Source organism: Osmerus mordax, chromosome 1 (assembly GCF_038355195.1).
Source record: "Osmerus mordax isolate fOsmMor3 chromosome 1, fOsmMor3.pri, whole genome shotgun sequence".
NCBI lineage: Eukaryota > Metazoa > Chordata > Actinopteri > Osmeriformes > Osmeridae > Osmerus > Osmerus mordax.
Window position 1 is genome coordinate 928921 of NC_090050.1, and position 72089 is coordinate 1001009.

The window sequence follows — 72089 nt, forward strand, 5'->3', positions numbered from 1 at the left end:
TTGCTTGGAGGAAGAAAGTGTTATTTACATTTATTCATTTAGCAGACGCTTTTATCCAAAGCGACTTCCAAGAGAGAGCTTTACAAAAGAGCATAGGTCATTGATCATAACAACGAGATAGCCCCAAAACATTGCGAGTAGCCAAACATGAAGCATACATTGTGAAAAGCAAATAAGTGCCAATGGGGAGAACCTTAAGAGGATGTAATTAAACAAGTTACAAATTAAACAACATGAACCTTAAAAGTGCAAGAGTGTACCTGTAGAAAAAAGCAAGCAACAATAATATCATATAATTCACAGCGAGTACAAGAAGTTAAATCAGTTACAACTAACCAACAAGAGCAACAAGTCCCTCTGTAAGAGTCATTGTGTTCCTGAAGGAAGCTAACATCAGGTCCAGCAAATCATTCCTAAGTACCGTTGTACTCCCGGAACAAGTGTGTCTTAAGCCTTTTCTTGAAGGTGGGGAGACAGTCAGTGTGTCTGATGGAGGTGAGGAGGTGATTCCACCATTGGGGGGCCAGACAGGTGAAGAGCTTGGGTTGGGAGCGGGCGCTCTTGAGAGGTGGGACCACCAGACGGTTGTCAGAAGACGACCGTAGGTGGCGGGTGGGGGTGTAAGGCTGGAGGAGAGACTTGATGTAGTCGGGAGCAGTCCCATTCACTGCTTGGAAGGTCAGTACCAGGGTCTTGAATCTGATACGGGCCATGATGGGAAGCCAGTGGAGGGAGATGAGGAGCGGGGTAACATGGGAGCGTCTGGGTAGATTGAAGACCAGGCGGGCCGCTGCGTTCTGAATCCTCTGGAGAGGGCGGGTTGCGCATGCTGGGAGACCGGTCATGTAATCGGCTGGTGCGGGTCCTGATGCTGCGATACCGCCAACCTGATGCTATACTATTTCTGCAGTGACAGAAGCCCATGGCTCGGGTGGCTGGAGTCTCTTATGATCCTCCAAACTTTTTCCACACACCGCCTGGTATAGATGTCCTGAGGGGAGGGAAGTTAGTCACTTAGCAGACGCTCTTATCCAGAGCGACTTACAGTAAGTACATTCCCCCGAGGCAAGTAGGGTGAAGTGCCTTGCCACAGGACACAACGTCATTTTGCACGGCCGGGAATCAAACTGGCAACCTTCAGATTACGAGCCTGATTCCCTAACCGCTCAGCCACCTGACATCCAATGATGTAAGGCCGGAGACGCTTGTGTTTGTCCCTGGCTCATTGTGTAACGTACTGTAGCATTGCTAGTCATATGTTGATAAGTGAGGGTCAAGATGTGGTCTGATTGGTTGTTCTTAGGTATAAAGGGAATTGTGAAACATTGTTCTAAAAAAAGCAACAACAAATCAAACCTCCCTTTACAGTAGGCCTACGTTTGTTTGCGTAACAGTCGTCACTTGACTTAGCCCCAGAGTTCAAGAGGCGAAACAAGAATGGCAGAGCCGCTTAGGACGTCTTTTGAGACATGGAGGTATGCACATTACTTCGTATTAGTTGCTCGAAAGGACAAAAGCGTAACTGTACAATGTACATTGTGCCCAGGCCATAAACACCTCTCCACCGCCGCCAACACAACCTCTAATCTGTCAAAGCATCTTCAACGGCAACATGCTAACTCAAGACTAGTAGCTAAAGATCCCCGGACCCTGAGTGACACTGACGCCGATAAAAGGTTGCCGTTGCCATTGTTGCTGACACCAGCCAAGCAGCCACGGCTTGACTTTCAACAGCAGGTTACCAAAGCAGAGACAAACAGGCTTGTAGCAGCATACATAGTAGAGGAAATGTTGCCATTTAAAGTTTTAAGCATTATTTTATTTTGAGACATTTTGCTTACTGCCAGTACTGTAGCCTTGCTATGCTTGACAACTTTTAGGTTGATGTTCACAACTTTTTTGTCAGCTTTGTGGTATTAAAAAGCATAAAAGAGAGATATTGTGTATGTCCTCATTATAATAAGAATTGTAGTTGATTTGGGCATATATATGGTACATATATTGTTATTTGGCAATTAATTGTTGTCGGTGATCAGACCTACCACTGTCGTATCATCAGCAAATTTAACGATGGTACTGGAGCTATGTGTTGCCACACCAACATGTGTGTACAGGGAGTACAGGGGTGAGCTGAGAACACAGTGTCTCTTAAGTACATGTTAGTACATGTTTATGTTAATGTGTCAGGGGTAAACTAAATCAAACATGCTCTGTAAGAAAGAATATGAATTGAACGAGTATATTTTCCAATTGTTTATATAATTTGCCTTTATGCACCTGCATACACAAACATCATTGGATGACTCTGGATTACTTTCATAATGTACATTGATCCTCCTTATTGAGCGTAGAATGATACACTGATGAGAAGGCTTCACATATGCTCACAGAACTGCCCCTCAGCCAAGCTAAACCCTCAAGGAAGACAAAAAAAAGAAAAACTGGAAGAAACCCTTGGGAGGAGCAATTCGGTGAGGGATCCCCTCCTCCAGAGACGGTTGGTGACCGAGAGGTGCAGACCACAGCCTAAACATAGTCATAGATCAAGAGTTATGAAAAACGTGTGCAAATAGATGTTGAAACACAGATATTCAGAGTTCCAACTCAGTTCTCTATAGTAGCTGTCATCCACAGTGTCACTTGGATAAAAAATAATTTTTATCCAAAGTGCCTTAAAACACCTGAACCCATGACCCTTGACTAGATCTCTTTTTTATGTCTTAATTCATGTTTTACTATATTGTTCTGTCATACTATGTGTCACCATGTGTACTATTCACAGCAGATGATAATGAGATGAGGAATAAGTTAATAAGTGCAATAGGAGTGTTATTGTGTTTTTAGGTGCTGTTTTATTCTATTGTACTTTGCTTCAATTTGAATTCATTTTTAGGATTCTTTAATTTACTACACGTCAATTACATTTTCTCATATTTACAACAAGTATGTTTTGCCATATGTAGCCAGGGTTTGAGTGGGAGGCTCAACTTTTCTTTCGGGTCTTTATGTGAAATTGAAAAAAAGAAAAAACATGGGGGTCCACAAATGCTTCTATTGTCACGTGAACCTGTGATATTGTATGGAGTCTCTATATCCAGCTCTCCAGGGTCCTGCTGCGATGTACACCCTGGACTCCACTAAGCCATAACAAGTTGGACACCATCATCATTTTATAACTCTACTTTGTGTTTCTGTAAAATTCAGTTTGACCAAATTAGAATTCACAGTCTGTTTCCTCTTCGTATCCTACATGATGAGGTTGCTTCGGTCTTTTGTTGCCTAGACCTTCTACATGAATAAATCTTGTTTTACTTTGAAGACCAACCGTTGTGTGAAGACACATTTTTAATCTATGAATTGTGAAAATACAGAGTCAGTGGAAGATTCACAATCTGTTTTCCAGGTCAAGGGGAGGAATTTACTACATGTCTGACCTCTGCGCGGAGCAACTCTGTTAAGCTATAATAACAGACCTCCCACCTTAGCCCTATTGTACTAGCATACTATAGGTCAGTGTTCTGTACTAGAGGACAGCGTAGCCTCACTATACTCGCACACTATAGGTTAGTGTATATTATTTCACTCGTATGGGTGAATTATAGATAAATATGGACCACCATTTCCACATGAAGCAACCCAAAATGTCACGCTACACTAATACATTATAATATTTTATTGAATCAAATAGAATATGAAAAGAGAGATTGAAAAACAATTGTGCATTGGAGATTCTATAGTATCTTATCTACAACAATTGTAGACACTTTCCTCCAATAGGAGACAATCTCCTTCATTAGGAGATGACTTTCAGATGTAAAGAACATTAGGAAGTAGAAGATTCACTTCAATATTAGATTCTCTACAAAAACTGCATATGTTGTGCCATAGTAAAGGCATCTTCAGTGTATGTCAATGGTGTTTAGAATGATCTATAACAAGTGTAGATACTCTTCTCCGATATAGGAGATCATGTCCTTTACTTGCGCCTGAACAAGCAGCATAGCCAGGCTGTGCAGCTCTTCCTCTTCCTTCGGGGGTCTTTAGGAGAGTAGCCGAACGTCTTCCCCAGCTCCTGGAGCTCCGTGGGCAGGGCCCCGTTCTCGGTGTAGAGGTCGTGGAGGCGCTTCCCCCAGTACTCACGGTCCTGTCCAGAGACACAACGAGCCCAAGGTGTGTATGGGTGTGTGTCTATGTGTCTGAGAGTGTGTGTGTGTGTGTGTTGCTCAGTCAGCTTACCTTCACAACAGGGGTGCGGAGTTCCTCCAGGGTGTCTCTCCTGTGCTTCTCCACACATATCTCCAGCCTGGTTTGGGGCCTGTCTGAGCTGGCCTCTCTCTTGACAGGGAGGTTGATGCAGTAGGGAGTGTCGTCTCCCTTCTTGGTGCCGCTAGCGAAGTGGACAGAGGGCTTCAAGTTGGCCATCAGCTTGGCAGCGACCATGCTGCAGAAGATTACAGCTAGCTGTGGAATCTTTAGCAGGTTGGCTCTGTTCAGCTTCATGGTGGGTAAGAAGCTGGAGGCTTCCTCTCTCATGGACCAGGCTATTGCCCGGCAAAATGTGGTCTCCTCCTCTGGGTGGGTGAAACGCTGCAGGGTGTTTAAGAAGACACGGTTGTGTCTGTACCTCTCTGCCTCCCTCTGCAGCAGGAGGTGAGTGTGCTCCACCAGCTCTTCATGAAAGTCCTGCTGCTCCTTGCGTTCGGCTGTGGGCCAGGGCCAACAGTGGTGCTCAAACACACCAGTCAGTACCTGCAAGGGGAAGGAATCTTTAAGGTATGTTTACCTTATTTTGCCTCCTTGTGCACTTGCAGTTTATTAAACGATATCCTGTACAGAGTACAAAAGACCAGTTCAAACCTTTCTGACTATTGACACCTGGACCAGAGGCTCGGCCTTCTGGCCAAGGGCTATGATAGGCTTCTCTTTGTGGTCCAGGGGTGTGGTCTTCAGCCATTGGTTCTCTGGTGTGGTTGGCAGAACCTCAGGACAATCCCCTGCCCATGGTTGGGCTGGAGGTACGAGGGGCCCAAAGCGACAGGCCGCTCTGATGGCCAACTTCTGGTCTCGAACCTGTTGAGGTATCGGTGCAACGTCTAAGACAATCTGATGTATACACTGAAACAATAGAATAAGAGGTTTATCTACATGAATAGACCATATTCTCAATAGCAAAGGCTACAAAAGTTGATCTTATCTTACCTTCGCTGAAGGCTTCTCCACACCTCGGTCAACCTTGGAGACGTCACCCTGGTCAGGTGTGACATCTTCAAAGAAGTCAGCCCGGGGGAACTGCCTATGAAAGGCAGCAAGGCTGCAGTCCAGGGCTAGGTGGTTCTCCATCAGAGTGCTGGCTGGACGCACCTTCCTCTTCTCCTCCTCCTCCTCCTCCTTCTCATCACAAACAAGGTACCTGTGTTACACCCACACCACATCTCTGTTGGAGAGGCGTGGCTTCAGTACCTTGCACCGGTAGTCCATGACATCCTGGTCGGTCATCTTGGGAAAGGCCTGCTGGAACGTCGCCGTGTGACAAATCCACGGTCCGTACTGCTGGAACAGGGTCTTCTTCAGTGCCTCAGGAAGATGCTGACAGAAGAGCTTGTCCTTCATGGCTTCCTCCACAGCCTTGGCTGTCTCTCCACAGGGGACGGGGACACCAGCAGGGCCGGCCTCATCAAGGGACTGGTACAGCCTCAGCACTCCCTCCATGACACACTGAGGGACGGCGGTCAGAACGGCAGGGTCTTTCAAACCTACCAGTTTCTTGACCTTGATGACGGTGCCAAACTTCTCCACCATGACGCTCTGCAGTTGAAGCACGGTGCGCCTCATGTTGCAGAGGGGGGCAGGAAGCTTCTGGTCCACGGAGACACCGGGGACTCTCTCCAGGGTTGCCAGGGTGACAGCAGTCATCCTGATGGTCATGGCGAGCAGTTCCTGCTGGCTCAGCTGCTTCACACCACGGCCATTCAGAGGGTGGAGCTTCAGGAGGAAGCTGACCAGGAAGTCCTCCACCAGCTCTCTGCTGATGAGGAACTTGGGAGGGAGAGGATGGGAGGCAGCCGCTCTCTGGCTGATCAGTCTCTCCTCCTGGTTGGCCGACAGCTGATCGGGGACCAGCTGGGCGATGCTCAGAGCCACCAGATGAACCAGGTAGCGAGACAAGATGTTGGAGCCGCTAGCCAGTGCTCTTGCCAGCACAGGCCTTGGGGCTAACACCTGCTCCAGCCTCTCCACGACCGCCTTGGCCACCTGGTAGGCAGCAGAGGACTGCAGGAGAGTGTTGGCCATCTGCTTCTCCTCGGTCACCTGGACCCAGGGGAAGCACCAGAGGCGTTCCTGGGTGTCGAGGACGAGAGAGCTTGTCTGCGGACAGAGCCCTTGCTGAAAGGCCTGGTGGTTGACCTGGAGAAGCACCTGGGAGATGATGTGCTTGATGGTCTGGCTGTGCACCACAACCTGCCTGGGCATCCTCCTGGTCTGGGTCTCTGCTCTCCTCACCCTGGAGCCCATGTCAGAGAGGGCCCTCTGGAGGGTGGTGTGGGTGAGGTGCCCTGCGTCACCACTCATCAGAGTGGTGCAGGCTGGCAGCTGGAGAAACATGAAGCATCAGCTTACATACTGAGACCTAAACAAGCCCACAGACCACTGTGATGGCAGTAGAGTGTATCAGAGATTAAAGCACGTGACTCTACCTGGCTGGAGAACGGAGAGGACTCGCATGCCTGCGTATGAAGCTCTCGTAGAACTCCCTGCTCAAGCTCTCTGAGCCTGTGGTAGGCCTTCACCTTCCACATCTGTGTGGACAAGAGCAGGCTGGCTTCAGCATGAGCAATACAGCTTCAACTTTGCTCATTAATTGCTCATTTTCAAAGAGAAAACGAATATTTTGAATGTGTCTTCATATCTGTAGTTAGTTAGTTAGCTTGTCAGTTGGTTAGTTAGTCAGTTAGTTAGTGAAAGGTAATCTGTTCCTCACCAACTCCATGAAGTGGAGAGGGTTCCCTTCCACCATTTCCTGAAATCTAAACAACACAATGAATTTATTATCAGCACGTTAAGATGTATGAAAGAGAGAGAGAGTGTGAATGACTGTGTGTCAGTGTGTGTGTGTGAGAGTTTGTTTGTGAGTGTAATAGTCAATCATTCTACCAAGTGGTGAAGGTGATCAGTGTGACTACCCACCTGTTCAGGAAGGCGGTCCTGGCATTAGACAGGATCCATCCCCTCATGAGGTGGATACTGATGTCAGAGGGGATCCCCCCCTGCTCCTGAAGACTCAGGAACTCCCTGATGAGCTGGCGCTGGAGACAGACCAATTATTAGCGGTGAAACCTCTGAGCTGAGACACACACCTCATCTAAATTGGCTACTGTAGGTGCAGGCCAGTTGTATGGTGTGGTGAGTGTTGGGCCTACCTGCTCATCAAGGTAGGACTGCACCCAGAGGAGAGTGTGGTTGGACATGGAATCCATGATCACTCTGAGGGAACATGAATACCACAGGAAATGGATTAGAACCAGGAGGATTTGGGGGTTACTTGGATACTGCTGACCTTTACCAAGCAAAACAGCTCAACAGAGATGTGTTCACCACTCTCCAATCACATTTATAAAATCATCAACTTCTTCAATGAGTAGAATCGACCCTTTACAAATATTTAAATACAATTAAAGTGCATACCTTGGAAGGATCTTTGAAGTAGAATATTGATAGGAAATCAATAGGAGTGTGCAAGAATGCAACAAGACGACGAGAGCTATACAAACAGTAGTAAATATGCAGGAGTATATCGCTGGTGTGTATCGCAGGTGACTGACACGATTGACTCATTTGACCAGACTTTCCTGACTGTGTTCTAATTCTACAGTATGACATCACAGTAGGTTGCTAAGAAATCCGTTGTGTTTACAATGTGCTCCTTTTCGGGTAACACTTTACAGTAACATTACATGCATTAAAACTTGCATTAATACTCACTTATATATGAACTAATGATACATGCTAATCACAAACTAATGAAGAACAAACCTTAACTATGGGTTCATGTGAGAATGATGGCCATCTTCATCAAAATCAAATCCTTTTATTGTCACTCAACCATATACTGCTGTTCCAGGCAACATAGCAGTGTAACAATTACCCTAGATTATCATTTACACTTAACGCAAGTTACACATCTACATTTACATTTAGTCATTTAGCAGACGCTCTTATCCAGAGCGACTTACAGTAAGTACAGGGACATTCCCCCCGAGGCAAGTAGGGTGAAGTGCCTTGCCCAAGGACACAACGTCATTTGGCACGGCCGGGAATCAAACTGGCAACCTTCAGATTACTAGCCCGATTCCCTAACCGCTCAGCCACCTGACTCCTTACTCCTTATCTGTTACACAACACAATGTACAAAATACAGGAGATAAACAAAAGTGGCGTGGTGACATGTAGCTGTCGGTTTATAGTCATTTGCCACTATGTTATTAGAGCAGTATAGAATGTGAACTCAGCCTGAGGCTGATAAATACGGTGCAGATATACAGTATATAGGTATGTATCGTGAGCGATCAAGAGTTCAGAAGTTTGATTGCTTGGAGGAAGAAAGTGTTATTTACATTTATTCATTTAGCAGACGCTTTTATCCAAAGCGACTTCCAAGAGAGAGCTTTACAAAAGAGCATAGGTCACTGATCATAACAACGAGATAGCCCCAAAACATTGCGAGTAGCCAAACATGAAGCATACATTGTGAAAAGCATATAAGTGCCAATGGGGAGAACCATAAGAGGATGTAATTAAACAAGTTACAAATTAAACAACATGAACCTTAAAAGTGCAAGAGTGTACCTGTAGAAAAAAGCAAGCAACAATAATATCATATAATTCACAGCGAGTACAAGAAGTTAAATCAGTTACAACTAACCAACAAGAGCAACAAGTCCCTCTGTAAGAGTCATTATGTTCCTGAAGGAAGCTAACATCAGGTCCAGCAAATCTTTCCTAAGTACCGTTGTACTCCCGGAACAAGTGTGTCTTAAGCCTTTTCTTGAAGGTGGGGAGACAGGCAGTGTCTCTGATGGAGGTGAGGAGGTGATTCCACCATTGGGGGGCCAGACAGGAGAAGAGCTTGTGTTGGGACTGGGCGCTCTTGAGAGGTGGGACCACCAGACGGTTGTCAGAAGAAGACCGTAGGTGGTGGTGGGGGGGTGTAAGGCTGGAGGAGAGACTTGATGTAGTCGGGTGTAGTCCCGTTCACCGCTCGGAAGGTCAGTACCAGAGTTTTGAGCGTCTGGGTAGATAGAAGACCAGACGGGCTGCCGCGTTCTGAATCCTTTGGAGAGGGCGGGTTGCGCATGCTGGGAGACCGGCGAGCAGCGAGTTGCAGTAGTCCAACTTTGAGAGGACAAGTGCTTGGACTAGCAGCTGGGTGGAATGCTCAGACAGGTATCTCCTACAGCTATCTTCCGGATATTGTAGAGGGTTAATCTACACGACCGGGAGACCGCAGCAATGTGGGCTGTGAGGGAGAGCTCGTCATCCATGGGTTAGGGTTAGGGTTAGAAAACGTTCCTTATGTTATTTAGGCTACATGTTTTGTCACTGAACACCTTCAACAGAAACCAACAGGACGCTATCTCTGAATGGCTTTGAAATGTTTACAGTGTACGGTATATGCAGTTAAGCCACGAATGATCCAACTCCACCACAGCAGATGGCGCCAGGATAGGTTCGAAGAAGCCAGTGAACTGATCACTGGAACAGGAAGAGTTGTTTACATCCGGCTAGAAAGAACGAGCCTCAAGGAGAAATGTAACTTCCTCGAGTTACAGTTTCGTAAACGTTCCGATTTTTTCACCACCAGAATGTCTAAACTAGATGTGTTCAGGGATTTGATCAGTCAACGATTAACAACAGCAGCTTTGGAGATATTTGCTGCCGCTGAAAAATCGTTTGCCGAGTTCGAAGAGGAGATTTATCATTCAAAGGCGGAGAGTGCGCGACTGCAACGGTTGTTGGACATTGTTACTCAACCTGAAATCAAGCTTCACCGAACAGGTTCGATATTAATAACTACAGTTGATTATAATCTCCTGTGTTTATATGCATTACATCTTATTTGATGTAGCACGGTCAGAAAATTAGGATATACACCTTAGCGTAAGGGGTCCCCAGGGCTCTCAAGTGTCACGCATTGAGCGTGACAGTAACTCATTTTGGTCTTTTGTCACGCACTCCCGCCACACATTGTATTTCTCACGCGGAAAAACTATTTATAATATATTTAATATGCCGCAGCGCTTAACCGATCAACAAACAGAAAGGGGCTACACAATAGCCAATCAGAAAATAGCACTTTTGTATCTGGGTAAGATTTAACGCAACAACCAATGAAAAAAAGCATATCCTGGAATTGTTCACGTGATTCTGCACCGTGGTAAAGTTGGTTGGAAGTTCGATATTCAACAGATATTCAGACGCCCAGTATTGTGTTAATTTAGCCGGGGTTTAGCGACGCTACAACCGGCCGCTTAGCCTATGCTTTTGGCTGCCTAAACAACGCGTATGTTTAGGGACCATCAACAAATTACACATTTAAAATTTCAAAAGTCAATAGCTTTTCAACAACATGAACTAGGAACATAAAAATTAAGTTTAACTGTTCAAAATGTATGCATACACATTGCACAGCCTTGATTTAGTTTATTTTAATTTCAGGTTGTAACAAAATGTTTTTTAATTCAAAATAAATCTTCAAACTTCAATAGCTTTTTGGTCATGTGACGTATCCAGGGTTCTAAATTAACACCCGCCAACCCGCCAAATGCGGGTTAAAATTCATTTTGGCGGGTGCTAATAAAAACTCACTAGCCAGTTTGGCCGGTGATGCATGAGGCATTACATGAATGATACATAAGGCTCTGTTCTCGGCATGGTTCTCGGTCATTTATCCCCCTGGCAGTACTTCCTAAGTTTGCCGTAATGCTACGTGATAACGTTTTATACGCGCATTGGCTGCGCGCAGTTGAAGTGAAACCGGCGCGAGAAACGGTGGAAACGAACGGAGCGTCCACCAGAAAACACAAGGAAGAAGTAAGACGAAGCATAGCGGATCATAGGAGGTAATAAGAACTAGCTAGAGTAGTAAAGTAAAAGGTTAACTTAATGCGGCGGTGGTTAGGACAAACTTCTGGGGGCGAGAAGAGGAACGAGGCAGGGGATGAGGATATTGATAGCACTAGAGAAACGAAGAAAAGAAAATGTAACGTTAATGCCAAATGGCTGACGGGTCGGGAATGGCTTGTGTTTGACAATGAAAATGTTGTCATGTTTTGTAAGGATTGCAGCATTTAGTCTACGCATAAGAACAATTATGTTGCTTACTGACAGTCTTCTGTAATGTAAATACACTGTTCTTAATAAAGGGTATATTAGGTCAGTTTAATTAATGCCTGCTTAGGACAAAACGTTACTGTAAATGCATGGGCAGGAGTCAATCTCATGACGCGAATGGACGTTTTATCCATTTACAATAAATCGTGTCCTTACTTAGTCACGTGTTGGTGATTTCACATACCCTTGCATCACACTTCTGTGCTTCATTTTACTTCATTTTCTGTGTTTTTCATGACAACAAGGTTAATAAAATGATCCAATGCATTCAGTGAAACTCCTAATTGTTCATATTTTCACCGGAAAGAATTTGGCTAGTGGAAATTCTGATTGCCACATTGGCTGGTGATCCAAAAAGTTAATTTAGAACTCTGGACGTATCATCCTCAAATTAGTTTCAGAGTGTTCATTGACTATGCATACATGTTGCACAGCCTTTAGTTTTTTCATTTTCACCTCACACTATTTTCAGTGAATTTCTGAAAGTTCGAAACTTCAATAGCTTTTTGGTCATGTGACGTATCATCCTCAAATTAGTTTCAGAGTGTTCACTGACTATGCATACATGTTGCACAGCCTTTAGCTTTTTCATTTTCACTTCAAACAATTTTCAGTGAATTTTTCAGTATTTCAAACTTCAATAGCTTTTTGGTCATGTGACCTATCATCCTCAAATCCATTTCAGTGTTCATTGACTATGCATACATGTTGCACAGCCTTTAGTTTTTTCATTTTCACTTTGATGTGGCGCAAATTCAAGTGGCACTGTGTAGATCTGAATAGTCAAGATGGCGGTTTCAATATAATTTATTTAGTTTGTACAATTTAAGAATTAACAGAGTACTCTGGACCGGTCATAGCGAAAGACATGCAGATGTAACCTACAGGTCGTCCGAGAGAGTGGTGAAGAACAACCCTAAAACCCTGCCTTATATAAACTTAGAACAAATGGTTCTTCTGATGGTCAATCCATCAATATCTGTGAATTTTTCAGTATTTCAAACTTCAATAGCTTTTTGGTCATGTGACGTATAAACCTCAAATCCATTTCAGAGAGTTCAATGACTACGCATACATGTTGCACAGCCTTTATTTTGTTCATTTTCATCTCACATTATTGAAGATGGATTTTTGAATATTTCAAACTTCAATAGCTTTTTGGTCATGTGACCTATCATCCTCAAATCTATTTCAGAGTGTTCATTGCAGTGTTTCCTCTATGTTGATTTTGGCGTGGCGGCCCGCCACGGCTACATTTCTGCCGCCACGGTATCAGAAATACGGCTGTACAAAATTTTAGGCCGTCTATCAGCAGTGATTGTTAGAGTGCATGTCGGAGAATAGCACAGACGCGCTTCACACCGCAGTTGTGATTGCGAGTGTGCGTCCTTGAGAACTGTAGCGTAAGTTGTATAACTTATGTTGTCAGTTCATTTAAGCCTGTTATTGTATTAGTCTATAGTTCTTGCTAATTTAAATTAAGTTAACTGGTGATTTTTGTTGTTTGTATTCTTCCCCTGCTAGCTACAGTAAATTGCACGTCTGTTGATTAGATAACGATTGCTGCCTTTGCTCACGTTTCTATTTTAGGTGCAAAAAGCAGATTTCCCATATATCTTGAAAGCTTCCCTGCTCGACTTTTTTTTGTGTAGATTTAACTGTAAAACTGTAAAATTATGAACTTTGTGACATGAAGTGAAGACATGGCTGCTGCCTAATACTAGCCTATGCTGTCTACCGGGCGACATTCTCACTCGGGGGGGGGGGGGGGGGGGGGGGGGAACCTGCCCCCACTGCAAAAAAAAATCCTAGAGGAAACACTGCATTGACTATGTATACATGTTGCACAGCCTTTAGTTTTTTCATTTTTACCTCACACTTTTTTCAATGAATTGTTTAGTATTTCAAACTTCAATAGCCTTTTGGTCATGTGACCTATCATCCTCAAATCCATTTGTGTCCATTCACTTTTCTTTCCTTTTGGTTTAGTAAATAAATGACATATATACGTATAAATTGCTGAACGGGCTATTTAGGAGGAGAAGCAGTGCTGATATTCCACCGCCATCTCCTTCCAACACACCCAGAACATGCAACCACTAAACAGTATCAAACTGCAATATCTATGCCATTGCACATGGCATGACATGATCAAATAACTGGAGTGCTATTCATCTGATAGCTTTATTACACAAGACCAGGTGCATGGTCACACCAAAAGATTGTAGAGGATAAAGTATAATAGCTCTTTAATAACAATGCAACTAAACACATTCAAAACAGTTAAATACAGAACACAAGCCACATAATTGTTATTTCCCTGATAATACTTAAATAAATGTTCTAAGCAATACAAAGAAAATGTTGTGCTAAAAGGGATTGAGACTAAAGAAATAAGCAAATGAATAAAATAAATTATTTGGATGCAAGAAAAATAATTGCAGCAGACGTATAGCAGCCACCTCATCAACATTGGTGTCAAAATCCTGTGGTTTCCTGAAAAACACATGTAAGAAGTATTAATAAGATATCTTTTTATTTTATTGTGTAGTCAGTCTGACAGTTCAAATGAAAATATTGAAGATTTTGACTTCCTAATTTGACTTACAGAAGACGGTCAGTGACAAAGACAACACTTCCATCTTCTTCTCTTTACTTTGTTCAGGACAGGTGTAGTCATGCCAAGGCATACCTGATGGAACCATCTTTGACAAGTCACACTGGATCTAAAAAGTAATTACAATAATATTGTTTTAAAGTATTAAAGTCCATGAATGACAACCTGTAACACACTAGCATAAGAAATGCCCTCAGATTATCTATATTTCTAATAATGACCTTGTGTCTTACTGCTGGGTTTTTGTTGGATTGTAGCAAATAAAGCTTTAAAATAGTTATTTGTGTGTGAGCAATGGTAATTATTGGTTAGTTTAAACCAGGCATACACATTTTGTTTCCTCCACACAGATTGTAAGATTTACATACATGTAAACCATATCATTTCTGGAGTTAATTTATCATCATATTGACATGAATGCATGTCTTTAAGTAGTATTGTCATAATTACATTCACACTAGCGTTACAATGAAATAGCTGACCCATATTGTATTTGGTCCACATCCAGGGGACTTGTCTGTTCCGCACAGTGAACAGTCATTGTTTTCATCAAAGACTGGAACAAAATGAAAGTATATTTCAAGCCAAAAGTTAATATTGAATTCAATCAGACGTAATCTCCAATTTAACTCCATACCTGAGTACTCCAGAATGTCTGTTGCCATCTGGAATAAGGGCTTCTTCTTATCACGTTTTTATTTTACACCGGCCCAAAAGGTGCCTCAGCCAGCCGGGCATTTGCCCGGTATGACAAATTACCAGTCCAGGCCTATTTTACTTTACAGTTGGCCTTTTGGTTTTACCCCTTACTCCACTTCCTAGGAGTCGAAGGGTTTGGATATGTCTCTGTCATTAACACAAATTGTGATTAGATGAGAGAAAGTCTCAGCCTCAAAATGGACATGTGCAAATGTACTTTGTTAGCAGTTAAACAGGCCTTTGAAATATACATGTCACATGACCGAAAACCTTTTGACGTTTCAAACATTCAGAAATTCATCTACAATAGTGTGAGAAGAAAATCAGAATCAGAATTTCCTCACTCGCCTCATGGTCCTCGAGGTGTGCAGGTCCTCGAGGGTAGGCATATTGCAGCCAATTACCTTCTCAGCAGCGCGGAAGATACACTGCAGTCTGCTCTTGTCCTTGGCAGTGGCAGCAGCATACCAGACGGTGATGGAGGAGGTGAGGATGACTCAATAATGGCTGTGTAGAAGTGCACCATCATTGTCTTTGGCAGGTTGAATTTCTTCAGCTGCCGTAAGAAGTACATCCTCTGTTGTGCTTTCTTGGTGAGGGAGCTGATGTTCAGTTCCTACTTGAGGTCCTGGGAGAGGATAGTGCCCAGGAAGCGGAAGGACTCCGCAGTGTTGACTGGGGAGTCGCACAGGGTGATGGGGGTGAGTGGGGCTGTTCTTCCTAAAGTCCACAACCATATCCACTGTCTTAAGACCATTTAGCTCTAAGTTGTTCTGGCTGCACCAGGTGACCAGGTTGTCAGCTTCCCAGTTGTAATCAGACTCGTCCCTGTCAGAGATGAGCCCAATGAGGGTGGTGTCATTCGCAAACTTCAAGTTTGTCGGATGGATGACTGGAGGTGCAGCTGTTGCTATATAGGGAGAAGAGCAGAGGGGAAAGGATGCAGCCCTGAGGAGATCCTGTGCTGATGGACCGGGAGTCAGGTGGCTGAGCGGTGAGGGAGTCGGGCTAGTAATCTGAAGGTTGCCAGTTCGATTCCCAGCTGAGTCAAATGACGTTGTGTCCTTGGGCAAGGCACTTCACCCTACTTGCCTCGGGGGGAATGTCCCTGTACTTACTGTAAGTCGCTCTGGATAAGAGCGTCTGCTAAATGACTAAATGTAAATGAGTCAGAGACGTGTGTTCCCAGCTTAACACACTGCTTCCTGTCAGACAGGAAGTCTGTAATCCACCTGCAGATGGAGTTGGGCACGTTCAGCTGGGAGAGCTTGTCCTGAAGCAGGGCGGGGATGATGGTATTGAAGGCAGAGTTAAAGTCCACAAACAGGATCCTGGCGTAGGATGCTGGGGAGTCCAGGTGATGTAGGGTGAAGTGGAGGGCCATGTTAACTGTGTCGTCCACAGACCTGTTGGCTCTGTAGGCAAACTGCAGGGGGTCCAGGAGAGGGTCCGTGATGGCTTTGAGGAGTCTTTGAAGACTTCATTACCACAGAGGTCAGTGCGATGGGTCTGTAGTCATTATGTCCTGTTGGCCTTGGCTTTTTGGGCACAGGGATGATGGTGGAGGACTTGAGACGGGCTGGCACATGGCATGTCTCCAGGGAGGTGTTGAAGATGGTGGTGAACACCGGAGACAACTGGTCAGCGCAGTGCTTGAGGGTGGCTGGAGACACAGAGTCCGGCCCAGCTGCTTTGCGAGGGTTCTGCCTCTTTAAAAGTCTGTTAACTTCTCTCTCCTGAATGGAGAGTCGTCACTGTGGTGGGGGGGAGGCCTCTTGGGTGGGGAGGTGCAGTTCAGGACAGTCCAATTGTCTTTCAAATCTGCAGTGGAACTCTTTCAGGTCGTTGGCCATTTGGGAGTCGTTAACGGTGTGGGGGGCTCTGGGCTTGTAGTTGGTGATCTGCCTAAGCCCTCCAGACAGAAGCAGAGTCGTTAGCAGGAATTGGTGTTTTAGTCACTCTGAGTACAGCCGTACAAAATGAACAAAATAAAGGCTGTGCAACATGTATACATAGTCAATGAACACTCTGAAATAGATTTGAGGATGATACGTCACATGACCACAAAGCTATTGAAGTTTCGAACTTTCAGAAATTCACTGAAAATAGTTTGAGGTGAAAATGAAAAAACTAAAGGCTGTGCAACATGTATGCATAGTCAGGGAACACTGAAAATAATTTGAGGATGATACGTCACATGACCAAAAAGCTATTGAAGTTTCAAACTTTCAGAAATTCACTGAAAATAGTGTAAGGTGAAAATGAAAAAACTAAAGGCTGTGCAACATGTATGCATAGTCAGTGAACACTGAAAATAATTTGAGGATGATACGTCACATGACCAAAAAGCTATTGAAGTTTCAAACTTTCAGAAATTCACTGAAAATAGTGTAAGGTGAAAATGAAAAAACTAAAGGCTGTGCAACATGTATGCATAGTCAATGAACACTCTGAAACTAATTTGAGGATGATACGTCACATGACCAAAAAGCTATTGAAGTTTGAAGATTTATTTTGAATTAAAAAACATTTTGTTACAACCTGAAATGAAAATAAACTAAATAAAGGCTGTGCAATGTGTATGCATACATTTTGAACAGTTAAACTTAATTTTTTATGTTCCTAGTTCATGTTGTTGAAAATCTATTGACCTTTCGACTTTTTCTTCGACTTTTATTTTTAAAATTTTAAATGTGTAATTTGTTGATGGTCCCTAAATATACGTGTTGTTTAGGCAGCCAAAAGCTAAGCGGCCGGTCGTAGCGTCGCTAAACTCCGGCTAAATTAACACAGTACTGGGCGTCTGAATATCTGTTGAATATCGAACTTCCAACCAACTTTACCAAGGTTGATTCTGCTACAACTTCTTCCGATAGTCTAGGCCTAGTCATATTTTCGTTATCACACGATGACTGACATATTGTCACATTATAAACATCTCTCTCCAAATAGGCTTAATAATTTTATTAGCACTAAATACATTTAAGTGTATTGCTTAATTGATGTTCAAGGTCACTTTTAAAATCATGTCATATTTTATAATTATATCCTGGCCATGGATGCATTAATCATTGCATCTGCGGGTAGCCAAAACATGAAGCATACATTGTGAAAAACCAAATAAGTGCCAAAGGCAAGAACCATAAGAGCATGTAGTTAAACAAGTTACATTTAAACAACATGAACCTCAAAAGTGCAAGAGTGTACCTGTAGAAAAGCAAGCAACAATAATATATTCATTACTCATATCACTTTCTTTTCTTCTAAACTCGATGCATACAAGAAGTGTTCAACACAATGCACAATACAAACTTCCCCTTGCTTAATCCAATCCAAGGAATTAACGTTTGAGATTAGTTTTGGCATGGACATCAATAGTTTAAAGGAGTCATTGACTGCAAAACTGAGTTTACCTTGTCATAGTTGAATAACAACAGTTTGGTGGGTAAAATGGACATACAGTGAACCTCAAGTCCCATTGACACCTCTTTCCTATAAAAATCTCACAATAAAAAAATGTCGGTTTCAAAAAAGCAACATTTCACAAATGTGGCTCCACATTTTTGGCTCTGGTCTGTACCTTTGTCACGCCCCAAAATTTAGATCTCAGACACTATACTTCCACGGGAATTACAAAGAAGAAGGTTTGGAAGTTTTTCAAGGATATTGAAAATGGACCACGGTTGTAAATGCAGTGTTCCAGGCTTAGGCCGTAAGGTGAACCCTGTTATCGTTTCATCACGCTCCACAGTCTGACATCTACACAATCTTTAGCTCATAAAAAAGAACTAGTCGTGCTAAGCTACCAAAAAAGAAAAGTTTGTAGCTGAAATTCCAGTCGATTGTCGATGCGTCTATGTTTTATGCAGAACTAGTTTCTTCAGAGCGTAATAGGATTTTGGTCACGAGTGGTGGCACGGTTTGACACGTGATCGTTCTACACCAATAAGGTAGCTGCTTTTTGTCAACAGAGTGGCAAGATGGATGGATATGGTTGGCAAATAGAGGATGGGACCTTGCACGTCACCTGGATGACCAGAAATCCGGCCCCTGACAGTGTTTTGCATGTGATGAACTCTGGCGCACTTACAGTTTTGCTGTTGATCAGTGTGCATTGTCCCTGAAATAAATAAATAAAAATAAATAAAAATCTACAATTCACGATGCATGTTTGAGCGTCAGACCTTAAGGAACAGTGTGAAATACCCCCAAAAAACTGTCAAGTTTAAGCGAGTGCGCGAGCCAAATTGTTTCGCAATAATTTGAGCGCAAATACAGTACCGGTGTTATTGCCCAAGTGGTTTCCCAGCTGTGCGTTCACCTAACAGTAGCAGCTTCCGTCTGCCTCTATCACCAGATTCGTCACAAATTCACAAACATATTAGTTGCGATTTTGAAGTCGCATCTCATATTTGCTGCGGCGAATAGGAAAGTATAAGTGAACACTACATTACAGCCATTCACGACAAAATAAATGGAGACAAAATGGAACATTTGCAAGCTCGCATGAAGTGGGATTCGATCGCACTAGAGCAAAAACACATATAGTCCACTGCTTTACTATTCAAGCTATTCAAGCTCATGGAAAAAAAGTCAATTCAGTCACGTATTTCTTAATTACCTTGGCCTTCAGGCAACATCTTGTTTTGGCTTCTTCTGAAACAACTGGTTACCGTAGGTCAGGGGTCACTAATTGGCGGGCCGAGGTCCGGGTCCGGACCCAGGCGGTTCCCTATCCGGACCCAGACCTATAACCGATATATTATTATGGAATTAATTCATTTTGACGGAACGTTTCCATTTTAACCAGCACATCTTTTTGTTCCAACTAAATTTGGTTTCTATCTTACTTGTCTAATACAAAGGTCCAATCAGGAGCTTTAATAACTGTAATCACCATGACAACTCACTCACTGAAAGTTGGCCGCAACCTCTGTGGGTCAGGTTGTGTCTGTCATTCGCAACAACGCAGGCTAATCGATTTGCTAACAGTACCTGTTTCTTCCTTCGCGAAAAACATGGCGTGCTCTAAACCCGGCGAAAAGTTGATTCCAAGTTTAATAAGACAGTTGCCCTTGTCAATAGTGGTAGTTAATGTGAAACGTCACTATCATGGCCGTGGGAACTAGGAGTGCTGTAGCACCCCCTGACAGCACGAGAATTTCCAATGATATGACTTGAAAATTCACCACCGCAGCACAGCCCAGCCCCGCAGTGGCGGACTGGCTATCGGGAGCACCGGGAGAAGAATAACAATGGAAAACCAGGCTAAGATACGTAAGGGTGGGGCTGAAAAATTAAGAGACAAAAAGACATCACCTTCACTAGACAAGGTTTTACCAATTGAAAAACGGCTATGTTCATTTTACATAAAGCTCAAAAAACTATTTTGCGCTCAATTAAAGGCAAAAAAAATTGTCTCGCGCGCTAGCATTAAAGGCCGCAATATGCTTCTGCGTCTCCATTTACGAATGGGCGGGCGCACGGATACGCACGGATAGACTGCGTTTATGGTTCTCCGTAGGCTGTGGGTGCTGAAAACAATTCACCGCCAGAAGAGTAGGTGGCGCAACGTTTTTTTGTAAATCGTCGTGGAGTGTTTATTTACCTAGGTTATCGAGAAGTCGGAGCAAATTTACAAATTAGCCGTTTCATCAATAAAATACGCAAATTTTCAGCAACTACACTGCCCATTTCTCATCACATTTTAATTCAGATGCTGATTTATATGTACTGTTTAGCTGAAATATGAATTGTGAAAACTTACAGCAATGGCGGTCAAAGGATTCTGTTCGTCCTGTTTATCCCTGACGCAAGCGATTCTTAATACTGACCAATCACAGCCAAGGGGGTCTCCGTAGCTCTCCGTCGCTCACGACGGATAGTTAGAAAATTCAGGAGGTGCATGTCAAGCTCTCCGGGGCTCTCTGAGGGCTGACGGAGAGCTCGTAGAGGGCGTTCCTCGGAGAAGAGGGTGTTCCCATGTGTCCGTTTTTCAAAAGACGTAGAAGCATATATAAGCCTTAAGTATCCTAGTGTTCTCACGAACTAGCATCACATCAAACATAGACTGTGCATGCCCTATTTTTACTCCCAGTCCGTCCCTACCGCCCCGCAACATTAAGCACCCCCCCCCCCCCCCCCTGATAAAATAGCCTATGTTCCTGCAGCTATGGTCAGTCACTATGACACAAAGCATGGACACTTTGAACAAAATTACCCCCAGAACTCTGAGGTAAGGGCCAGAAAAATAAACCATAATTGTTCCGGACCCTGGACTGAATGGAAATTTGGATAGTGGACCTTTTGGATTTCTAATTGAGTACCCCTGCCGTAGGTACTACCCGAATGTAGGCTACTAATCACGTATTTGGGGCTGTCTCGAGGAAATAGCCGTATTTACCTTTGTACCATTTGTATGAAGTACTATAAACAACTAGAGATGGTACAATTTCTGGGGAAATTGTAGGGTGTGCTAGCTTGCTTCGGTTGCAGTTTTTTATGAAACAAGCTGAACCCCCTTTGAAATAAGCTACTGTATTCTAACGACGTTGTCACCGGCAGTATTTTTCTGATGGAATCGCGATTCAAACCGTATCATCTGCTAACTGAAAATATGCCCCCAAACACGTAAATAAGCTTGATATTTATTTAGGGGGAAATGGCTAATTCAAAAGAAGTTTGCTGGAAGCGATCATTGTCAATAACAAAGCAAAAAGCAACCATTTGGTCTCAGTCTAGAGCCCTTCATGGAGAAGCTGAATTGTGCTACGAGCAAGCTAGCCTAGCTGCTGTTGCTAGCCAAACTTCACTGAAGGGGATTGTTTGAATGTGCCGGAAATGAAAAAAAACGTTCTTCTGACAAAGTGTAGGCTTTGTCATTGAAGAGAGCGACGCACCACACAAGCTTGAGTTTAAATATATTATTTAATTTGACATTACTGTACATGTAAGTCTTGAATTGACTAAATACATGATGCTGCTATTACACTAGCACGTCATATCTATGCATCGTTGCTCACGTGTGCTGACATTGTGACGTAGGCATGCACTGAGTTCCCTTGTGCGACAAAAGACACTTTTTGCCGCAAAAACTTAATTCAAGCCTAAACCGTGCAACGGAATGTAAATAAAAATTTGTTCAGTTAAACGCGTTATTAACGGCGTTAACGCAAACCCATTTTAACGGCGTACATTTCTTTTATTGCAAGATTAACGTTCTTTTTGGCCTAGCAAACTTTCGTTTTTTTCACATGCTGTTGCAACAACTACGACGTTAGAAAAACTACAACATCACACCGGATCTAGCTAGACCGGAAACAAAACAGGCACACTGCACACATTTGTTTGGGCTTGCGAGCCGGCTAAAGAGTAGTAGGCTAACGTTTTGAGTGGATGGCGAGCGCGAGACGCCGAAATGGATGCCAATAAGATTCTGAATGGAAAGTTAACTTTTAAAAAGTTGCCAAATGGTTCCATTGACAATACCAAAGTGATCTGTGTGTTTTGTTGTTGTGAACTGAGCTATCATCGCAGCACGTCCAGTCTGAAATACCACTTGATGGCCAAGCACACAGCTGATGCTAATTCTCCGCCCCCTCGTCAAAGCCAGGCGATTGCAATGTTGTTTAAAAAAAAACAACTAAAAAACATTTGCACTAAGACTAAGCAATCCGATCCACTTTTCCATGTTGGTAAGAGCATTAAAATGAGAAAAAAATTATGGGCCAAAAAGAAATCAAGGGACATTTAGAATAGATAAAAATGTGCGATTAATCGCGAGTGAACTGACATTAATGCGCAAACATATAAATATTTAACATTTACATTTATTCATTTAGCAGACGCTTTTATCCAAAGCGACTTCCAAGAGAGAGCTTTACAAAGTGCATAGGTCACTGATCATAACAACAAGATAGCCACAATAACATTGCGAGTAGCCAAAACATGAAGCACACATTGTGAACAACCAAAGTAAGTGCCAAAGGGAAGAACCATAAGAGCATGTAGTTAAACAAGTTACAATTAAACAACATGAACCGCTATAAGTGCAAGTGTACCTGTGGAAAAAACAAGCAACAATAATAAAAACAATATATCACAGCGATTACAAAAATGTAAATCAGTTACCACTAACCACAAGAGCAACAAGTCTCTAAGCAAGAGTCGTTGTGATCCTTGAGGAAACTAACATCGGGTCAAGCGAACCATTCCTAAGTACCGTTGTACTCCCGGAACAAGTGCGTCTTGAGCCTTTTTTTTATCGTTTGACAGCACTAATAAAAATACGAGCAACGCAATCGCAAACAACACGAACCTTTTGACGCTGGCGTTGTCTATGTAACGCAAATATTGAGGGATCCTTAGGGGTGGAAAAAGAATACTAATAATATACATGTGAGAGAACAATGGTTGTGCTCGCCGAAGGCGTGAGCACACCCAATTATCACAACCATTTTCACAACAGTGTTTCCCACAGAATTAGATTGTATTTGTGGTGATAGGCAGGGGCGGAGCCAGATGTTGTAAACATTAGGGGCTTAGCCCAAACCTAGGTCCTAGAATCGCTTTGGTGTGAGTATAAATAGAGACCTCAACAAGTAATGCCTGCACTTAAGCAACAAAAAAAAGCATTAATTTGAGCACAAGATAGTTTTTGGTAATATAAACATTACATGGACTCATATTGGTATATTTGTCGAATGTATTTAACTGTGTATTATTATATTTAACTTGACTGTATCAGTTATCAGGGAAGAAGAGGCTGGGATAATCAATGCGTGCAAATCAACAGTTACATATTTCTTTGCCATGTTAAACAGTAAAAACAAAACAAAAAGAACTAGAGAGAATACAATCTCTCGGGAAATTGTAGGGTGTGCTTGCTTGCGTCGGTTACAGATGGGTCCATTTACCCCTCGTGCTGCCTTCGGGTCACATGACCCAAAGGTTCATAACGAACCATCGTTGTGTTTACCCAATGTTACCCCATACAAAAACAAATAAAAATAATTTGCTTTTAACCATTCCAATGTGGGGGGTCTGAGACAGCCCGACAGTTAAAAGAAAATGCTTCACTTTGTTTTTGTATGAGGTAAATTTGTCGCAATACGACGGTGGGTCACAATGACTGATGGGTCAGAATGACCCGAAGATAACACAAGGGTTAATAAACAACCTGAACCCCCTTTGAAACAAGCAATTCTAACCACGTTGTAACCGGCAGTATTTTTCAGATGGAATCGCGATTCAAACAGTACTAGTACCATCTGCTGACTGAAAATATGCCCACAAACACGTAAATAAACTTGATATTTATTTAGGGGGAATGGCTAATTCAAAAAAAGTTTGCTGGAAGCGATCATTGTCAGTAACAAAGCCAAAAGCAACTTTTTGGTCTCAGTCTAGAGCCCTGCCTGGAGAAGCTGAATTGTGCTACGAGCAAGCTAGCCTAGCTGCTGTTGCTAGCCAAACTACACTGAGGGGATTGTTTGAATGCGACGGAAATTAAAAACTTTCTTTTGACATAAAGTTTAGGCTGTGGCATTGAAGACATCGACGCACCACACAAGCTTGAGTTTAAATACATTCTTTAATGTGACATTACTTACTGTACATGCAAGTCTTGAATTGCTTAAATGTATAATGCTGCTAGTACACCACGGCACGATACGATACTTGCTGTGCAACAGTCTCTATGCACGTTGTATCTAATGCGTTGTTGCTAACGTGTGCCGACGTTGTGACGTAGGCTAGCACTGAGTACCCTTCGTTGACATAAGGCACTTTTTTGTCACAAAAACGTAATTTAAACTTAAACCATGCAACGGAACATAAATAAAAATACAAGCAACTCAATCGCTACCAAGACGAAACATTTGACACCTACGTTGTCTATGTAGTCCAAATATTGACTGAGGCTTAGGGGTGGAAAAAGAAAGAATAATAATAATATATATGTGAGAGAACAAAGGTGGTGTGGAAATATATGTGGAAATAAATGTGGTGTGTAAAAGTCTCAAAAATAAATAAATGTGGCATTAGGAAATAAAAGTCCCATTAAATAAAAAAATGTTGTCTTTACAAAAACGTCATTTTGAAATAATTAAATCTATTTATTTATTGATGTCGGTAAATTGATTCAGCTATATAATTATATAATGCTATATTTATATATTTATTGCCATCTTTTTTTAATTTCAGAATTTATTTCATAGCCATATTTATTTATTTATTTACCTATTTATTTATTTATTTAATTTTGACTAACTCGGCGTTCCATAGTCACAGAGGGCTTCACATACATCCATAGAACTGCCCCTTAACCCAGGGCTCCAGACTAACTACAGGGTTGGACTCCGCCAGGGCTGCCCTTTGTCACCGATTCTGTTCATAACTTATATGGACATAATTTCTAGGCGCAGCCAGAGCGTTGAGGGGGTCCGGTTTGGTGACCTCAGGATCGGGTCGCTGCTTTTTGCAGATGATGTGGTCTTGTTGGCTTCATCGGGCCGTGACCTTCAGCTCTCACTGGAGCGGTTCGCAACAGAATGCGAAGCGGCTGGGATGGGAATCAGCACCTCCAAATCTGAGGCCATGGTTATCGACCGGAAAAGGGTGGAGTGCAATCTCCGGGTCGGGGAGGAGATCTTGTCCCAAGTGGAGGAGTTCAAGTATCTCGGGGTCTTGATCACGAGTGGGGAAAGGATGGAGCGCGAGATCGACGGATCGGTGCGGCGTCCGCAGTGATGCGGGCTCTGCATCGGTCCGTCGTGGTGAAGAAGGAGCTGACTCGAAAGGCGAAGCTCTCTGTTTACCAGTCGATCTACGTTCCTACCCTCACCTATGGTCACGAACTGTGGGTAGTGACCGAAAGAACGGGATTGCGAATGCAAGCGGCCGAAATGAGTTTTCTCCGCAGGGTGTCCGGGCTCTCCCTTAGAGATAGGGTGAGAAGCTCGGTCATCCGGGAGGGGCTCAGAGTAGAACCGCTGCTCCTCCGCGTCGAGAGGGGCCAGTTGAGGTGGCTCGGGCATCTGATAAGGATGCCTCCTGGACGGCTCCCTGGTGAGGTGTTCTGGGCACGTCCCACTGGGAAGAGGCCCCGGGGAAGACCCAGGACACGCTGGAGGGACTATGTCTCTCGGCTGGCCTGGGAACGCCTCGGGGTCCCCCAGGAAGAGCTGGTGGAAGTGGCCGGGGAGAGGGAAGTCTGGGCCTCCCTGCCCAGGTTGCTGCCCCCGCGACCCGACCCCCGGATAAGCGGAAGATGATGGATGGATGGATATTGTTTATTATCATTTGATGCTGGTAGTTCATGAAGAAAGGGACATCCTTAGTTTTTTCATTCAAGATTTTGCATAATAATTAGTGGTGGGCCTGCGATAACGTGAGACTCTTATCGGGCGATTTAAAAAAAATATCGCTGTTAATCTATTCTCAAAGTTGGGTTGGGAGCTGGGTCTATACTACGCAAGCTATGATGACTTTCACCTTGATATTTTAGCACGGATGTATACCTATCCGAATTGTATGGAGTTAGATTAGTTTCATAATTCACGCGCTTAGATTCACAAATGCATTTTTTTCTAAAAGATATTCTCTGCAGCCTATCAGATCGTCTCTTCAAATTTTAGCCAATCACATTAACGTGTCTATGTGGACTTCAACAACCTGCCATAATAACGGACAAAATGTCTCCTTCAGATCACGAGCAATGTCGTCTGGTAGCATGTAGGTGAAATATTGCTTGTTAATCTTATTAAACCGGTTATTAATACGTGATTGAATATTCTTGAGAATGGCAAGATCCATGTTTAGTAATTTTAAGTGTTTCCTAGGCTAACGTTTAGCAAGCTAGCTGTGATTGGCTAAAATTGGAAGAGACATCTGATAGGCTGCAGAGAATATCTTTTAGAAAAAATGCATTTGTGAATCTAAGCGCGTCAGGAAATTTCCAAAAGTCCACACACACAAATGCAGGGATTTGTAACTCGTGTTCTCCGATTTGTAACTCGTGTTTGTCAGGTTGCAAACAAATGTAATGGGGTCATTTATTTGTGAATATCGTTACATTTGTGGATCACGAAATACATTTGTGAATCGCGTTACATTTATTTGTGAATCATGAAATACATTTGTGAATCGTGTTGCGTTTGTTTGTTTGAATTATGAAACTAATCTAACTCCATAGAATTGCACTGTAGGGGGCGAGAACAAGTCTTCGAACCTGTGTGTATGCCTTGTGTATGAAATTATCACATCAAACGTGACGTGCTAACATGGATGCAGCTATGAAGCCGCCTGGTTTGCTTCAGGGAAAATGTATTTTTAAGAAGCTTCCCAATGGAAACCTCGACAAGACTAAGGTTGTTTGCACCTTGTGCTATGCGGAATTTGTTTACTGTAGGAGTTCTTCCAGTCTCAAATACCACCTAAACGTAAAGCATCCCTTAGCTAATGCGGAAGATGCCGGGCCAAGCACTGATGTAGCGCAGGGGAAGAGTCGTCATCAAACAACGATGTTTGAGTGCAACCGAGGCAAGCCGTCAGCACAGCTCTATCAGCCAAGCTAACTAATCTAATAAATAGTTAATAAACACAAGTACATCTTATTGAACATAATTTATTTTCATCACCAATTATCATAGTAGAACAGCTTTCTCAAGCAGTTTGTGATGCATTTTGTAAACAGGAGATGAGCTCCTGGTCTAATGCGCCACCTGGCTTGAGAAACCCGTTCTCAAAGACTTACTTTTAGTCATTACTTGGGTAGCACACATATTCTGAATGCCTTCGGCGGAATTCAAATGAGCCATTTTAATCTAGATTAACGCCAAGATTACAGTGAGATTAATCTAGATTAAAAAAAATAATCTATGCCCACCACTAATAATAATACATAAATGTATGTATTGTTATCCAGTGAAATTAGGGATTTATATTAGCAAAGGGGTTTAGCACTTTTACAAGGCACTGTATTCATGTCACATTCTCATTGGGGTCTGAGAACCCCTAAAGGTCTGATCCTAGAATCGCCCCTGGTACAATTTCTGGGGAAATTGTGGGGTGTGCTTGCGTCGGTTGCAGATGGGTCATTTTTTTTACAGACATTTTTACAGCTGATATACAGCGACGCACCACATCAGTTTGAATTTAAATACATTATTTAAAGGCCATATGGCAGGTTTATTTTTCCAACGAATTTGCGCTATTTGCTTGTTGGTAATAAACATTTGAACTGTTATCCATTGTATTTGATGTGGTTGGGTGTCACAAAACGGAATATAATACGAAAAAGTAGCTACTTTTTGCAATGATTGTTTCCCCCACAATGCATTGCATGACGTCACGTTGGGGAGACGACAGACCAAAGCCCGCTTTGAGACCATTGAAATTGATTAGAAATAAACACTAGGCTAGTACCAGAGAATGTCTAATATGGTCTCTGCTAGTACCATCAAAACATGGGACATCTAATCGGAAATGTGTTTACAACGTCGGGGAAAATATTGAATTGGGTGTGCTTTGCCTTCGGCAAGGGCACAACCTTTGTTCTCTCACATATATATTATTGGGTGTGCTCACGCCTTCGGCGAGCACAACCATTGTTCTCTCACATATATATTTATTATTTATTTTTATTGTTTATTTTCGCCCCCCTAAGGATCAGTCAATATTTGGACTACATAGACAACGCCTGTGTCAAAAAGTCGTCTTGGTCTCGATTGCGTTGCTTGTATTTGTATTTACGTTCCGTTGCACGGTTTAGGAGGTTACAAAGTTTTTGTGGCAAAAAGTGCCTTTAGTCAACGAAGGGTAATCGGTGCTAGCTACGTCACTACGTCAGCACACGTTACCAACGACGCATAGATTGATGTGCAGTTGCACAGCGAGTATCGTGCTGTGGTGTACTAGCAGCACATGTACATTCAAGCAAATCAAGACTTGCATGTACAGTAATTAAATAATGTATTTAAACTCAAGCTTGTGTGGTGCGTCGCTGTCTTCAATGCCACAGCCTAAACTTTATGTCAAAAGAAACATTCTCATTTCTGGCGCTTTCAAACAATCCCCTCAGTGACGTTTGGCTAGCAACAGCATCTAGCTTGCTCGTAGCAAACTTATTTTGAATTAGCCATTTCCCCCTAAATTAATGTCAAACTTGTTTACGTTTTGGGGGCATATTTTCAGTTAGCAGACAGTACTTTTTGAATCGCGATTCCATCTGAAATACTGCCGGTGACAACGTTGTTACAGTAGCTTGTTTCAAAGGGGGTTCTTGAGTAGGCTAAATGCTTGAAAATATCACAGATGGGAAAAACTTAAGGGGACGGACCCACCTGCAACCGACGCAAGCGAGCACACCCTACAATTTCCCCAGAAATTGTACCCTCTCTAGTTTATTGTTTATTTTCGCCCCCCTAAGGATCAGTCAATATTTGGACTACATACACAACGGCGGTGTCAAAAGGTTCGTCTTGGTAGCGATTGCGTTGGTTGTATTTTTATTTACGTTCCGTTGGATGGTTTAAGTTCAAATTACGTTTTTGTGGCGAAAAGTCAGTCAGTGACTGACAAAAACACGCGACTACCTGTAGCAGAACATTCGTTTTGCATCTGTTAACTTGGGGGATAGCTAGGCTAACTATAGCTTTACTGCAAGGCAGCTGCAGAAACGCCACAAGCAAAGAGGCCAGGGTGATAACTATTTACTCATTGGGTGTGCTTTGCCTTCGGCAAGGGCACAACCTTTGTTCTCTCACATATATATTATTAGTGTTTTTGCTGCAAGCAAAACTTATTATAAGCATACTTATTATTGTTGGAATGCTGCTTCAGCATTCCAAGTATTGTTCTTTGAATCTTTATTCAACTTCTTCTTCTATTTCTTCCAAGACACCTTTGAGCGCTTTCAAATCTTCAGCTATTAAAACCGTTCAGCTATCAAAAAATTCAGCAGTTTCAGGCCATGGGTGCTATGACTTTTCAGCTTTGTACCTCTTATGCTTGAATTAATATAAATCAATATTCATAATATTTTTAACATGGGTTTCCAATGGAGTTTTCTTTCAAATCCTCTCAAACTTCTTCAACTTCCAAATCCTTCTTCTTCCTCAATCTTTCAGCTAGAGCCACCATTTAAACTTTAAAATGTTGACAAAACCCTAAACTATTTTTAAATAATTCAGCTTTTTGATATCTATTCAACTTTTTTCTATATCACTGATTATGTTTCATGAATTTATCAAGCCGTTTCTGAGATTTACATGGGTGTGTACGTGAAACCCTAGAGTGCAGACTGAAACGCTTAGAGTGGAGGGCAGCTTCGGATGTCGAAAAAATATTTCTAGTTTGCCAGCATTGCCACAATTTTCGCTCTTCATGCTTCATTTTTGGATCAATAGATAGCTAATTTTGTGCTGGTCGTAGACAGTTGTCTGTTGAATCCAACAGACGTACACATTTGTTCAGAGCCCCATGAAAGCGAGACAAAGTCCAACTCTCGCCCCATAGAGACCAATGCAAATCTGGTGAGAAAATCGTCAGAGAAAGCAAAAAGAACAAGATTTTGAAACTGCCGGTAGAGTCGTATTTCTGACCGCACAGAAATATAAAGGACATCTCTGGTTTCGGCAGAGTGTTGGGTCTCGGAAAATATCCTTATTTTTTTGATTGGACGTATAGTTTTGCATCGAGGTTAACTTGTTTGAGGTGTGGATTCTAGCTACATTTCTGTTATTCTCTCCCCTCAGCGCGTTAGCAATCATAGCTGCACCATCACCGTGGCAACGACAGACACGCACCACTCAGTCTCACGCAGGTGATTGGTATTAGCTGATTAGTGGAGTCACAAGACAGAGTTTGATAGTATTTCAACCTAATACAATTTACAAGAGGTGACTCTGCAGGTGCTGCTAATATCTCCTTTACTACTATTGCTAATGGAACTGTTTTATTCTACTACGCCACTGAGTGCGTTTACTTGACCATGAGAAACCCGATTACTAGCAATTGTCGGTTTATGCCATACGATTACTCCGTTTACATGTGTAATTAGTTATGCAATTACTCAATAAGCGCGTCTACATGATTCTTTTTATTAATCGTTGTATGCTCCACGGCCAAAACTTGCACCATCATCCTTCTGCAACAAAGTGTTGCCGTGTCTTCCTGTATCGGCTCTACTGCTGTATGTTTCATTCCATCAACACATTGAATCCTACTAAGAAAGCCGAGTAAACACACTCAATGGTAGGCTACATCTGCTACTGCTATTACTATCCCAACTATAATTTCATCTGTTAAAACGATAATATTCTTGTTACGACTAGCTAGCCTACTTCTTCTGTTTAACAGTTCAGCTTTCAGCTTCTCCCGCATTGTAGGCTATTTTAGCTGTTAGCGTTGTTAGATGATGCAGTTCAGATTCCACACTGCCTCTTTTGTGTGACTCACACATTTTTTAAATTAATTTCAGCTTTCAGCTTGCGGGTATTTTCTCATTTATCACTTTTATACTTTTTTAAATATTAAGGTTTTTGTGCAAATTATTCTCCCTTTAAAAGTAATGGTAAATCCTTTCAAATCATTGTTGGAATGCTGCTCCAGCCCCTTTCAAAAATACCTTTCGGTTGCTTTGAAGCTTCAGCTTATAACTTTCTACTAAATTTTCACAATTTTCCGCTTTTTTAGCATGGTCAGCTATCCCCATTCAGGTTTTCAGCATTCTCACTGCTGTTTCGCAGGAACAGCCATTTCTAGTTATTATTGTGAGAATGCTGTTAAGCATTCTCACTATTGTTTTCCTGTTTCTCTTTATTATTATTATTGTGAGAATGCTGTTAAGCATTCTCACTATTGTTTTCCTGTTTCTCTTTATTATTATTGTGAGAATGCTGTTAAGCATTCTCACTATTGTTTTCCTGTTTCTCTTTATTGTGAGAATGCTGTTAAGCATTCTCACTATTGTTTTCCTGTTTCTCTTTATTATTATTATTATATCAACTTCTTAGTTTTTCCGCCGTTTTTTGGCCTTTAACTACTTCTGTATACTTTCACCGATTCCTACAATTTATGTATCAAAATGTTCAGCTCCTTCAGGAGATGTTGGCTATGACTTTTGGTATTTCTCACTTTTATACTTTTTAAGACATTAAGGTTGTTGTGCAAATTATTCTCCCATTAAAAGTAATGGTAAATCCTTTCAAATCATTAAAAAGCTTCCTCCTCTTTCAAACGTAACTACTTCAGCATACTTTCAGCTAGAGACACCATTCAACCGTTAAAATGTTCACAAGACATTCAGCTATTCCCAAATGATTCAGCTTTTTCAAACATTAAGCCAATTTTGAATTATGACAGTTTGAAATACATTAAAATGTTTGCTCCTTCTTGATTTTTATGAATGAGAAGCAAGCAGAGTGGCACACTCTGCTGGCTGCTCTTTTTCTGATATTCAACTAAATTGTCAAACAAATTCCTCTAACGTTCATATAGTTTAACTTACAGAAACAAGTTATACCTTAAAATGTAGGAAAATTTGTCCTCTTTCAGCCAGTGTAACTACTAAAGAGCTCACATTTACAGATTTTCAGCTATGAGCCTTGAAGCGAGAGCAGCCTTTCAAATTCTCTCACTAACTTCAATGGAGAGGTGGGTAAAATCCGTCAGAGAAAGCAGGAAGGAAGACGATTTCGAAACTGCCGGTAGAGACATATTTCTGACCGCACAGACATATAAAGGACATCTCTAGTTTCGGCAGAGTCTTGGGTCTCGGAAAATATCCTCATTTTATTGATTGGACGTGTAGTTTTGCGTCTAGGTCAACTTGTTTGAGGTGTGGATGCTAGGTAAATATTCGTTTTTCTCTCTGCCCAGCTCGTTAGCGATCACAGCTGCTCCATCGCCGTGGCAACCAAACAAACACGCACCAGGAAAGCAGAAGGAACACGTTTTTGAAACTGCAGGTAGAGTCGTATTTCTGACTGCACAGACATATAAATAATATATCTGGTTTCGGCAGAGTCTTGGGTCTCGGAAAATATCCTTATATTTTGGATTGGACGTACAGTTTTGCGTCTAGGTTATCTTGTTTGAGGTGTGGATTCTAGCTACATTTCTCTTATTCTCTGCCCTCAGCGCGTTAGCAATCGTAGCTGCACCATCACCGTAACGACAGACGCGCACCACTCAGTCTCTCACACAGGTGATTGGTACGTTTACTTGACCATGAGAAACCCGATTACTAGCAATTGTCGGTTTATGCCAATAATACGATTACTCCGTTTACATGTGTAATTAGTTATGCGATTACTCAATAAACGTGATTCTTTTTTATTAATCGTTGTATGCTCCACGGCCAAAACTTGCACCATCATCCTTCTGCAACAAAGTGTCGCCGTGTCTTCCTGTATCGGCTCTACTGCTGTATGTTTCATTCCATCAACACATTGAATCCTACTAAGAAAGCCGAGTAAACACACTCAATGGTAGGCTACATCTGCTACTGCTATTACTATCCTAACTATAATTTCAGCTGTTAAAACGATAATATTCTTGTTACGACTAGCTAGCCTACTTCTTCTGTTTAACAGTTCAGCTTTCAGCTTCTCCCGCATTGTAGGCTATTTTAGCTGTTAGCATTGTTAGATGATGCAGTTCAGATTCCACACTGCCTCTTTTGTGTGACTCACACATTTTTTTAAATTAATTTCAGCTTTCAGCTTGCGGGTATATTCTCATTTATCACTTTTATACTTTTTTAAATATTAAGGTTTTTGTGCAAATTATTCTCCCTTTAAAAGTAATGGTAAATCCTTTCAAATCATTGTTGGAATGCTACTCCAGCCCCTTTCAAAAATACCTTTCGGTTGCTTTGAAGCTTCAGCTTATAACTTTCTACTAAATTTTCACAATTTTCCGCTTTTTTAGCATGGTCAGCTATCCCCATTTAGGTTTTCAGCATTCTCACTGCTGTTTCGCAGGAACAGCTGTTTCTAGTTATTATTATATCAACTTCTTAGTTCTTCCGCCGTTTTTTGGCCTTTAACTAGTTCTGCATACTTTCACCGATTCCTACAATTTATGTATCAAAACGTTCAGCTCCTTCAGGAGATGTTGGCTATGACTTTTGGTATTTCTCACTTTTATACTTTTTAAGACATTAAGGTTTTTGTGCAAATTATTCTCCCATTAAAAGTAATGGTAAATCCTTTCAAATCATTAAAAAGCTTCCTCCTCTTTCAAACGTAACTACTTCAGCATACTTTCAGCTAGAGACACCATTCAACCTTTAAAATGTTCACAAGACATTCAGCTTTTTCAAATATTCAGCCAATTTTGAATTATGACAGTTTGAAATACATTCAAATGTTTGCTCCTTCTTGATTTTTATGAATGAGCAGCAAGCAGAGTGGCACACTGCTGGCTGCTCTTTTTCTGATATTCAACTAAATTGTCAAACAAATTCCTCTAACGTTCATATAGTTTAACTTACAGAAACAAGTTATACCTTAAACTGTAGGAAAAATTGTCCTCTTTCAGCCAATGTAACTACTAAAGAGCTCACATTTACAGATTTTCAGCTATGAGCCTTGAAGCGAGAGCAGCCTTTCAAATTCTCTCACTAACTTCAATGGAGAGGTGGGTAAAATTCGTCAGAGAAAGCAAGAAGGAAGACGATTTCGAAACTGCCGGTAGAGACATATTTCTGACCGCACATACATATAAAGGACATCTCTAGTTTCGGCAGAGTCTTGGGTCTCGGAAAATATTGATTGGACGTGTAGTTTTGCGTCTAGGTCAACTTGTTTGAGGTGTGGATGCTAGGTAAATGTTCGTTTTTCTCTCTGCCTAGCTCGTTAGCTATCACAGCTGCGCCATCACCGTGGCAACCAAACAGACACGCACCATGAAAGCAGAATTGGGTACACGTTTTTGAAACTGTCGGTAGAGTTGTATTTCTGACCACACAGACATATAAAGGATATCTCTGGTTTCGGCAGAGTCTTGGGTCTCGGAAAATATCCTTATTTTTTTGGATTGGACGTACAGTTTTGCGTCTAGGTTATCTTGTTTGAGGTGTGGATTCTAGCTACATTTCTCTTATTCTCTGCCCTCAGAGCGTTAGCAATCATAGCTGCACCATCACCGTAACGACAGACACGCACCACTCAGTCTCTCACACAGGTGATTGGTACGTTTACTTGACCATGAGAAACCCGATTACTAGCAATTGTCGGTTTATACCAATAATACGATTACTCCGTTTACATGTGTAATTAGTTATGCGATTACTCAATAAACGCGTCTACATGATTCTTTTTTATTAATCGTTGTATGCTCCACGGCCAAAACTTGCACCATCATCCTTCTGCAACAAAGTGTTGCCGTGTCTTCCTGTATCGGCTCTACTGCTGTATGTTTCATTCCATCAACACATTGAATCCTACTAAGAAAGCCGAGTAAACACACTCAATGGTAGGCTACATCTGCTACTGCTATTACTATCCCAACTATAATTTCAGCTGTTAAAACGATAATATTCTTGTTACGACTAGCTAGCCTACTTCTTCTGTTTAACAGTTCAGCTTTCAACTTCTCCCGCATTGTAGGCTATTTTAGCTGTTAACGTTGTTAGATGATGCAGTTCAGATTCCACACTGCCTCTTTTGTGTGACTCACACATTTTTGAAATTAATTTCAGCTTTCAGCTTGCGGGTATATTCTCATTTATCACTTTTATACTTTTTTAAATATTAAGGTTTTTGTGCAAATTATTCTCCCTTTAAAAGTAATGGTAAATCCTTTAAAGTCATTGTTGGAATGCTGCTCCAGCCCCTTTCAAAAATACCTTTCGGTTGCTTTGAAGCTTCAGCTTATAACTTTCTACAAAATTTTCACAATTTTCCGCCTTTTTAGCATGGTCAGCTATCCCCATTCAGGTTTTCAGCATTCTCACTGCTGTTTCGCAGGAACAGCCGTTTCTAGTTATATCAACTTCTTAGTTCTTCCGCCGTTTTTTGGCCTTTAACTAGTTCTGCATACTTTCACTGATTCCTACAATTTATGTATCAAAACGTTCAGCTCCTTCAGGAGATGTTGGCTATGACTTTTGGTATTTCTCACTTTTATACTTTTTAAGACATTAAGGTTTTTGTGCAAATTATTCTCCCATTAAAAGTAATGGTAAATCCTTTCAAATCATTAAAAAGCTTCCTCCTCTTTCAAACGTAACTACTTCAGCATACTTTCAGCTAGAGACACCATTCAACCTTTAAAATGTTCACAAGACATTCAGCTTTTTCAAATATTCAGCCAATTTTGAATTATGACAGTTTGAAATACATTCAAATGTTTGCTCCTTCTTGATTTTTATGAATGAGCAGCAAGCAGAGTGGCACACTGCTGGCTGCTCTTTTTCTGATATTCAACTAAATTGTCAAACAAATTCCTCTAACGTTCATATAGTTTAACTTACAGAAACAAGTTATACCTTAAACTGTAGGAAAAATTGTCCTCTTTCAGCCAATGTAACTACTAAAGAGCTCACATTTACAGATTTTCAGCTATGAGCCTTGAAGCGAGAGCAGCCTTTCAAATTCTCTCACTAACTTCAATGGAGAGGTGGGTAAAATTCGTCAGAGAAAGCAAGAAGGAAGACGATTTCGAAACTGCCGGTAGAGACATATTTCTGACCGCACATACATATAAAGGACATCTCTAGTTTCGGCAGAGTCTTGGGTCTCGGAAAATATTGATTGAACGTGTAGTTTTGCGTCTAGGTCAACTTGTTTGAGGTGTGGATGCTAGGTAAATGTTCGTTTTTCTCTCTGCCTAGCTCGTTAGCTATCACAGCTGCGCCATCACCGTGGCAACCAAACAGACACGCACCATGAAAGCAGAATTGGGTACACGTTTTTGAAACTGTCGGTAGAGTTGTATTTCTGACCACACAGACATATAAAGGATATCTCTGGTTTCGGCAGAGTCTTGGGTCTCGGAAAATATCCTTATTTTTTTGGATTGGACGTATAGTTTTGCGTCTAGGTTAACTTGTTTGAGGTGTGGATTCTAGCCACATTTCTGTTATTCTCTCCTATAGTTGAGCTAGCGCGATGGCTCTCCATAACTAAAAACGGTTCGACTTCTTTTCCACAATCGACCAAATTGGCCAAACAAGGTATGTACATTGAGCTTAAAGTGTACATAATCTAGCTAGATCGTTTTTATTTTAGCAAGTTTCACAGAAATGTGCAAAAATCGAGGCTCAAGACTGTCATAGCCGACCGTCACGAACAGCCAAACCGGGGCTGGGGTAAGTGTTTGCTGCAGCTGGCGTTAATCCTACGAACAAACGCTTCGTAACTGGAAAGTTTTTACTTTTAATTGACGATATTGAACACAGATGTTAAGTAACTTGTCTTTATGAATGAGCGATTTTCCACTAAATAAATGTCAAGCTTATTTACGTTTTGGGGGGCATATTTTCAGTTAGCAGATGGTACTGTTTGAATCCATCTTCTACTGCCGGGTAACGTCGTAGATTAATCTTCAAAGGGGGTTCTTTATTAATGAATGAATGCAATGAGTAGGCTAAATGCCTGAAAATATCACGAGAAGGGAAAAACTTAAAATGACGTTTAAGTCATAGAGATTAGGTCAATTTTTACACCGGTCTGCCAAATGTATTCGTTTTGATTCAACGATGAGGCTGCCTCTTGCAGGGGAAATGAGAAGACATCTATTTCATTCTACACTTCACTCGTATTTTCAGTTGTAAATGAGCAGCAAAAAAAATGCTTTTAAATCTATGTAATCTTTATAAATAATAAGTATGCATTTTTATATAAAATCTACAGAAATATCAGTTGTAAAAATGTCATTCAAAAACGGACCCCTGTGCAACCGACGCAAGCAAGCACACCCTACAATTTCCCCAAAAATTGTACCCTCTAGTTATTTATTTATTTCTCCCACTTTTTTCCGTCGCCTACTCCTTTCACACCGTTTAAGCTAGAAACACTGTTCAAACTTCATTTAATAAAGTCTGAACTGCTCTAGTGTGCTATTACTTTTCTCATTGATAACTTTTAAAGTTTTTAAGGTATTAAAGTTTAAAGTGCTAAAAAAAAGAATGGGTTTCAATGGTTCAGAATGTTCAAGTCAAATTCAATTGTGACATCATGCACTGACAGAACTGTTTCTCACCGCGTCAATTTTTGACACTGTTTAACACTTTCCTGCCTGAATATGCAGACCTTTTCAAATAATATACCTGAACTGTTTATACCATTTTGAAGACAAGATTTAGGGCTTTCTAATGATGTAAATATTTATATGATCATGTTAGGCAAATCATCCTTTATCAAGACGATTTCACAGAGCCATTCTGACAAAAATCTTCTCCGTCTGCATTACTTTTTTAGAAAACCTCATTTTTAACCACTTTCACTACAAGATAGAGGATATGTTAGAGCGTATGAAATGTGCGTACGTTTGTCGTGAATTCAGAACAGCAGACAGATCTGAGATAGACTATTTTGTTTAAAAGTTATGACCACTGAAGTGATGAGTGGGATAACGCAATTCCAAGCTAGCGTGATGGCTCTCCATAACTACAAACGGTTCTACTTTTTTCCACAATCGACCAAATTGGCCAAACAAGGTATGTACATTGAGCTTAAAGTGTACATAATCTAGCTAGATTATTTTTCTTTAAGAAAGTTTCACATAAATCTGCAAAAATCGAGGCTCAACACTGTCATAGCCGACTGTCACGAACAGTTAAACCGGGGTCACGAAAGCATTTTTTCTGTTTCTCAATCTTCCATTCTTTAATACTTTTAACTAGTGGTGGGCCGTTATCGGCGTTAACGCGCTGCGTTAACCTGAGACTCTTATCGGGCGATAAAAAAAAAAAATCGCCGTTAATCTATTCTCAAAGTTGGGTTGGGAGCTGGGTCTGTACTACGCAAGCTATAATGACTTTCACCTTGATATTTTAGCGCGGATGTATACCTTGCCGAATTGCACTGTAGAGGGCGAGAACGAGTCTTTGAACCTGTGTGTATGCCTTGTGTATGAAATTATCACATCAAACGTAACGTGCTAACATGGATGCAGCTATGAAGCCGCCTGGTTTGCTTCAGGGAAAATGTATTTTTAAGAAGCTTCCCAATGGAAACCTCGACAAGACTAAGGTTGTTTGCACCTTGTGCTATGCGGAATTAGTTTACTGTAGGAGTTCTTCCAGTCTCAAATACCACCTAAACGCAAAGCATCCCTTAGCTAATGCAGAAGATGCCGGGCCAAGCACTGGTGTAGCGCAGGGGAAGAGTCGTCGTCAAACTACAATGTTTGAGTGCAACCGAGGCAAGCCCGTCAGCACAGCTCTATCAGCCAAGCTAACTAATCTAATAAACAGTTAATAAACACAAGTACATCTTATTGAACATAATTTATTTTCATCACCAATTATATAGAACAGCTTTCTCAAGCAGTTTGTGATGCATTTTGGAAACAGGAGATGAGCTCCTGGTCTAATGCGCCACCTGGCTTGAGAAACCCGTTCTCAAAGACTTACTTTTAGTCATTATTTGGGTAGCACACATATTCTGAATGCCTTCGGTGGAATTCAAATGAGCCATTTTAATCTAGATTAACGCCAAGATTACAGTGAGATTAATATAGATTAAAAAAATTAATCTATGCCCACCACTACTTTTAACGATTACAAATGTATGAAAGTCAATAAGATACTCTTTTCATCGCAGTTTTTTCTCCATTTTCAATAGTAAGAAAATATCACAATGCATAACAATGACAGATATAACTTTTAACACTTTTTCTCACCATTTTGTTTTTAAAGCACATACCTCTTTTACATTTTTGGTAAAACCTTCTTCACTATTCAAGCCATCAAAACAATCGTTTCAACTGCTTTCAGCAAACACACACATTTTCTTCAGGAAATGTACCTTTCTAGTTATTATTGTTTCTCTTCACACCCTTAAGTCTTCGTCAATATTTGGACTACATAGACAACGTCGATGTCAAAAGTTTTGTCATGGTAGCGATTGAGTTGCTTGTATTTGTATTTACGTTCCGTTGCATGGTTTAAGTAGAAATTAAGTTTTTGTGGCAAAAAGTGAAGCTAACGGTGGCTAACTTGCTAGCCACAGTCAATGACGCTACTTACGTCACTAACGTCACAAAAACTCGCGTGACTACCTCTAGCAGAACATTAGTTTAGCAGCTCGTTAACTTCTGGGAGATAGCTAGCGTTAAGCTAACTGCTTTACTGCAAGGCAGCTGCAGAAACGCCACAAGCAAAGAGGCCTGGGTGATAACTATTTGCTCATTTTACTTTGTGATATGACACGCAATTGTGATGTGTAATGTATATAAGCTGATATTATTAAGGAAGTACATATACTTTCGGAAACAGTAGTTTACTATTTCACTGAAGCATTAGCATCATGACATTAGCCTCTGTTGCCCGGGCAACACATACTACAGGTCTATGATGCATCTGTTTTCAATCGTTAAAATAAACATTCCTGACAAATACATTTTTGTTGTAGGATTTATTATGACATTAGATTACAAGTAAACGATTTGTGGGTGAAATTATCATTACCTGTGCTGTGGTTTCAAACCAGTGTAGCTCACTGCAACGCTGTAGCCTACGCGAGACACAGTCTAGTAGCTAACAAAAACATCTCCACAGCTGTTTAAGTCAAACGGCGACAGAACATGTTCGGCACTACCCTTACTTAAATCAATCTTTCAATAGGTGAAACTATCTGACTACTAACCTGAACTTCATTGCCACAGCCTAAACATTGTCAATCTGTTCATGAAAATAATTAATTTCAGCCTAAACCGTACAACAGAACGTTAAATCTAAGTCAACCAACGCAATCGCTACCAAGACGAACACAGCAGTAGTCTAGTACTGTACTGTAGTAGTACAATTTACCGGGGCAGCTTCTCCACACAGGGCTATATCGCATTTTGCGTTGTTACTGATAATGATCGCTACCAGTGAGCTTTTTATGAATGAGCGGTTTTCCACTAAATAAATGTCAAGCTTATTTACGTTTTTGGGGGAATATTTTCAGTTAGCAGATGGTACTGTTTTAATCGCGATTCCATCTAGAATAATCTTCAAAGGGGGTTCTTTATTAATGAATGAATGCAATATGAGTAGGCTAAATGCCTGAAAATATCACGAGAAGGGAAAAACTTAAAAGGACGTTCAAGTCATAGAGATTAGGTCCATTTTTACACCGGTCTGCCAAATGTATTCGTTTTGATTCAGCCTGTCAGCTGCCTCTTGCAGGGGAAATGAGAAGACATCTATTTCATTCTACACTTCACTCGTATTGAGTTGTAAATGAGCAGCAAAAAAAGATGCTTTTAAATCTATGCAATCTTTATAAATGATATGTATGCATTTTTATATAAAATATGCAGAAATATCAGTTAAAAAATGTCATTAAAAACGACCGCCTGTGCAACCGACACAAGCAAGCACACCCAACAATTTACCCAGAAATTGTACCCTCTCTAGTTAGGGATGATCTTGCAGGGTTTTTCCTGGGTCAAAATGGGTCTTCGGTGCTGTATATATATATTCTTTTTTTTCTTCTTTTTTCTAATCAATGTATTTATTGCCAGGTGGTTTGCATCTCCCTTCCCCCCCTCCCCCCCCCCCCCCCCGGTTATTGGGTTATTGTAATAGTCTAATAGCTAATGTAATATTGCACATATTTTCGTCCTATTTCCCCTAAAGCAATAAAGTTAGGCTACTTAAAGACACCTTACACTCATAAAGTATGTTCTAAATGGCATAAATGATGCCAATTAATAATTGACGTAACAACTTATTGTAAATGGTCAGTAGCCTAGCCTATCGATTAAGGTAGGCCACTCTGAAGCATGTACACTGCCTGCTTCATTTGATCTTGATAGGCTACAGATAAGCATTCTGTAGCAAATAATAACAATAAACCCACTTTTTATTAATTAAAACTACTTCAGTATAATAATGCACCTAAAATACAAACCTGAGCAAGGGCAGCAATTGCTATCGAATCAACAGACATGTGCAATTTAGCTAGCAGTGGAAGAATACAAACAACAAAAATCACCAGTTAACTTGATTTTAATTTGCAAGAACTATTGACTTATAATAACAGGCTTAAATGAACAACATAAGTTATACGACTTGCAGTTCTCAAGGACGCACACACGCAATCTCAACTGCGGTGTGAAGCGTGTGTCCGTGCAATTCTCCAACATGCACTCTAACAATCACTGCTGAAAGACGGCCTAAAACTTTGTACAACCTGATTTCTGATACCGTGGTGGCAGAAATGTAGCCATAGAGGAAACACTGCACTATGTATTATCATTCCAGGTTAAGAATACCAATGGAGGCTGCGTTGGAAATCGTAAATAAAACTTTTGTCAGCATTTTGAGTGTAAATTTCATTTGCATTTGTACAGGTGTATTCGTGCACGTCAGGCTGGCCCTTGCAGCGGAACGACAGTTTACTGGCCGCTCTGTCTATTCGCGCACCTCACAGTTGCGTATTGATCAGACAAGAAGACACGCTTATCAACTCGATTACTATTGATCAAAACAGAACGAGGGTTCGGCTGTGGCCTACTTGAAACATACTATTGAGAACATGTTCGCTGACATGTATTGCACGCGTGATGAACACAGGCTTTTTGTATGTATTTTTTATCGCAGACTTTTTTTTGTCATAGGCGCTCGGGAAAACGGCTTTGGCGCGCGCCAAAATTTTCTCTATGCAGGAAAAACCCTGCCTATCTTATCACAATCTCCTCAAGCTAAACAGTCAGTAAAGGTCCAATTGGTAACGGTTAAGATAAATTATACTTTAAATGCTATGTAACTGCAAAGTAATATTTAGCAGTAAGAACGTAACAGTTAGGAACTGATGTGTAACATAATATGCTAAGATCACAAAAATTGGTCTGGTTTTAGCTGTCAGACATGTTGGATTGCATAATAACTAAGTTGATCACAAACATACTCTTCTTTCCCCCAGATGTGCAGCAGCTCTCTCTCCCGGAACCCCCACAGATTAAAGAGGAGCTGTGGACCAGTCAGGAGGAAGAGCAGCTCCAAGGACTGCAGTCTGAAACTACACACTCCGTGTTCACTTCTACCAGTGTGAAACATGACTGGGATCAGGAAGGCTTTTCTGAATGTTCACATCTTGACCAAACTGTTAAAGTGGAGAACAGAGAAGGAGACTCTCTACCCAGCAACACAACTGAGGAGCAAATCAAAGCAGAGCCTGATGGAGAAGACTATACAGCATCAGAACCAGGCAGTGACTCTCATCCCCTCTCTGTTGTAGCTGTAGACTGTCCTACAGCTCAGAGTTTGGAGGAGGAAGAACATGAACGAGTGCTGCTTCTTCGAAACAGAACACAAAACAATGAGGCTCTGCCAAGGCAACATATGCCACAGATACGTTACACAAGACAAACACTACATCAGTGTCTAATATGTTACAAAACTTTTAGTGAAAAAAGGGCTTTGGTTTATCATGTAAGGAAACACACAGGAGAGAAACCATATCAGTGTCAACAATGTAACAAACGGTTTAGTCAGAGTAATATTCTGGCTGTGCACATGAGAACACACACAGAAGAGAAACCTTATCCATGTCAGGAGTGCAGCAAACGCTTTGGTCAAAGGGAATATCTGGTACAACACATGAGGACACACACAGGAGAGAAACCTTTTCAATGTCAGGAATGTAACAAACAATATGCTCGAAAATATACTCTGGTTGCACACATGCAGGCACACAAAGAGAAACCGTTTAAATGTCAAGAATGTAACAAAATGTTCACTTTGAAGGCACATTTGGTTGTGCACATGAGGAGACACACAGGAGAGAAACCATATCAATGTCAGGAATGTAACAAAATGTTCACTTTGAAGTCACATTTGGTTGTGCACATGAGGACACACACAGGAGAGAAACCTTATCAATGTAAGGAGTGCAGCAAACGGTTTAGTAAGAATTGTAATCTGGTTTCGCACATAAGAACACACACAGGAGAGAAACCTTATCAATGTCAAGAATGTAACAAAATGTTCACTATGAAGTCATATTTGGTTATGCACATGAGGTCACACACAGGAGAGAAACCTTATCAATGTCAGGAGTGCAGCAAACTCTTTGCTCGAAGTCGTTCTCTTCATAAACACAAGACGACACACAGGAGAGAAACTGCATCAGTAACAACAATGTAACAGATCTTTTGCTGGGTGGCTCAGTAGGGGTGGGCGGTATACTGGTATGAATGCGAATACCGGTATGACGTTGTGCCATCATATGGATTTTGCGAAATCACAAAATATTGATAAATGTATTAAGTAAAGTGTTTCTGTTTGGTATAACATATAAGTCATGTGATACAGCCTAGTGGACCAGTCCAAATTTGTATCTTTTACTAATAAAAAACATTTAAGCATGCTGCACGCATTGTGCCAGACAAACATTCATTGGAGTAAACTGCTTTTGTTGGCAAGTGTAAGCAAGCCTTAATGATGTCTGAAAATATTAACGCCAGTGGGGTTGATTTGCCGGACGAATAAGAATTGGTAAAAAAGGGGGCCTCTTCTGTCGTTTGGAAATGATTTGGTTTTAAGTTATCCGACATCGACCAACAAACAGTAGCCTACTCTGTAAGTTGTGTCGTCGAATTGTGCTTGCCAAATGTGGAAACCCGCTCCGCTGTAGTGGACACACAGCCTAAGGCTGAGGCCTATATGAAGCAAGTCCAAAATACCTGGGATATCTTTAGGTTACCTGACTTCACTGGCTCAGAATGGGCCTTTGAGGGATGACTATGCATGACAGTAACATATGCATGGGTCTGCGAACAGTAAAACAAACAAGACGGTACATTTTCGGAGGAAATTGTGAGGTGTGCTGATTTTGATAAATAATAATTTGATAAATAGTGATTTGATAAATAGTGATATTTCTGTATATTTTAAGTATCCATACTTATTATGTATGAAAATTGCATAGATTTAGATCTTGACAACGCCATTCAAACAGCCCTCACTGACTTCACGTAATGCTTACAACATAGAAAGGTCTGCTACAGTAGGCTATCATCAGGATTTGCAAGCTAGCTAAATTTATACTATATAAATTAATTTTGTAGACATAACAACGGATTTTGCCACTAAATGAGTGACTTGGGATTATTTTTGGACATACTATCCACAATCGAAGTGTGTTACACAATGCTGCAATATCGCCTATACTCGTGCATTGCTTGGTATTGTAGCGACAATGCTCTTGGTACACAGAATGCCCCATGGCAAGCTGAAAAGCTACGAAGTTAAGGGCATTAGCTTAGTTAGATAAGCATTGTTTGGAGTTCTATTGTTGTGTTCGTTCTGTTTTTATATGTGTAATGCTATGGTCTGTAGTTAAGATAATTTGAGTGTTCACCCTGATTGGGAATGTTGTCTGGTTAGATAGCTATCCAAGCTGTCCAATGGGAAAGTGTTACTGGCTAAATATACAGTTGTGAGCATTGTTTTGCTCAACGCTAGCCGGCGCTACGGTATCGTTGTTCCCGTTTAAAGTGCAGCCTATATTCCAGTGCGGCCTGTACTCCGATGTACAAATACAAAGCTCCCATTGTGGTGGGGTGCGGCTTATGGAAAATGCGCCTACATTTAGAAAAATACGGTAGTTTAAACGGTTGCATCAAAACAAAGAAATTGGGCAATTATGTGTAAAGATTGTCCTAACCTATGTTATGACTTAAACTTCCCCTCAAGTTTTTTCCTTGTGAGCATTTACTCATATTGCATTTCATTAATAAAGAACTCCCTTGGAAACAAGCTGATTCTTACGTTGTCACTGGCAGTATCTTATCTGGAATCGTGATTCAAACAGTACTATCTGCAAAACAAAAATATGTCCCCCAAAATGTAAATTAGCTTGAAATGTATTTCTGGGAAACTGGTTTGTATAAAGTTTGCTTATAGGCTTACAGTGAGGAAAAATATTATTTGATCGCCACTAACTTGACCCCCGATTGTCATTGTATAATTCGCACACTGGGTAAGGCATTCAGCATGTGTTACCATGGCGATCTACCCCGGTAACAAGTGATCCATGAAGGACTGAAATTCTTTTGTGTCTATTCCAATATGTAATGATGGTATTCAATGACACAAATCTGTGTTCTAGAAAGAGTGGTCTGGAGTCGCAGAGGTCCCATAATATCAGCTTTAATGCAGCAGTTAGAAATCAACACGTCCAGAGCTCTGGGGCTGTCTACGTTTCCCTACCCGCAACAGAGTTTGGGCTGGTTCACGAAGTCCAACTGGCTATCTGTCCCTGCCCCAGCATATAATATACAGCGCAATTACAACACAAAGATGAAAAAAGGGTTGAGCTTGTTCTCTCGTGCATCAGGGAGTTGTTCTTGCCTACACGTCCCACCTGCTCGGGTGCCATCTCCACCCGGTTTCAAGGTTGTTTCTGAAATGGAGAGATTAAGACACAAAGAACAGCATGCTTCCCACACCCTGTGTGAGACACCACATTTAAGCCTGAGCACACTTCTAAGTTCATAAGACAGAACTTTAATAAGCACAATGCATAACTTTACTAAGCACAATATATTCTTTATCCACCGTCGTAGTACAGAAAACCCTGTGTTGAACCTGAAGTTACCTCGCTAACGCCAAATCTTGATTCGTAGTACAGGCCCCAGGACTGTCTCCATGGAGATGGTAGTGTTGAGTCTGGTGGTATTGACTACCAGTCTGGCTGTGGCCAGCTCTGTGTCCAGCCCTCCCTTAAAGTCATCTCTCCATCTGAGAGACAGGCACCCCCCTCCCACTGCCTCGCTCTATACCATAGTCAAGTCAAGTGTTTTTTATTGTAATTTCAATCATATAGGGGAGAGTGGGGTGAGTTGTGCCAGTTTTTACTTAAAGTGACTTTAAAGCGGGGCCATGACAGTAATGCTTCCAACTAAAATATATACATATATTTCAGGATGTGGTGCAACCCTGGGAACAATCACTTTGGATCTGAAATATAGTATTTAAGAAATATAGCTTTCTGAAAAAAAGTGGTCTCGTGGCACAACTTGCCCCCGGTGCGGGGTAAGTTGTGCCTTTAGAGAGAATACATTGGGGTAATTTGTGCCATTGATTATTTAAGTAAAACAGTATATTTTCATGTCAGAAACTGTGATGCTATAGCCTGACGTCATACTCATAATTCTAGTCAGAATATGAGTCTGATACTGCTCCGTTGGGCTGTGAGTATGGGGCGTGTTTCAACCGAACCCGGAAAAAAAATGCCTCTTCGCTCAATTGGATAGACCTACAACCAATCAGAGCAACGTAGTCTGTTAACTTTGACCGAATCCCGTAGGAATCACGGCAAAAACATATTTTCCATCGACAAATGCCTTGATCGTGTTTCTCTGTTCCTCTTTCAAAATTAATGTGCTGTCGATGTCTTCTAAAACAGACTCGATGGCAGAATGTACACATCTCAGCTCTCCAGCGGCAGCCATGTTTGTTGAAAACGAATTCAACCCAAGCGCTCTTTGGTGACGTGGTTGATTACGTTACTGTTGATCATCTGTCCATCATCTATAAAGCCCGCCATGACAATTTGATTGGTCTGAACAGCTCTTGTTCGGACATAGTTTTTCCCCAACCGAGCGACCCCAGACCCAACTTCCAGACCCAACAAAAATTGTGGGTGGGGCTAAGTTCGGCTGGCACCCAGGCTAATGATTCCTACTTTCTGTATGCACAATTGACTTTGGATAAATGAATGTATTTTTGGTTTATTCAACTTTTGGTTAATAGACAATTGACTGCAGCCTATGCATGTGTGCATAGGAGGTTTACTAGTTAGAAGTTTAATTATAACCTTAAATACTGATAGATTAACACTTTGTAATATATCAATCATGTAAATTATATTCAAATATATGATATAATTTAATTAATATAAAAATATATAACAAATACACCATTCAATTCTTGCGGGGAGTGAACATTGTAGATCTTTTCTTTTGAATTTTGCTTTTAGCTCTACTGTACTGGAAGTTCGTTCGCTTGTTATGGGGTCTGCTATTCTGGTGGATGTAACTCGGATAGCTAGCCAGGGACACAGCAAGTGTCGTACTCTGCTCTCAATATAATTACAACAGAGAGTTCCAAGCGTCAACAAATGCTAAACTGAATTTTTTGCTCATTTAACATTCTGATAAAAAAAACTATAGTGAAATGTAGCCTAATGTACAGTAGGCCTACGATGTACATTATGTATGTAATGTATATTAATACATTTACTTTCGGAAACAGTAATTCATTTCACGATAGCTAGCTAGCTAGGGACACATCTGGGGCCTCATGTATAAAGGATTGCGCAGCTTTCATACCAGAAGATGGCGTACGGCCAAAACTCGAAAAGTACCTACGCACAGAAATATTCACATGTATAAAACCGGTCGTACGCCAGGTGCTGCGCACCTTTCCTTTATAAATCACAATCAACGTGAGATTGACCGCATGTGAACGAGCCACTGACCCCGCCTTGACTCCTCCCATAAATGAATATGCAGATGGACTATAAATGCGCTCCTGAGGTCATTTCTTTGTCTGAATTACCGTATTTCTTCGAATAAACGCCACCCCTCGAATAAACGGCACACCAAGAATGAACGTTATTTAATAAACGCCACAGCGTTTATTCGAAGAAATACGGTGACTGTGAGCTCGAGGTTCTGACAACAGAGGTGGAGGCGAGGAAATGTGTCCTGTTTGTCGGCCTGTCATTAGGTATTAGCGACAAAAAAAAATCGGCAGTGGAAAACTGTCACTATTTGCGCCCTTTCTTGTTTTTAACCTGTAGCACTTTTAGATTTAGCTAAATGTAAAGTGCATTACAAATAAAATCATTATTATTATTATAGGGCCATAAATGATGTGGGTTCAGAGAACCGGACCATGGCAGAAATTAAGAAGAAATGGTCCGATGTAAAACTTTAACTGAAGAAACGAGTGGTGGCGCATCGTAACAGCATGGCAGCTATAGGGTTAGCGTGACATGCATTTCCTGAGTGATTTTGTCGTTCGTTTGACACCCTCAAGTTTAACAGAAGTTACTAAGTGGTGGCGGATTAAACAGAAGGCATATAGCATTTCCCGTTTTGGGTTTTGGCATTTTGATGTGATCATCCCCATTAATGATCAAACTTTTATTTGTATGTTTTTTGAATAGTCAACGTCATAAACGTAGTAGTGGAAACTTTTTTAGTCATGTTTGGTGAGTTTCGGCACTTTTCAGTTAGAATTCGCCACGTTACAGAGCCAGACAAGACTTTGCGGCCGGTCCGCACATTCTCACGTCTGCTTCAAACTTTCCGTGACGGCCCGCACATTCTCACGTCAAGTAAATCTTTATACATCACAAAGTGTGCGTGAAAACCAGCGTACGCAAGCTTTTTGTGCGTACGCAACGTTTATACATGAGGCCCCTGGTCTCTACAGCAGGAAGAGACCTGCCATCAGACAGCAGCCCTGGTCTCTACAGCAGGAAGAGACCTGCGATCAGACAGCAGCCCTGGTCTCTAGAGCAGGAAGAGACCTGCCACCAGACAGCAGCCCTGGGGCCTCCTGTATAAACGTTGCGTACGCACTGATCTCCTTGCAGAGAGAACAGACTTGGTCTCTCTATCCTTTTACAACCAAGAGTCTTCATGACCAGGAATATCTAGACCCTTGTCTCTTGGGCTGAATCCATTTCACTTTATTAACCTTCTGTTGTAAACACTCTCCAGACAACTGCTCTCTGCTGATTCTGCAGCACTGGAATGAGAGCCATGTTGTCATGACTGTGTGCTGGAAGTAAAATGTACATGGGTACAATAAAAGTAGTATCATACAGGGATAGGGTTAGAAAGTACTAGAATCATTCTACCAGTGTGACCAGGGAAGAACCGGGGTTGCATTACAGTCTTTCACATTAACTGTTGACATCAATGACATAATTTCTAACCACTGGAGTTCCACAGTTCACACTTTCTTTCAATGACATGGCCATGTCAATTTAGGATCCTATTTCCACTCAGTTACTGTAAGGCAGAGTTTCTGGATACATGTACAGCTTGTGTCTATGTAAGGTCAAGAGGTCATACAGCGAGGCCCCCTCTGAGCAGAATATAGCATGCAGTCCAGACTGAGGGGAGACAGTGAGGAAAATCATGTACAAATAAGGCTTATGTGATTAACGACCACTTCACCTGCTGAACGTTCTAGTGTATCAGTGTACTGACCACTGAAGACCCGTTAAGGAAGCAATTCTGTGTCATTCTATATATGTAATGTCCAACTCATGTATTTAAGCACAACTGAGAGACAGAGTTCTCACTCATGCCATCAGCTCGTCTTGAACTGATTGTTTGATCCGGGCAGCTCGACTAATAAACCAAAGTCAACTCCTTTCCTTTGTTGTGACTCCTTCCGGCCTGCCTTCTCCAGAATTTACATCTTATCAGTTACTCTACTGCTGTCTACTAGAACAGGATCAGTTACTCTACTGCTCCCTACTAGAACAGGACTAGTTACTCTACTGCTCCCTACTAGAACAGGATGTCAGAAATATTAATCTATCAAGCATTGCACAGTCAGTTGGTGAACAAGTTTAAGAAAGCTTTATTGCTTGCGGCCGGCCCACAAGGAGACAAAACATCACATGCCATTGTGCTACAAAGTTTGTCCGCTAGCATGTTGTGCTAGCTACCTATTTAAACAGAACCGCTCTTGACAGTCATTGGCTAAAACAAAGGCAAATGTCCCATGGCTCTTCTTTCATTGGCTCCCTTGCATAGACCTGGCGCGCGTGTGTGCGTGCATGTTTGCGTCATCAACCCTAGTTGAATCTCTGGTTCTGGTGTCGTAAAAGCTCAACCCCCCAAACATCCTCTCAGCCTTAGTCTGAAACAAATGCTCACCCTTCCCCCAGGTCAAGATAAGGGCCCAGTATGTTTACATAAGCCTAGAGTTAATTCAGGGGTAGCCTCTCTTTGCACATAAAGCTAAACACAGTATCATTCTTATACAGGATAAAGAGTTACATTTTTATCTTTTCTGACAATCATTTCCTCCTCCTCCCTCTCTTCCTCTCCCTCCTCTTTGTCAAACTCTCCCTCCTCCTTCTTTCCCTCTCTCTTTCCTCCTCCCTCTCCTCTTCAAGTCTTCGTCTCTGTTTACCTTAGCAATGGCCGCCTGGTCATGGTATGCGGTTGCCAAGGCGGCGGTGGTCTCAGTAGAGGAGTGGGTGTCCTTACTTCCTGTTGCCAGGTCATGGGTGGTGCTGACGGCTCGTGTGTCTCCCTCTCTCGTCTCCCCCCATCGTACCTCCCTCTCCAGGCTGGAGGCTCTTGGCCAGCAAGCAGGGGGAATTGAACCTCCAGGGCTGGGGCAGGGAGCGCAGTCTCTGGTACTGGAGCTTGGGTCTGGCCGGAGGGGGGGAGGGATGGGGACCAGGAGAGAGAGGGGGAGCAGACGGTGGGCTGGGACACAGGCTGGGGGGGCCAGAGAGGGGGAGGGCCGAGGCTGGACTGGCTGCCTGACTCGGCCTGACCCGGCTGGGGCTTGGGGGGCAGCAGCTCCTCCTGTGAGAGGGGGGTGGAGGACGCAGGAGGGAGGCTGTGGGGGTGCTGGCTGCAGGAGCACAAGGCCCCCCCTGGACTCCTGTTCCCCTCTGTCCTTCGCTCTCCCCTTCCCTTCCCCCCACCTCTCCCTTTCCACTTCTTCTCCCCTTTGGTGAGGAGTTTGACCACGAAGCAGAACCACTTGAGGGTGGGGGCCACTGAGAGCCCAGTCCTCCCCTCCCTCCCCCCGACCTCCACCCTACTCCTGGCCCCGATGCCCGGAAATATCCCCCCATGCCACCCCAACCCTCCGCTCCACTACCCAGTATGGAATCATCTCAGGATGTGGGTAAAAGTGTCCTATTACTGGTCCTAAATGTAGTGTTTACATTGTGTGTGTGTGTGTCTAGGACCACTGGGTCACCAACAAACACACAACTCTTCTATCACCCTGTATAAAACATATTTATTTCTCCTTATTTAGTCAGTAAGACACTATTTAGTTCATCACATTCAGTGGAACTGAGATCGAAGACAGGATTGTTGTTTGTCAACAATTAAAACATTCTACACACACCAATATTTACAAACACTCTGGGATATCAATTACAACCGTATATAGTTCAATCTTCAATGACATCTGTGAGCACAGTGTGTGTGTGTGTGGGCTATTCTACCTGACACAGGGAAACTGAGGAGTCAGAATCTTCAACACAGAACGCAGGATAGAGGGGCTCAGTGAATGTGTTGTGGAATGTCTGCAGGTGGGTCAGTGTGTCAGAGGAGACTGTGTAGAAGGACAGAGTGCCGGCCGGCCAGTCCAGATACACTCCTACTCTGTGGGAGCTGGAGGGGGGGACAGGTATGACAGTTCTCTTCTTATTGTGCCTGGCAGAGTAACTGTTATCATCCCAGTACAGGGTCCAGGATTTGTTATTGTATCCAAGCACACAATCATCATCCCCTCCTCTCCTGCTGATTCCTTTATATGTCACTGCTATATAAACCCATCTTCCACTCCTTTCTGCCTCCCAGTAACAGCGCCCAGACAGACCCTCTCTACACAGCACCTGTGGACAGTAGTCAAATCTCTTTGGGTGATCAGGATACGGCTGCTCCTCTCTCCTCCATGTCACCTTTCTGTTCTCCTCAGACAGAGAGAGGTTTCTGTGTGCTGTGTTTGGGTCCAGTGTGAGCTCACAGGCATCTGATGGGGGAGACCAAGACACAATATATTACTGATCATCATCATTCACATTAGAATGTCTCCCTCTTCCTGCCCTCCCCCCTTTCGATCTCTCTCTCAATGCTGGTATCTGGCTATCACTCTCTCACCACTCTTCCTCTCTTTCTGTTCCAACCTCTCGACCCTGCTCACTGTACCGCCTTCCCTCACCTGCAACCTCTCTCCCTCCACATCGCTCTCTCCATCATCCCTCATCTCTTTACCCCTGATATGCCCCCATCACTCCATCTTTCTATCCTCTTCCTGTTCCCTCCACATTTTAATTAATTATTTCTTTCTCTCTCTATCCCACCCCTCTCTACTCTTTACTTTTCTCTCCTCATCCTCCTTTCTCTCTCAACTATCCATCCTGTGTTCCTCTACAACCACTTTGTTCCCATGGTCTCCCCCTCTCTCTCTCTGGATCCTCATCCAAGGTAAGGAGAGGTAAGGAAACAAGAAAGGAGAGGGGGAGAGAGGAGGAGAGGACAGGGGAGGAGAAGAGAAGAGAATCAAGAGAGGAGGGGGAGAGGGAAGGGGGAGGGGGAGGAGAAGAGAGGGGGAGAGGAGAGAAGAAGAAAGGGGAGGAGAGGAAGACATTGAGAGAGGGGAGACACTATAAAATGGGTTGGTCTGAAGTAGCTACATTACTAGGTGTGGTTTGGGCGTAATGTGCAATAAACTAATCAGAGCGTCATCTCACATTCCCTTTAAGAGCAGGCGCTTGTTCCACGGCGGATTGCTATTATAACGGCGGAATTGCCAGGCGCACGCCAGGAGCGGTTCACAGCCGAGGAGACAGACGTTCTTGTCAGGGCCGTAAAAGATAGAGAAGTGACATTGTATGGGAAAGGCAGAGCAGTTTCCTCATTGCACTAAGTTGCCCACTCATGCTGCTCATTCAAATTCTTATTCTTATTTTTATATACATTTTATTTTTTTAATTGTTATATTTTTAAATTGTTTAGTTCTTAGAATTAGTTTAACTATTGTACTTTTTTACTTAATTTAAGACCCGTATATGTTTATTGTTTGCACCTTCCTGCCACAGTAAATTCCGTGTTTGTGTAACATACATGGCGAATAAACCAAATTCTGATTCTGATGGGGATGGGAGAAGAAACCCACCCAAATTAGCTTTGGTTAAACAGGCGTGGGAGGAAATTGCCACAATTGTTACAAATCAAGTTCACATACATAGAGATTTCTCATGAAAATCTTTTTAATCATTTCATCGTTTTTCCTGGTCTGTGGCGGAATTGTTTTCTGAAACTGCAAAATAGCACCAGGGAACGTTTGCGCCGGAACACGCCTCCTTTTTTCGCTGAGCCGCCCCCGGGAGCGCAAGTTCATTCCCTAATTTACCGACGTGGGTCTGTGAAGGGAAAAGTCTGCTGTGCGTCGAGTGCAAAATAGGAATGATGCTTGCGTCGGTGTACAAAGTCAATTGCGCTGGGTGCAAGATAGGGCCTGCTGTATAGGGCCAGATGAAGGGAGGGGTGGAGGAGAGAGGGAGAGGAGGGGAGGGGAAGAACGGAGAAGAGAGGAGAGATGATGAAAGGAGATGTGAGGAGAGAGGAGATGAGAGGAGGGGAGAACAGAAGGGTGGAGAAGATGGGATGACAGGAGGAGAGGACAGGAGTGGGAAAGAGGGGAGGTGAAAAGGGAAGAAGAGAGGAGAGGGTGAAGGGATGGACTCACACACACAGTAGACATGGGGATAAAACTGTTAAATTACTGCTCCTAAATGTAGTGTTTACAGAGTGTTGTGTCCCTTTTTGACCTCAAGTCACTAATGGTATTGTCCCTTGTATGTGTACTAGAACCAAGTAGCAGTCAATACTCACATTTCCTAAGGCCAGGTTTGATCCAGCACTCTCCACCATGATCCACACTGTAGAGATAAGCAGAGGAAAGATGAGGATGAGGAAATGACACTTCACTTGTTGCTAAGTGACTTAGCAACTGACTTATATTTATATCTTTATCATCAGAGGTGTATTCCAGAAAGCAGTTTTTACAAACTATGACCCTAACCCTGAACTCTGACTTGATGATCCCTGAGATGGGAAGGTCAGTTATCACTTCCAGAACAGCTGATCTGAGTTAGTCCAATCAACTGAGTATAGCAAAGCACGTGCATGACATCATTACTGTTAACTATGTATTTCCGGTTCTGATACTCTTACTTTGGTGAGACCAGATGTTGTTACTGCATAATTACTGCGTGAGTTGTACAGGTGAACATGGAGCGTGACCATTAAACTGTGTTTTCTATGAGTTTAACATTGGTAGCATAGGATGGCTGCCGCAAGTTACAAGATTCCGGCAACCTTCGACGAAGGAAAGTCGTATGAAAGCTGGAAAAATGAAGTCGAAATGTGGACACAAGTTACAGATCTTGGAAAAAAGAAGCAGGCCCTTGCGGTGGCTTTGGCGCTGACTGAGCGAGCGCGAGAAACAGCTAAGTACCTATCGATGACCTGAACAAAGATGCTGGTAATTGACAACTTTGTTAAATGCACTTGATAAACTGTTTCTGAAAGAAGAAAAGGACATAATGTATGAAGCATATTCAAATTTTGATTGGATAACGAGAGACAGTAACGTGTCAATAGGTGTGTTCGACATCATGCAGCGCCGGCGTCGCCTGCAGCCGGCTGCAGCCAGCTGCCTTGAAGCTGAGAATGCCATTGGCTGCTTCAAGTCAGCCGGGCTGCAGGCGACGCCGGCGCTGCATGAAGTCGAACGCACCTACTGACACGTTCTACATCATTGACTTTGAGCAACGTTACTTAAAGGGGTCATTGACTGCAAAACCGAGTTTACCTTGTCATAGTTGAATAACGACAGTTCGGTGGGTAAAATGGACATACAGTGAACCTCAAGTCCCATTCTCTTTCCTATAAAAATCTCACAATTAAAATTGTGTAATTGAGGGTCGCAGTTCAACCCTTAATTACACATTTGCTCGAACCATTTCACCGAGGACAGTTTTGAAAACCTGGGACAATGTAAAGCCTATAACCCGCACCCCACCAGAATGGGAGCTTTGTGTTTGTAAATCAGATTTTAACCCGCACTGAAATATATGCCGCACTTGATAAGGGAACAATGATAGAGCTACCAAGCAAGTAGGCTATAGGCGATCTTACAGCATGCTGTAAGACACAGTTGTGGATAGTATGTCCATGCGTGGCAAAATCCATTGTTATGTCTACAAAATTATTTTAGATATTGTATAAGTTTAGCTAGTTTGGCGTCCGCAGTGATGCAGGCTCTGCATCGGTCCGTCGTGGTGGAGAAGGAGCTGAGTCAAAAGGCGAAGCTCTCTATTTACCAGTCGATCTACGTTCCTACCCTCACCTATGGTCACGAACTGTGGGTAGTGACCGAAAGAACGAGATCGCGAATACAAGCGGCCGAAATGAGTTTTCTCCGCAGGGTGTCCGGGCTCTCCCTTAGAGATAGGGTGAGAAGCTTGGTCATCCGGGAGGGGCTCAGAGTAGAACCGCTGCTCCTCCACGTCGAGAGGAGCCAGTTGAGGTGGCTCGGGCATCTGATCAGGATGCCTCCTGGACACCTCCATGGTGAGGTGTTCTGGGCACGTCTCACTGGGAAGAGGCCCCGGTGAAGACCCAGGACACGCTGGAGGGACTATGTCTCTCGGCTGGCCTGGGAATGCCTCGGGGTCCCCCAGGAAGAGCTGGTGGAAGTGGCCGGGGAGAGGGAAGTCTGGGCCTCCCTGCATAGGTTGCTGCCCCCGCGACCCGACCCCCGGACAAGCGGCAGATGACGACGATAATTTTAGCTAGCTTGCAAATACTGAGGATAGCTACCAAAGTTGAATTAGCCAATGTCGTTAGCGATGCTAGCTAACGTTGGTTAGCTAGCTTTATATAACATTTCACTGGGTCTTGTAGCTGTTTGATTTACTGAAATTATTATGAAATGTTATGTTCTACTAGCCATTTGCCTACTTTAGCAAGTCACTGTATTTCCAAGACCTGATAGTGTAACTGAGACAACAAAGTAAATAATTCCTCTTTCAATAGCCCCTTTTCCAGTGTTGAGCATTAAATTAGCTGCATGGTCTGTAGAGATCTTGGGACAAAGCCACTTTTTTGTTCTAAAACCGGGCTATATGCCGCTTCGAAATATAAGCCGTACAACCACAAGAAAACTGTAAAATCAAGCCGTGGTTTTATTTCCGAAAAATACGGTAGCTAACTGAAGCTGAGATGAATCACGATAGTTTGGTTGCTAAGCTGTAACGTTACCCACCTAAGTCGATCCCGTTTGCTTCGACAACAGAAGTGGAAACAACTAACGTTATCATTTTAAATGATATCTAGTCAATCTGTTGAAAACAGTGTTGTGTAGACACAATAGATTTATTTGCACTTTTTTATTTCAAGTCTCCATCTTCGATGTTTCAGTGAGTGCTGTTGGCCGTGTTGCGTCTTTGCTCCGCAGCTTCACTCATTGTAGACCAACCAATCAGCGTGCAGCTTATCTAAATATTCATTAACATACCATAAAAGGGAGAAAACCGCTCGTTTTATTCTAGGGCTATTTCACAGGGTGCATTAGGGCGCATAGAACAGCACCCGGGCCATTTCAGCCCATCCAATGTTACATACCCTATTTGGAGACCTTAAGGAAGAGTGTGAAATACCCTATAAAATGAGTAAATGACCCCTTTAAGGATGCCCAAGTACAAGATGGAATTGCCCGATGCTGTGTTAGCTTTTAAGTTGCTTGACATGCATGTGTAGAAAAGATCGCTAGTTAGCACTGACGACATGTACGGATTTAACATTTGCTTCGATGAAGTCAGCACTGAAAAGGATTTCTGGAGGGAAGACATCTGCTCAAACGATGGGAATAAACCAAGACATTGCCTATGTCACTACTGAACAGAGGCGCCAAAGGAGCAGATCGTCGTGGCCGAAAGGTAAACAGTGTGAAAGAAATGTTGGGCTTATGTACAATGAATGTGTTTTGATAGTTTACAGTTGGCAGAAAAGGATTTGGGTCAAAAGGGTGATTCTATCTTCTATCTTGATACAATGGAGATTAGAGTTGCCTCCTGCAGTTTTATGACCACCTAACTAGGAGACGAAATGTGGGTGGTTTGAGAGTTCTTGTCTGTACGGTGATTGTGGATGGACCAATGACTTTTGAGAACTGTGTGGTATAAAATGGTTCTAGGGGGTTCAGGGCCATCAGCTGGGTAGTGCTGGTGTCTGCTGGACTCTCCAGCCACCATTCTAGAATGCTAGATGGAGCTGTTTGGAATTGTCTATCTACATTAAAGTTAAGAGTCTAAAGATGAAGTTTAATTGGTTATGTAATGTTGGATCAAATGGTGGACAGGACACTGTATCAGCTAACAGCGGGCATACTACTGTGCAATTAGACAGAATTTTGAGAAATTAAAACATGTTGCGCCTTAAGTTATTTGCACTTGCACAAATGCTCCTGTAAGGAGTTGGAAAGACGGGAGGTCGGCAAACTTGGAACACAACTTTGTGCGTCGTTTATTCAAATAGGCCTACAAAGACATAACATTACATTTACATTTAGTAATTTAGCAGACGCTCTTATCCAGAGCGACTTACAGTAAGTACAGGGACATTCCCCCCGAGGCAAGTAGGGTGAAGTGCCTTGCCCAAGGACACAACGTAATTTTGCATGGCCGGGAATCAAACCGGCAACCTTCTGATTAATTAACCTTCAGACATCTGACCCAAGACAATATTGAAGACAATATTTTTTTGACAGAAAACGTATGTAGCTACCTTTGGGGCTGAAAAAAGCGGAAGTGGCTTAAAGTGCAATACCACCGATGGTCGCCAGGGTCTGGCTCCAAAAAAACTCTGGCTCCAATTGACCCTCATTCAAAAATGGCCAAATTCACTCATGAAAAACATATTTTTTTACAATTCATTATGGTGTCATTAGCTGGATTCCCTTATTTCTATCAGTGTCCTAGTGGTCCATCTGAAAATTCTTTGAGAATTTAGTAGATAGGCCTCAAAGACCTGTATATTTAGGATTGGCTATGTCAACCCCAAATATGGTTGGCGTGGCTATATGGTTGGCTTGATTGACAGTCTGGAGTGATTGACAGCCCGATTGGACAAGGGGGTCTTCTCGATGGAAGCTAGCGATGTTTGCAGCGACTTTGCGCGGTTTAGTAGCCAGCGGCATATAGTCATGTAGAGGAGAAAGGACATTAGCGAGGTGGCTTCACAATTGGTCTGGACTGGGTCAGAAAAATGACCCGGGACTTTGAAACACAGACCGGCCCACGGCCGTGTATTATTATAATATATTTTTTTCTTTTTGCATTATGCTGCGGCTGTTTGATCGGTGGTTCGGGAAATCTCCCGACTCTGCCCGACCCTGCTTCTCAGTCAGACCTGCCCATGGGCCCGCCTTTTGCCTCTCCACAACCTCGCCCTCTCGTCCAAATATGATCACTTCTGGCTCCAAAAACCCAAGATGGCGACCAGGAAGTGCAAAAATGGAGGCTTCAAAACGGGCTTTCACAAACCAATGGGTGACTTCACAATGACTATGTCCATTATATATACAGTCCATGCTAGCTACGCACAATGTATCCCAGACCTCACTGCGCCCTTAAAAGTGCAGGGTCCGCTTGAACCTGTCCATAGATTTATGTACAAATAGTCTGCTACACTCCCAAATATATTTTGAGGTCGCACAGATAACATTTTGGGAGCATATTCAACAATAAATGACCGCAATTTTGAGCCTTTCCATGTGGTCATTTTGTATGAACAATTTATTCATTGAATTTAAAGAAAATGTGCCATATTGTGTTATGTATTGTTATCGGGGAAAGGATCTATATCAGGATATGAGATGTTGGTCATATCGCATAGCCCTACTGCAAGCTAAAATAAAACAGCACATTATCAGTAACACATTTAAATTTGGGAAAATATGAATAATTGCGTTGAGGGTCGATTTAAAGTGTTCGCCCCTTAATGTTCTGCCTGTGCCCCTGAGTAGGGGCTGGTCTGGAGCCCTGGATGAGGAAAGGACACCCCATGGCTCGGAAAGAGGAGAGAGGGAGAAATTCATGGTTTGTTAACCCTTGTGTTATCTTCGGGTCATTCTGACCCATCAGTCATTGTGACCCACCTTGGTGTTGCGACAAATTTACCTCATAAAAAAATAAAGTGAAGCATTTTCTTTTAACTGTCGGGCTGTCTCAGACCCCCCACATTGGAATGGTTAAAAGAAAATTATTTTAATTTGTTTTTGTATTGGGTAAAATTGGGTAAACACAACGATGGTTCGTTATGAACCTTTGGGTCATGTGACCCGAAGGCAGCACGAGGGTTAAACAAAAGCTGCCAGCAAGCAGGTTAGGTTAGTTACCATCAGTTACCGTGGTAATTTTACCAGAGTTTGTGTTTCCTCTCTTTCTGGAACAGAAAACCCAGAGTTTCCCTCATCTCAGGGTTAACAAACTCACTGTTTTCACTTAAACCCACTTTATGGAATAAACCCCAGGAAATACAATTATGATTGTAGCTATATATCATAATTGCACTATAGGCTATTGTAGATTATATAGGATGTATCTCTTCCTAACTAACTGTCCTAAATTACCATGCAGTCTGTAATTGTATCATCATGAAATGCAAGGCCTATGAACATACTTTAGCGACCTGCACAGACAGATGTGTGTTGCATGTTGGGCTGTTGGTTGGGTTGTGTTTGCCATTGATCAGTGTTTGCGGGGTCTGGCATGCCAATCAACCTTCTATCTGCCAATCACAGGAATGCCCAGAATGTTCTGTTGCAGGGCATCCTGGTGGTTGGTGGAGGGGCATGGAGGGGGGTTGGGCAGAAGGAATGGGGCATTGTTAAGACCAGGTTTAGCCATTTTTTGTTCTTCCTGTTATGCCTGGGTTTTAAGAGAGCCGGTCACTATTGTTCTGTGTGCTAGTAACATTCTTCTATTTGGCGTAGGCTACGGCCAAACAGTAGCCTGTGTACTGTTGGGTGAATAAACCGGAGATTCTGAAACGTCATCGCATGCCTGGACAATTGTTGCTTTCTGACCTAGTCAGGTCATTACAATACTTAGATGTCTATTCAATGTTAAGCAACATTACATTAAGAGGTATATAAAAACACAAACATCTCCTTACTTGAGTTTCTCCAGTCTGCAGTGTGGATGCTTCAGTCCAACAGAGAGCAGCTTCAATCCTTTTTCTCCTGGATGATTGTAGCTCAGGTCCAGTTCCCTCAGGTGGAAGGGGTTGGACCTCAGAGCTGAGGCCAGAAAGGCACAGCTTTCCTCTGTGACCAGACAACCTGACAGCCTGTAGAAAGAGGATCAATGTGGTGATATAATCCATCTGGGCCCCCAAAGTGAGTCAGCACAGAGGGGTTCATTTGGCAGGTGCTGCATGAAGTTGAACATATAGCTATCGACAACACAGCTGACAGGTTAGGCTCTCCCTGTCAATACACATAGTAGAAAGAGTTTTGGTTTGCTAATGTTGTTGCTAATGCTCTGACATTCTGGTTCCGCTTTGGATGCCATCAAGCGGGATCTCTGGTCATAGTCAGTCCTTCACTAAGCAATCAGCATTCATTAGCAGAATGCTAACGTGTTATGGGAAACAATGATTACCCTGTAAGAAATCGAAAGGACATAAGTACACTTTCATTCAACTTTCAACCTATAATCCATGTTAAACATGCAAAAAGTACAATCAAATCTGAGATTTCTCGATGACAATCAGGCGAAAGAGACAAATTGAGCTATTTAGCTCCATAGACTCCCATTCATTTTGTACTCGCCCGCGATCACTCCCAGTGGAACTCTGGTGGAACTGCAACAATATTCGGTACAATGGGGCTTAAAGGCCATATGGCAGGTTAAACACTACTGTTGATTAATGGGTACATCACGAAGCACTCAATATATGTATATCATTTAAAATATCTCCAAATGGTGTCTCCAAATGGTGTTAAAGACCAGTTTTTGGTGTTAGCATTAGCATATTAGCAATCGGCGATGACGTCACGTTGGGGAGTCGTGAAGGAGAGAAGCCTCAGCATAGTACTAGAACTATGGCGACTGACTGGGATGAAGAAGAGGTGGCAAAAACCACCAATGTGTATGATGGCCCACAGCCGTATAATTTCGAACCAAGTAGACATGAGAGGGCAAATGAGGAATTGCCGAGACCAGGTGGCCGTCAAAGCCAATTAAATGGATGGTCTGAGGAGAATGAGTGGAGAGTTGGTGAAGTGTCCTGGTGAGTTGCTATTATTTAGCAACGCAGCAACGATCTCTGGAGCTAGTCTACGAACAGCAGTGCACATATACAATTTCTTTTTACTGTCAATGAATAGCACCGATTGAAAGTCAACGTTTTCTTTATATCTAGTGACAGTGAAATGTTATATACAGCTAGCAAACTAACGTTAGCTAGCATCGCTAACGCTATTGGCTAACTCAACTTTGGTAGGCTATCCTCAGTATTTGCAAGCTGGCCAGTGCAAGTACAGTAACATGGCATTTTATTTTGTTTGAGTTTAAACTTTTCCAGTGGGGCAGGTACATTTCTCTGCCCTACAAAAAAAAAACACTTGTCCCGGACAATCATGTCGTTAGCTGTAGTTCAGATAAGTAGACTAGTACTACCGGTAAACTTATCTAGATCTAGAAAGAAGACATCATGCTAGCTATGGGCTAGCTTTGGGCTAACTTGCCAGTCCCACCTAGAAATCCCTCAAAGATCATCCCTAATTAAATATTTTTCCCGACGTTGTAAACACATTTCCGATTAGATGTCCCATGTTTTGATGGTACTAGCAGAGACCATATTAGACAGTCTCTGGTACTAGCCTAGTGTTTATTTCTAATCGATTTCAATGGTCTCAAAGCGGGCTTTGGTCGGTCGTCTCCCCAACGTGACGTCATGCAATGCATTGTGGGGGAAAGAAGAATAATTGCAAAAAGTAGCTACTTTTTCGTATTATATACCGTTTTGTGACACCCAACAACATCAAATACAATGGATGACAGTTTAAATGTTTATTACCAACAAGGAAATAGCGCAAATTCGTTGGAAAAATGAACCTGCCATATGGCCTTTAAGATTTAAAATTCAATTAAGCTGTATTTTATTACCCTTTGGACAAGGATTGTTAAGACTACCCAAAGTGACTGCAATTATGTTGCACATTCAGAAACAGTTGCATCAACATTTTCATTCTGTCTAAAATAAACAAAAACATGAAATAAAATAAAAGCCAATAATTATGTACAGTATGTTTTAGAGTGTTTCAGATGCAGCAAATCCACCTGTTTCTAAACAAATTAGTCCTCACTGATGACTAAAAGGCATATCTCATTCTTGGCATGAAGTTTATAAACAACTTGAGACTAAACTCTGTTGTCTAAATCAACCATACAAATACATTGTACGATTATGACTTGACTATTGTCTCATGTAGAACATAAATACAGACCTCAGTGTCTCCAGTTTGCAGAGTGGGTTCCCCAGTCCAGCAGAAAGCAGCTTCATGCCGGCATCCTTCAGATCATTGTTACTTAGATCCAGTTGTCTTAGGAAGGAGGTTGACTTCAGCACTGAGCCCAAAGAATCACAGCCTTCCTCTGTGATGTGACAGTCTGACAGCCTGTAGAATGTTATCATTAGAGAGGGATCACAAACACTAATACCCTATAGAGGTAGAAATTCAAGCTATTATTCACGCTTTTTTCTGGTTTGTATAAATACATGTCAGGTGCTAGCCTTTAACATTTCATTTTGGCCATGGATCAAATCTATAGCCTACTCACTGGAGGCCCTGACAATATCTGCCACCTTCCTCAAAGCAGCATTCTGCTGAAATCTATCCCTGTAGGCAGGGAGACTCGGATCATATAAAAACGGGAAATCCCCAAACAGCTGTTATAACTGTATCTTCCATCACCATTGATAATAAAAGTGAGTGGTAAACAGAAGGGTCAACGTCATGCTCCCACCTACATCCTGTACGTTTATCGGCTTCACGCCATGCACATTTGTATAAAGTTATTAAATCAATAACCTAAATCAATCCGATATCTGTGGGTGTCGCAGGACTGTAATAAACATGACGAATCATTAAGTTCGGACCGGAACTAATGATTAGACAGCATTTTGACCCAATGCAATGATTGGACGGGCTACTTGTCTGTCTGTTTACCATATGTAAGGACATACAGATTGTTAAGACGACCTAACAAAAGACTGCAATCATGTTGCACATTCAGAAACAATTGCATCAACATTTCATTCTGTCTAAAATAAACAAAAACATGAAATACAATATAAGACAATCATTATGTACAGTATGTTTTAGAGTGTTTCAGATGCAGCAAATCTGCCTGTTTCTTATCAAACTAGACCTCACTGATGACTAGAGTTGAAGGCATATCTCATTCGGCCGTGCCAAATGACGTTGTGTCCTTGGGCAAGGCACTTCACCCTACTTGCCTCGGGGGAATATCCCTGTACTTACTGTAAGTCGCTCTGGATAAGAGCGTCTGCTATCATGTAAATGTATAACTTTACTAATGTCTCATGTAGAAAATAAATACAGACCTCAGTGTCTGCAGTTTGCAGAGTGGGTTCCCCAGTCCAGCAGAGAGCAGCTTCATGCTGGCATCCTTCAGATCATTGTTACTTAGATCCAGTTGTCTCAGGAAGGAGGTTAACTTCAGCGCTGAGCCCAGAGAAGCACAGCCTTCCTCTGTGATGTGACAGCCTGACAGCCTGTAGAAGGGAATCATTAGGGAGGGATCACAAACCCTCTAGAGGTAGAAATAAAGAATATCAGTCTGATCATTTTCTATGTTGTGGCGAGTAACTGTTGCAAGCTGAAAACAACAGGTGGACAAGGGGTTGTCATATAGAGCTTCTCTCCTCTGGAACAGACTTCATGTTTTAATTAGGGAGGCTGGCACTGTCTTGGTGTTTAGGGTTACATCAAAAACTTAAATCTTTATTTGAAGTGTTATTTGTACCTTTGCATTCTCTAATATTACTTTCCTACCTAATATTAACCTGCCTGAGAAGCTGATTTCACTGAGCTGGATTGTACAACCATCCTGTCTAAAGTATACTGAGACATCATGTGGTCTTCCTGAGGTATTTCTAAATCATATAATGTGAGATGTAGGCCATCAGTGAATATTTTGTTCTAGACTGTCTAGTGTCTTTCTGAGCCAGTCAGATCACAATTCCCCTCGTACTAGGATCAATACTAGGTTGAGTATCTCTTATGATCAATGCTATGAGATCAATGGCACTGTCTTACTGACACAATCAAACTATCAAAGATCATGTTCAAGAATTGTTTGCTTAATTGTGTCATTGTGACATGAAACTTAAAAGACTTATTCACCAGTGAGATAAAATAACACAATACATGCTTTAGTATATTTTGGAATGGTTCTACCACAGTAATGACCACATACACAGTACTCCTCATGATACTGGTTCAGACAGTAGTGACCACATACACAGTACTCCTCATGAAACTGGTTCAGACAGTAGTGACCACATACACAGTACTCCTCATGCAGTACTGGTTCAGACAGTAGTGACCACATACACACCACTCCTCATGATACTAGTTCAGACAGTAGTGACCACATACACACCACTCCTCATTGAGTACTGGTTCAGACAGTAGTGACCACATACACAGTACTCCTCATGATACTGGTTCAGACAGTAGTGACCACATACACACCACTCCTCATGATACTGGTTCAGACAGTAGTGACCACATACACACCACTCCTCATAATACTGGTTCAGACAGTAGTGACCACATACACACCACTCCTCATGATACTGGTTCAGACAGTAGTGACCACATACACAGTACTCCTCATGGAGTACTGGTTCAGACAGTAGTGACCACATACACACTAGTCAGGAGTCAGGTGGCTGAGCGGTGAGGGAAGAGGGATAGTAATCCGAAGGTTGCCAGTTCGATTCACGGTCATGCCGACTGACGTTGTGTCCTTGGGCAAGGCACTTCACCCTACTTGCCTCGGGGGAATGTCCCTGTACTTACTATAAGTCGCTCTGGATAAGAGCGTCTGCTAAATGACTAAATGTAAATGTAGTCCTCATGATACTGGTTCAGACAGTAGTGACCACATACACACTAGTCCTCATGATACTGGTTCAGACAGTAGTGACCAAACACACAGTACTCCTCATGATACTGGTTCAGACAGTAGTGACCACATACACAGTACTCCTCATGATACTGGTTCAGACAGTAGTGACCACATACACACCACTCCTCATGATACTGGTTCAGACAGTAGTGACCACATACACACCACTCCTCATAATACTGGTTCAGACAGTAGTGACCACATACACACCACTCTTCATGATACTGGTTCAGACAGTAGTGACCACATACACAGTACTCCTCATGGAGTACTGGTTCAGACAGTAGTGACCACATACACACTAGTCCTCATGATACTGGTTCAGACAGTAGTGACCACATACACACCACTCCTCATAATACTGGTTCAGACAGTAGTGACCACATACACACCACTCCTCATGATACTGGTTCAGACAGTAGTGACCACATACACAGTACTCCTCATGGAGTACTGGTTCAGACAGTAGTGACCACATACACACTAGTCCTCATGATACTGGTTCAGACAGTAGTGACCACATACACACTACTCCTCATGATACTGGTTCAGACAGTAGTGACCAAACACACAGTACTCCTCATGATACTGGTTCAGACAGTAGTGACCACATACACACTAGTCCTCATGATACTGGTTCAGACAGTAGTGACCAAACACACAGTACTCCTCATGATACTGGTTCAGACAGTAGTGACCAAACACACAGTACTCCTCATAATACTGGTTCAGACAGTAGTGACCCCATACACACTACTCCTCATGATACTGGTTCAGACAGTAGTGACCACACACACACTACTCCTCAGTCATCCAGTCTGGATGTGCTCACAGATGCTGTGACAGATGTCAAAAATCAGCTGTATACCAACACGCACCAGGGTGAGTTCTAATAACGACTAACCCTGGTTCACGGCTAAACTCAGGAGACTGAGGTTGGACAAGGAGGAAGCGTCCAGGAGTAGGGACAGATCCAGGTTCCAGAAGTCAAAGACCAGGTTTAGCAAGGTGGTGAGAGAGGCTAAATGACTGTACTCTCAGAGACCACAACACCTACCCCTACTAAGCAGCTGGGCCAGACTCTGTCTCCCCAGCCACCCTGAAGCACAGGGTGAAAACACGTGTCTGACTCCCGGTCTAGCAGGAGAATTCCTAAATCCAAAAGAGAGCAGAATTGCACCTGACCCTGTGTGTATTATTTGATTACCTCACCACCCAGAGAAGGGAGAATGTAACTGTAACTGCTACTTTTAAATGGTTTACTATTCTCCTGATTAGATTTGTTAATTTACTGTCATTTATTATTCTTAGATCATATTCTTAAAAGAGACATAGGCCCACTTTCCCAGACATGGATTAAGCCTAGTCCAAAAGCAAGTAAATCAAATTAAATGAAGATCTCCATTGAAAACGTTTTTAGTATAAGACTAAGCTTAATCCATGTCTGGGAAACAGGGCCATGTTCAAAATCTCATTTCATGGAGCACTTGGCTGACCAGATGTTCTTCAACTGTTTGGTCATCTACGTTTGATGAAAGCATGCAATAAATGAACATCTGTGCACAAAACATTTTTCTTAAATAACAGAAGTAAAAAGATTGTATTGGTGCAATATAACCTGTAGAAATACTGGTATTAATTCAACCTGAGGGACTTTAAGCAATCCCCAACTGACAGTCAATATGTTTTGTGTTTGAAATCTTACTTGGTATGGGGCACTTGGTTGACCATCCCTGCATCTCAACTAGAATACTACCATCCAATAAATGTGACTATCCAGTTATATAACAGTGGCACATCCAAGATGACATCATCTTGCTAATCATGATCTGGCAAATTAATTGTGACAATGGTTATGTTAAAGTAAAACTGAACATTTCTACCTCATTAGTGTGTTTGCTGCAAGCAAAAACACTATTGTTATTCTGCATACTTATTATTTGTGTGTTTGCTGCAAGCAAAAACACTATTGTTATTCTGCATACTTATTGGGTGTGCTTTGCCTTCGGCGAGAGCACAACCTTTGTTCTCTCACATATATATATATTTTTTTTTTTTTTTTTTTTTTTTTTTTTTGCCCCCCTAAAACTCAGTCAATATTTGGCCTACATAGACAACGTAGGTGTCAAAAGTTTCGTCTTGGTAGCGATTGAGTTGCTTCTATTGGAATTTACGTTCCGTTGCATGGTTTGGGCTTAAGTTAAGTTTTTGTGGCGAAAAGTGAAGCTAACGGTGGCTAATTTGCTAGCCACACACAGTCACTGACGTTACTAACGTCACTGTGTCACTAACGTCACGAAAACACGCGTGACTACCTTTGGCAGAACATTCGTTTCGCATCTGTTAACTTGGGGGATAGCTAGGCTAACTATAGTTTTACTGCAAGGCAGCTGCAGAAACGCCACAAGAAAAGAGGCCAGGGTGATAACTATTTCCTCATTTTACTTTGTGATATGACACACAATTGTGATGTGTAATGTACAATATAAGCTGATATTATTAAGGAAGTACATCTACTTTCGGAAACAGTAGTCTACTATTTCACTGAAGTATTAGCATCATGACATTAGCCTGTGTTGCCCGGGCAACACATACTACAGTGGTCTATGATGTATCTGTTTTCAATCGTTAAAATAAACATTCCTCACATATACATTTTCGTTGTATGATTTATTCTGACATTAGTAAACGATTTGTTGGTGAAATTACCATTACCTGTGGTTTCAAACCAGTGTAGCTCACTGCAACGCTGTAGCCTACCCGAGACACTAGTGTGAGTAGCTAACAAAAACTCCTCAGCTGTTCAAGTCAAACGGCGACAGAACATGTTCGGCACTCCCCTTACTCAAAAGTCTTTCAATAGTTGAAACAATCTGACTACTAACCTGAACTTCATTGCCACAGCCTAAACTTTGTCAATCTGTTCATGAAAATAATTAATTTCAGCCTAAACCGTACAACGGAACGTTAAATCGAATTCAACCAACGCAATCGCTACCAAGACGAACACAGCAGTAGTCTAGTACTGTACTGTAGTAGTAGAATTTACCGGGGCAGCTTCTCCACACAGGGTTATATCGCATTTTGCGTTGTTACTGACAATGATCGCTACCAGTGAGCTTTTTATGAATGAGCGATTTTCCACTAAATAAATGTCAAGCTTATTTACGTTTTTGGGGGCATATTTTCAGTTAGCAGATGGTACTGTTTGAATCGCGATTCTATCTTCTGCCGGTAAAGTCGTAGAATAATCTTCAAAGGGGGTTCTTTATTAATGAATGAATGCAATATGAGTAGGCTAAATGCCTGAAAATATCACGAGAAGGGACAACTTAAAAGGACGTTTAAGTCATAGAGATTAGGTCCATTTTTACACCGGTCTGCCAAATGTATTCGTTTTGATTCAGCCTGTCAGCTGCCTCTTGCAGGGGAAATGAGAAGACATCATATTTCATCCTACACTTCACTCGTATTTTGAGTTGTAAATGAGCAGCAAAAAAAAGATGCTTTTAAATCTATGTAATCTTTATAAATAATAAGTAGGCCCGATGCATTTTTATATAAAATATACAGACCCCTGTGCAACCGACGCAAGCAAGCACACCCTACAATTTCCCCAGAAATTGTACCCTCTCTAGTTTTTTTTTTTTTTTTTTAATTTCCTCCCACTTTTTTCCGTCGCCTACTCCTTTCACACCGTTTAAGCTAGAAACACCGTTCAAACTTCATTTGATAAGGTCTGAACTGCTCTAGTGTGCTATTACTTTTCTCATTGATAACTTTTAAAGTTTTTAAGGTATTAAAGTTTAAAGTGCAAAAAAAAATGAATGGGTTTCAATGGTTCAGAATGTTCAAGTCAAATTCAATTGTGACGTCATGCACTGACAGAACAGTTTCTCACCGTGTCAATTTTTGACACTGTTTAACACTTTCCTGCCTGAATATGCAGACTTTTTCAAATAATATACCTGAACTGTTTATACCATTTTGAAGACAAGATTTAGGGCTTTCTAATGATGTAAATATGTATATGATCATGTTAGGAAAATCATCCTTTATCAAGACGATTTCACAGAGCCATTCTGACAAAAATCTTCTCCGTCTGCATTACTTTTTTTAGAAAACCTCATTTTTAATAACTTTCACTACAAGATCGAGGATAAGTTAGAGCGTATGAAATGTGCGTACTTTTGTCGTGAATTCAGAACAGCAAACAGATTTAAGATAGACTATTTTGTTTAAAAGTTATGACCACTGAAGTGATGAGTGGGATAACGCAATTCCAAGCTAGCGCGATGGCTCTCCATAACTAAAAACGGTTCTACTTTTTTCCACAATCGACCAAATTGGCCAAACAAGGTATGTACATTGAACTTAAACTGTACATAATCTAGCTAAATTATTTTTCTTTAAGAAAGTTTCACAGAAATCTGCAAAAATCGAGGCTCAACACTGTCATATCCGACTGTCACGAACAGCCAAACCGGGGTCACGAAAGGTTTACTGCAGCTGGCGTTACTACGAACAAAAACTTCGTAACTGAAACGTTTTTATTTTTAGGTGCCGATATTGAACACAGACGTTAAGAAACTTGTCTTTACTCTACATTTCTTCTCCATTTTCAATTTGAAGCAGTAAATCTAACACAGTAGGAATTCTCCCACGACATCCGCTCGCTCCGCTTTGACAAATATGTTTTCTCAGTCCACCATACATTAGACAAGCTAATTTTCGAGCTCTTTCAATACAAGATACAGGCCATGTTAGAGTTGATATATATATACATAATTGTGTGGGCAATGTAGAACAGCAGACAGATTTGAAATATGATCTTTTGTTTTAAAGTTATGGCCATTCTAGTGAGGAGTGCTTACAACGCTAGCTACGACTGTCATCATACAGTACTGTAGCTGCCATAGAACGGCGAAACTGACTACGTCTATCGTTCGTTACCTACAAACAAATGCTTCGTAACAGTATTTACTTTTTATCGGCGATATTGACAACAGAGGTTAAGGAACTTGTCTTTAATCAAAAGATCGTCTCCATTTTCAATTTGAAGCAGTATCTAGCTTACTGTAGGAAATCTCCCATTGCATCCTCTCTCTAGCTTCTTCGGCTAAAGATGGACGACAATGACGATGCATGCATTATTCACGCCTACGGTGTTAATACAGTCTGTAAAAATACCACTTTGACACACTTGCAAGAAATGATCCGCTGGCTAGATGTAGCCTGATCTTATTTACCACCCACAATAGTTGCTTTTCCAGTTGCACAACAAAGTCACATAATGTGACGAGATTGTATAAAAAAAAACTCACCAGGGACATCGACAACATCGGCAACCCTGCACTATGGATTATTATTTTGATGTCATCTTTAAATTAAGTGTCTGAACAGGACTGGTTGTGCAGGCACACATGATTAGTTTCTCCTTCATCTTGAACCTAAAACCTACATTCTAGGTTAGAAATGTTGACAATGACCAACAGTTGCTACGTTACAAGAAACAAGGAACCAATCCGATTGGTCAACGCTCTTCACTGTTCAAACTTTTTTCTGTTTCTACATCTTTCAATTATTAATACTTTTCAGAATGGGTTTTATTTGCCAAGAAACATCACACAGACAAGGAATTGACTGTGGCAGGAAGGTGCACACATTAAACATATAAGAATCTTAAATAAGAAGTGTACAAGTCTAACTAATACTAAGGGTTTAAAAATGTAAAAGGTTTAGAATGAAATAAAATGGCTCTAACATAACGCTTTAACATTTATGAAATTAAATAAGATACCCTTTTCATCACTCTTTTTTCTCCTTTTTCAACCGTGAGAAAATATTGCAATGCATAACAATGACAGATATACTTTTAACACTGTCTCACCATTTTGGTTTCAAAGCAACACTTTCTTTCACCTTCATACTGCTGACATACTTTTGTCTGCTATGATATTGATAACTGTTATGCAATATACTCTTCATCACTATATTTGCTCATTTTTCTAACTTCAAACTTTTTTCTCTTTCTCAATCTTTCATTCTTTAATACTTTTAACGCTTAAAAATGTATGAAAGTCAGTAAGATACTCTTTTCATCACAGTTTTTTCTCCATTTTCAACAGTAAGAAAATATTGCAATGCATAACAATGACAGATATACTTTTAACACTTTTTCTCACCATTTTGTTTTT

The 72089-nt window shown here is 41.8% G+C and overlaps 2 protein-coding genes across 2 annotated transcripts in view; one reads left to right on the top strand and one right to left on the bottom strand.

Moving 5' to 3' along the window:
* The first annotated feature begins 9795 nt into the window (after nucleotides 1–9795).
* Nucleotides 9796–44426, top strand: LOC136942824 (gastrula zinc finger protein XlCGF57.1-like). Its single transcript, XM_067235838.1, has 2 exons — nucleotides 9796–10053; nucleotides 42793–44426. Exons 1-2 carry the CDS (start codon nucleotides 9861–9863, stop codon nucleotides 44013–44015), a joined length of 1416 nt encoding a protein of 471 aa, XP_067091939.1. The 5' UTR covers nucleotides 9796–9860; the 3' UTR covers nucleotides 44016–44426.
* A 7533-nt stretch (nucleotides 44427–51959) lies between these two features.
* Nucleotides 51960–72089, bottom strand: part of LOC136943034 (protein NLRC3-like) — a 112090-nt gene continuing 91960 nt past the window's right edge. Inside the window, exons 9-13 of the mRNA XM_067236175.1 lie at nucleotides 64301–64471; nucleotides 63180–63350; nucleotides 60842–61015; nucleotides 54494–54540; nucleotides 51960–52628 (exon numbers count right to left, since the gene is read on the bottom strand). Coding sequence (XP_067092276.1) covers nucleotides 52090–52628; nucleotides 54494–54540; nucleotides 60842–61015; nucleotides 63180–63350; nucleotides 64301–64471 — 1102 coding nt within the window. The 3' untranslated portion in view covers nucleotides 51960–52089. The remainder of the gene's footprint in view (nucleotides 52629–54493; nucleotides 54541–60841; nucleotides 61016–63179; nucleotides 63351–64300; nucleotides 64472–72089) is intronic.

Excerpts from the sequence above, each read along its gene's own strand:
- LOC136942824 (XM_067235838.1), top strand. The coding sequence starts at position 9,861 with ATGTCTAAACTAGATGTGTTCAGGGATTTGATCAGTCAACGATTAACA. Across the intron at positions 10,054-42,792 it reads AATCAAGCTTCACCGAACAG|ATGTGCAGCAGCTCTCTCTC; the intron begins GTTCGATATTAA and ends TCTTTCCCCCAG.